Below are 68,829 nucleotides of genomic sequence, written 5' to 3' on the forward strand. Positions count from 1 at the left end.
GTTCCTTCTGTAACACTTTTCTGCTGAACTGCATACGATCCATGAAGAGGTCATCCAAGAGCTCAAAACGTACAGCATTCTTACGGGATCCAAAGGTTACCATTTCAAAAACCGCAAATCGAACACTGCTTCCAACAAAAGAAAAACAATCCAACTACTCCACCTACAGGCTGATCAAGGTATCACCCCTGCCAGGTAAGTATGAGTTAAACAGGCCCCTGCAAGCGGCCTGCACCCACAGCACAAATCGCGCAGCCTAGGCCACCTCCTCGCCCCGCACGCCACCGCCTCCTGCTGGGCCCACTCTTTCACACATTCACACGCCACACTAACACTCAAAAGTGTGGGCAAAACGAGAAAACGAGCGCGCCGTTTCCAACACATCTGCAGTCGCCGTTGCGCATTCGCAGCATGTCCCGGGATGCAATTCGGCCTCATTTGCTTAACTCCAGACCGGCAGATCGCCACGCAAGCTCGCGACGTGCGCCTGCCACACACCGAACAAACCTTTTCAGCAATTTCCAAAAAACGGGCCTGCTCGCCTGCCCACAAGGCTCCGTCTCTTACCTGTTCTCCAGAGCCTGCTGCCTTCTGTGCTTTTCTCTCGGCACCGCTGCAGTGCACACAACTCCTGCAGCGGGAGGGGGGGAGAAAGTTCCCGCACTCCGCCGCAGGGAAGGCTCGCTCCGTGCGCACACGTCCTTTCGATGCCAGTCCAACAAGTGCTCCGCATTAGCTGCGTCGGGGCTCCGGCGTGTCGCACCTCACCTCACCTCGCACTGCCCCCTCCTTGAATGTCTGCCGCTGGGCATGCCCCGCTCTCCTCCGCCTTATCTTATCGCGTGTGAGCACCGACAATGGCCACAATGCCGGGGAATGGCACCTGTAAAGTGTTAATTGGGGCACAGGAACAGCCCGTCTCGTCTCGGGGGGGCCGGCTTCAGAGACAATACAGCAAACACAGCGGGGCGGGGGAAGAAGACGACACCACACATGCGGGTACATTCAGCTCCGGCGGGAACGAGACATTTGTCGGTCTTTTCAAGTGCCGAGAGCCGAGCAATCCTTCACTTGTATCGTTTCTCCCCGGTGACTAGAACTGGCCCTGCGACTCTCGACTGGGCTCACCCCCGGGGCAGCCCAGCAGGTGTGAGCCTGGCCGGCACCCGGATGGGAGATTCCACCCCGGAAAAGCTCCGGTTGCTGCTGCTCCTGCAAGAGGTGTGACTGGGACCAGTAGGGAGCGCTCACCCTGCGGGCTGTGTGGCTCTCTTACGCCCCAGCCTCCTGATGGCGACACTCTGCTGCACAAACAGGCGCCGTCCTTCGGGGGAGGCGTCAAACCGAGGTCCCGACCCTCCTTGGCCATTAGGAAACCCCAGGGCGTCTCTCAAAAAGAGACGCCGGGGGTGTCCCTCTGGTGTTAGTGCTCCCCTTTACCCATCAGTCGGGGTCTCCTCCTAATCCCCGTCTCACCTGTAATAATCAATGACTTGGCCCCCCTGTCCGTGAGATTTAGTACTCGCGCAAGAGACCGGGGGCAGAGCGCGAACGCGGTCCCCCGCCCCCCACAAAGTGCGCGCTCCAGGTTCCCTCTCGGGGCCCTGCAACACAGCGGAAGGGCAGCGAGAAGGAGCCTCTTGCTCTGATGCCGCAAGGCCACAAGAGGGCGGAGGCGCCGCGCGCCCGGCCGACGTGTTGGACCGGTGCGATTTACGTGCTGAAATAAACACGCGAAAGCCCCGAAATGTTTCCAGAGTGCTGTGCACTGGAGGTTTTTGTCTGGTGAAGACTTGCCTGGTGCTCCTCCGTGCAGATTGTTTGTCCTCCTCCAGTGCGGGACGAGCCAACACAAGGGAGCGCATTCGCCAACATCCAGGCACGCAATGCGATTTGGAAAGCAGCTCCTTTCCAAAGAGTTGCACACGAACGATCCTTCAGTCCCGCTCGGGGGGCACGGAACCCCCGCCACACACAGCTTCAAGTAGCGAGTCAGGCGCCGGGGCTTTCGCTTACGGCCACACCACCCTGAACACGCCCGATCTCGTCTGATCTCGGAAGCTAAGCAGCGTCGGTCCTGGTTAGTACTTGGATGGGAGACTGCCTGGGAATACCAGGTGCTGTAAGCTTTTGCTCTCCCGGCCAGCAGGGGTCGCCGTTGGTGCCGTAGGCTTTGGGAGGAAAACCTGCAGGATGGAAAGGTGATCTATAGCCTCATCTCTAGAGATGTTTTGTTGCTGTGGCATGTGTGTGACCCATATTCAAAAAAAAACCCCGTCTGTAAAACGAATATCGAAGCTGCCTCTAAATCTGCAAATGAAGATGAGTCGATAAACCACTCGTTTTTCGTATAACTAGACATATATTCATTTGTTACCGATTTCATTCATTGAGCACGGATACAATAGAGGTACAGCCATTCACTGTTTGACATGTCTGCACTGGTACAGAACCGAGCAATCAGAAAACGGGTGAAACTGTCTTTAGACTCAGCATACAGTACCGAGGCCCCCCATGACCAAATAAAGGCTAACCTCGATAATCAGCCTAAAGAACGCAGACTACAGCAAAACGACTGACTTTGAAAAGGGAATGAACGTCCGGAAAGAGTAGTGGAACTAGCTTGAGATGCTTCTCCGGACCCCTAACTAAAAGCCAGCGAGAACCAGCAGCGGCGTCCACTCCTGTCGAACCGGGATCCTTCCGCAGCCACGCAGCTCGTGGTGTCCTAACCCTCCCGTATCTGATTTTGGACCAAGCACATCAGGGGAGAGCGCAAACGCAGTCCCCCACTACCAGAAATTATGCAGTCGAGATTCCCACATTTGGGGAATTCGCAGGGGTCAGCACAGCCGGAGTGCAATGGCCGAGCCTCGCCCTGGGTGAACCGATTCGATTTTTAAGAACTTTATTTTCTTTTCACAAAAAAATACAGGAAATCACAAATCAGAAAGCTTTACATTAATATACATACTTAAAACAGTATATATGATCACATCTCATTACATTTTGACACGGTAACAGTTACATAGCAACAATTTTCTTTTTTTCTGGTGCAAATCACATTCTTTATTTAAACATGATAATGTTTTTCACAGTTTCTTGAGATGTTGACCTATGCTCTCTATTTCCCACAGATTTTCTGCTTCCTCCCTCCCTTCTCTCCACAGATCTCTGAGGTAATAGTTCTCTCGGGTGATGAACAGGGCCAGGCTACCTGCTGCCTTGACTGGGACCTCGATGCCTTTGAACAGCCCCATGTTCCTCACTCTCCACAGGGCGTCTTTCCCACTGTTCACCACGGCCCAGATCCTGTCAAACACGTCAGGAGGAAGCTTGACAGGAGAGATGCCGTATCTAACGAAAGCAGCGGTCAGGGTAAATTGGGGCGAGAGAGCCTGCAACCAATCTTCAAACTGGGCCCAGAAGGCCTTAGCAAAAAAGCAGGACCACAGGAGATGGGTCACAGTCTCCTCCTCGCCGCAGCCCACCCTAACGCAGCGAGGGCTGGGGGTGAGGCCCCTACGGTACAAGAAAGTTCGTACCGGTAAGCACTGGTGGACGACACTCCAGGCTAAATCTCTGTGAATGTTGCACAGAAATTTAGAGGATGTGTGTTTCCACACCTTCCTTGTTTGGGCTGATGTTAAAATGCCCACAGGGGTCTGCCTATTGTTCTGGGGTGCTACGAAATCTTCCAGTTTTTGGACGCTGACATCTCGGAGGGGAATATGGCCAATTGGGTGAGATCTTAGAAAACTTTTAACTGTCCCATAAATTGCAGGGCATGTGTCAGAGAGTGGGACGTCCAGCTTGGGTCTGACACCCCACACTCTGAACACCTCCCTACCTACCCAGAGCCTGGAAAAATAAGTCCAGGTACGCGCTGCAGGTGCTGTTGCAAAGCCTCTCAGCACAGAGGCCAGGAAAATGCACAGCAGCTTCGTAGCAATATCTGGGACAGACTTCCCCCCTGAGGGTAGCGGCCTGTACATTATTTCCCTTCTGAGTCTTTCCTGCTTCCCACCCCATAGAAATTGAAACATCAATCTCCTCAGCACCGCCGCAACACGGTGTGGGATTGGGAAGGTAGAAGCCAGAAAATTCAAGACAGGCAAGAGCTCGGCTTTGATGACCAGCACCTTCCCTGTCATGGTGAGGTCTCGGTCCTTCCATTGCATCAGTTTTTTGTTTAAGATTGGCAATTTGTTCTGCCAATTTACTGTTCCCATCTCTTCTCCAAAATACACCCCCAGGACCTTAATTCTCTTCTCTTGCAGCCTGAGATCATGTCCTTCTTTTGGCTCCCTCCAGTTCTGATAAAAAATCTCACTCTTAGATGTGTTAATTTTTGCGGAGGAAGCCAAAAGCTCCCTCTTTTGTATGGATTTTTCAGTGCATTGATTATCTGTGCACACGACTCTTTCTGCAGGCAACATTTGGGAGCCAATTTGATGGACATAACTGAACTTCTAAGTGAGTGGTGCAGTTCGCCCTGGGTGAACCTCCTTCTTGATCAAGGTATCTCCCCTGCCAGGTAAGTATGAGTTAAACAGGCCCCTGCAAGCGGCCCGCACCCACAGCACAAATCGCGCAGCCTAGGCCACCTCCTCGCCCCGCACGCCACCGCCTCCTGCTGGGCCCACTCTTTCACACACTCACACGCCACACTAACACTCAAAAGTGTGGGCAAAACGAGAAAACGAGCGCGCCGTTTCCTACACATCTGCAGTCGCCGTTGCGCATTCGCAGCATGTCCCGGGATGCAATTCGGCCTCATTTGCATAACTCCAGACCGGCAGATCGCCACGCAATTTCGCGACGTGCGCCTGCCACACACCGAACAAACCTTTTCAGCAATTTCCAAAAAACGGGCCTGCTCGCCTGCCCACAAGGCTCCATCTCTTACCTGCTCTCCAGAGCCTGCTGCCTTCTGTGCTTTTCTCTTGGCACCGCTGCAGTGCACACAACTCCTGCAGCGGGAGGGGGGGAGAAAGTTCCCGCGCCCCGCCGCAGGGAAGGCTCGCTCCGTGCGCACACGTCCTTTCGATGCCAGTCCAACAAGTGCTCCGCATTAGCTGCGTCGGGGCTCCGGCGTGTCGCACCTCACCTCACCTCGCACTGCCCCCTCCTTGAATGTCTACCCCTGGGCATGCCCCGCTCTCCTCCGCCTTATCTTACCGCGTGTGAGCACCGACAATGGCCACAATGCCGGGGAATGGCACCTGTAAAGTGTTAATTGGGGCACAGGAACAGCCCGTCTCGTCTCGGGGGGGCCGGCTTCAGAGACAATACAGCAAACACAGCGGGGCGGGGGAAGAAGACGACACCACACATGCGGGTACATTCAGCTCCGGCGGGAACGAGACATTTGTCGGTCTTTTCAAGTGCCGAGAGCCGAGCAATCCTTCACTTGTATCGTTTCTCCCCGGTGACTAGATCTGGCCCTGCGACTCTCGACTGGGCTCACCCCCGGGGCAGCCCAGCAGGTGTGAGCCTGGCCGGCACCCGGATGGGAGATTCCACCCCGGAAAAGCTCCGGTTGCTGCTGCTCCTGCAAGAGGTGTGACTGGGACCAGTAGGGAGCGCTCACCCTGCGGGCTGTGTGGCTCTCTTACGCCCCAGCCTCCTGATGGCGACACTCTGCTGCACAAACAGGCGCCGTCCTTCGGGGGAGGCGTCAAACCGAGGTCCCGACCCTCCTTGGCCATTAGGAAACCCCAGGGCGTCTCTCAAAAAGAGACGCCGGGGGTGTCCCTCTGGTGTTAGTGCTCCCCTTTACCCATCAGTCGGGGTCTCCTCCTAATCCCCGTCTCACCTGTAACAATCAATGACGAGGCCCCCCTGTCCGTGAGATTTAGTACTCGCGCAAGAGACCGGGGGCAGAGCGCGAACGCGGTCCCCCGCCCCCCACAAAGTGCGCGCTCCGGGTTCCCTCTCGGGGCCCTGCAACACAGCGGAAGGGCAGCGAGAAGGAGCCTCTTGCTCTGACGCCGCAAGGCCACAAGAGGGCGGAGGCGCCGCGCGCCCGGCCGACGTGTTGGACCGGTGTGCTTTTTAAGTGCTGAAATAAACACGCGAAAGCCCCGAAATGTTTCCAGAGTGCTGTGCACTGGAGGTTTTTGTCTGGTGAAGACTTGCCTGGTGCTCCTCCGTGCAGATTGTTTGTCCTCCTCCAGTGCGGGACGAGCCAACACAAGGGAGCGCATTCGCCAACATCCAGGCACGCAATGCGATTTGGAAAGCAGCTCCTTTCCAAAGAGTTGCACACGAACGATCCTTCACCCCCGGGGCAGCCAAGCAGGTGTGAGCCTGGCCGGCACCCGGATGGGAGATTCCACCCCGGAAAAGCTCCGGTTGCTGCTGCTCCTGCAAGAGGTGTGACTGGGACCAGTAGGGAGCGCTCACCCTGCGGGCTGTGTGGCTCTCTTACGCCCCAGCCTCCTGATGGCGACACTCTGCTGCACAAACAGGCGCCGTCCTTCGGGGGAGGCGTCAAACCGAGGTCCCGACCCTCCTTGGCCATTAGGAAACCCCAGGGCGTCTCTCAAAAAGAGACGCCGGGGGTGTCCCTCTGGTGTTAGTGCTCCCCTTTACCCATCAGTCGGGGTCTCCTCCTAATCCCCGTCTCACCTGTAACAATCAATGACGAGGCCCCCCTGTCCGTGAGATTTAGTACTCGCGCAAGAGACCGGGGGCAGAGCGCGAACGCGGTCCCCCGCCCCCCACAAAGTGCGCGCTCCGGGTTCCCTCTCGGGGCCCTGCAACACAGCGGAAGGGCAGCGAGAAGGAGCCTCTTGCTCTGACGCCGCAAGGCCACAAGAGGGCGGAGGCGCCGCGCGCCCGGCCGACGTGTTGGACCGGTGTGCTTTTTAAGTGCTGAAATAAACACGCGAAAGCCCCGAAATGTTTCCAGAGTGCTGTGCACTGGAGGTTTTTGTCTGGTGAAGACTTGCCTGGTGCTCCTCCGTGCAGATTGTTTGTCCTCCTCCAGTGCGGGACGAGCCAACACAAGGGAGCGCATTCGCCAACATCCAGGCACGCAATGCGATTTGGAAAGCAGCTCCTTTCCAAAGAGTTGCACACGAACGATCCTTCAGTCCCGCTCGGGGGGCACGGAACCCCCGCCACACACAGCTTCAAGTAGCGAGTCAGGCGCCGGGGCTTTCGCTTACGGCCACACCACCCTGAACACGCCCGATCGCGTCTGATCTCGGAAGCTAAGTAGCGTCGGGCCTGGTTAGTACTTGGATTGGAGACTGCCTGGGAATACCAGGTGCTGTAAGCTTTTGCTCTCCCGGCCAGCAGGGGTCGCCGTTGGTGCCGTAGGCTTTGGGAGGAAAACCTGCAGGATGGAAAGGTGATCTATAGCCTCATCTCTAGAGATGTTTTGTTGCTGTGGCATGTGTGTGACCCATATTCAAAAAAAAACCCCGTCTGTAAAACGAATATCGAAGCTGCCTCTAAATCTGCAAATGAAGATGAGTCGATAAACCACTCGTTTTTCGTATAACTAGACATATATTCATTTGTTACCGATTTCATTCATTGAGCACGGATACAATAGAGGTACAGCCATTCACTGTTTGACATGTCTGCACTGGTACAGAACCGAGCAATCAGAAAACGGGTGAAACTGTCTTTAGACTCAGCATACAGTACCGAGGCCCCCCATGACCAAATAAAGGCTAACCTCGATAATCAGCCTAAAGAACGCAGACTACAGCAAAACGACTGACTTTGAAAAGGGAATGAACGTCCGGAAAGAGTAGTGGAACTAGCTTGAGATGCTTCTCCGGACCCCTAACTAAAAGCCAGCGAGAACCAGCAGCGGCGTCCACTCCTGTCGAACCGGGATCCTTCCGCAGCCACGCAGCTCGTGGTGTCCTAACCCTCCCGTATCTGATTTTGGACCAAGCACATCAGGGGAGAGCGCGAACGCAGTCCCCCACTACCAGAAATTATGCAGTCAAGATTCCCACATTTAGGGAATTCGCAGGGGTCAGCACAGCCGGAGTACAATGGCCGAGCCTCGCCCTGGGTGAACCGATTTCGATTTTTAAGAACTTTATTTTCTTTTCACAAAAAATTACAGGAAATCACAAATCAGAAAGCTTTACATTAATATACATACTTAAAACAGTATATATGATCACATCTCATTACATTTTGACACGGTAACAGTTACATAGCAACAATTTTCTTTTTTTCTGGTGCAAATCACATTCTTTATTTAAACATGATAATGTTTTTCACAGTTTCTTGAGATACTGTCCAATTCCCTCTATTTCCCACAGATTTTCTGCTTCCTCCCTCCCTTCTCTCCACAGATCTCTGAGGTAATAGTTCTCTCGGGTGATGAACAGGGCCAGGCTACCTGCTGCCTTGACTGGGACCTCGATGCCTTTGAACAGCCCCATGTTCCTCACTCTCCACAGGGCGTCTTTCCCACTGTTCACCACGGCCCAGATCCTGTCAAACACGTCAGGAGGAAGTTTGACAGGAGAGATGCCGTATATGATGAAAGCAGCGGTCAGGGTAAATTGGGGCGAGAGAGCCTGCAACCAATCTTCAAACTGTGCCCAGAAGGCCTTAGCAAAAAAGCAGGACCACAGGAGATGGGTCACAGTCTCCTCCTCGCCGCAGCCCACCCTAACGCAGCGAGGGCTGGGGGTGAGGCCCCTACGGTACAAGAAAGTTCGTGCCGGTAAGCACTGGTGGACGACACTCCAGGCTAAATCTCTGTGAATGTTGCACAGAAATTTAGAGGATGTGTGTTTCCACACCTTCCTTGTTTGGGCTGATGTTAAAATGCCCACAGGGGTCTGCCTATTGTTCTGGGGTGCTACGAAATCTTCCAGTTTTTGGACGCTGACATCTCGGAGGGGAATATGGCCAATTGGGTGAGATCTTAGAAAACTTTTAACTGTCCCATAAATTGCAGGGCATGTGTCAGAGAGTGGGACGTCCAGCTTGGGTCTGACACCCCACACTCTGAACACCTCCCTACCTACCCAGAGCCTGGAAAAATAAGTCCAGGTACGCGCTGCAGGTGCTGTTGCAAAGCCTCTCAGCACAGAGGCCAGGAAAATGCACAGCAGCTTCGTAGCAATATCTGGGACAGACTTCCCCCCTGAGGGTAGTGGCCTGTACATTATTTCCCTTCTGAGTCTTTCCTGCTTCCCACCCCATAGAAATTGAAACATCAATCTCCTCAGCACCGCCGCAACACGGTGTGGGATTGGGAAGGTAGAAGCCAGAAAATTCAAGACAGGCAAGAGCTCGGCTTTGATGACCAGCACCTTCCCTGTCATGGTGAGGTCTCGGTCCTTCCATTGCATCAGTTTTTTGTTTAAGATTGGCAATTTGTTCTGCCAATTTACTGTTCCCATCTCTTCTCCAAAATACACCCCCAGGACCTTAATTCTCTTCTCTTGCAGCCTGAGATCATGTCCTTCTTTTGGCTCCCTCCAGTTCTGATAAAAAATCTCACTCTTAGATGTGTTAATTTTTGCGGAGGAAGCCAAAGAGAACCGATCACAGCACTGCAGAGCTCTGCTAATTGAGGCATTGTCAGAGAGGAGCAGGGTGACGTCATCCATGTATAGAGATGTCTTTACCTCTCCTCCCCCACTTCCAGGCACTGGTATCCCATTAATGGCCTGATCCTGGCGCAAGGCACAGGCTAAGGGCTCCATAGCCAAAACGAATAACAAGGGGGATAATGGGCAGCCCTGCCTCACCCCTGAACAGACTTCAAAGGTGCGTGATCTATTGCCATTAACCATGACTCTGCTGTTGCTACCTGTGTACAGCAGGTTAATCCACTTTCTCATGATGGGGCCAAACTTCATGTGCTCAAGTACCGATGTTAAGTACTGCCGGTTTAGGCGGTCAAAGGCCTTTTCTAGGTCTACACCTAAAATGCACAGAGGGAGGGAGCGATCCTCAGAGTACAGACAGACATCCCTCAACAAGGCCAGGTTGTCGCTCATCAGGCGTCCTGCTATCCCACAAGTCTGTTCTTTCCCTACCAGTGAGGCCACTACATTTTGTAGGCGCAGGAAAAGGGCTTTGGACAGGATCTTAGTGTCCACGCCTAACAGGCTGAGGGGTCTCCAGTTCTTTATGTCATTTTTTGCTCCTTTCTTAAACAAGAGAGAGATAGTGCCTTCTCTTAAGGAGTCAGGCAGCAATTCTGTCTTGTAGCTTTCCTCGAATAGGAGCAGTAGCGGATCCTGAAGCAGATCCCAAAAGGTGCAATAAAATTCTTTAGGGAGCCCGTCAGCACCCGGAGTTTTCCCCTTCTGTAAGCTCTCCATAGCCTGTCTCAGCTCTTCTACTGTCAAATCCCTCTCAAGTACTTCCCTATCTTCTTCACTCAAAATGTTTTCTAGCTTTGAGGTAAAAAAATGAATATCTTCATCCTTTACCTCTGTAGAGCTGTACAGTCTTGAGTAGAAGGCCTCGGTGCAGGAGAGGATAGCACTCGGCTCTGTTCTCTCTCGTCCCTCCTCATCAACTACACTTTCCATGACAGTCTTGGAGCCTACCACTTTCCTGAAAAAGAAGCGAGTACACTTCTCATTTTCTTCCAAGAACTGCACTCTGCTTCTTAACAGCACTCCTCGACTACTTTCTTCGGCTATGCTCCGGATGTCCTTTTTTAAAAGGGCGATATCCTCGAGCACATCGAAGCCACTGTGCAGCATCGTGTAGAGACGCTGCAGCTGCCTCTGTTTCCTGGCTAGCACTCCTCTCCGTCTGGCAGCAGCCTTCCTTCCCTCAGCCATGAAAAAGGCCTTTGTCCTCACCTTCACCTCCTCCCACCACTCTCCTACTGACCCGTACAGACACTGCAAGGACAGCCACTGTGATAGTTTCTCCTTGTAGCGGGATACTACCCCCTCGTTCTCTAGCAGCTTTGTGTTGAGTTTCCAGAGGCCTGGGCCAAAGACAGTCCCGCCCTGGAGTTCCACTCTACACCCTAAAGCCTGATGATCTGAGAAGAAGACAGGCTGAAGAGTGACCCCAACAACTTTCACTCTCTCTGAGACAAAGCAATAGTCAATTCTGGAGCTGCTATTCCTCCCTGACCATGTATATCCTGCTGTTGTGGGATATATACATCTATATGTGTCTGAGAGTTTAAAGTCTTGAACTAAGTTTTGCAGGGCCAGTGAGCTGGAATCCAATTTTATCGGCGAGCTAGACTGCCTGTCTGTGTGCTCTAAGATACAATTAAAATCCCCTCCCACTATCACGTCTGTGCTGCATAACAATAGGGGGGAGAGTGCCTTGAGTAGCTCCACCCTTCCTCCTACGTCAGTAGGGCAATACACATTGATTAGCCGCAGGTTAACGGTCCCCCATTCCACATCCACACACAGCAACCTGCCATCTATGACCCTCTGAATACTTTTCAATTTGAATGCCCATCCTTTGAAAAGAATGGCCACGCCAGAGGCTCTGTTGTTATTGTCCCCTGACCAAACAGAAGGCCCTTTATCCCACCTATCTTCAAAACTTTTATACCTCTCTTGATAGGCTAAAGCACACTCCTGCAACATCAACACATCTCCCTCTCTCTGCTGGAGGTAATCAAAGACAGACTGGCATTTAACTCTGTCATTGATACCTCTTGTGTTAAGAGAACTTATGTTAAGAGCCATATTACATAAGAAAGTGGAACCAGTCTTTACAAAACACATTTCTCTTCGGTCTCACCTGTTACCTTTTTCTTTTTCTTTTTCTTCTTACCAATTTCCTGCCAGCCATCCTCTGAATGAGCCTTCATCAGGGTGGCAGCAGTAAAAGCGTTCACAGAGTCCATTTCAAGGAAGGGGGTAGAGGGAGGGGTGGAGAGGTTCCAGCTGTCCCCATCGCCATGCTCTCCTTCCTCCTCGCTCGGGGAGAAAACAGAGTCATTTTTTCTTTTCCTCAAGTCCAGCTCCTGGGAGCACTGAGGGGAAAGGGGTGCAGCCGATAAACCAGTCTCCTCTTCCCCCTCACCCACCAGCTGCTGCAGATCCTCCGTGATGGACTGGATGGAGGAGAGGAGGGCATCTGTAGCACTTGCAGAGTCTGAGAAAAGCAGCTCCGCTGAATCCTGGGTATCCTCGGTGGACCCGCTCCACCGGGGGGCCCCACACTGGCCCTCGTTCTGAGGAGCAGGAGTGGGGGAGGGGTCCTCGCTGTTCTCGGGGGTTTTCAAACCCTCGTGCTTGTCTGGTGCAGTCTGCGGTTGTGGGGGGGTAGTGGATTTCTCTTCCACCAGCCCCGGAGCCACAGCAGGACTGATCCTGGCTGGAGGCTGAGAGTCTTTGTCCAACAAGGGTTCTTTGTTTGACTTGTTGTTTGCTTTGGATTTTCGGGCCGGTTTGGCTGAAACAAGCACTGCGTCATCCTTTCTCATTTTGAGTTTATTGGCGTAGGCGTGAGGGCAGTTCTTAAAAACGTGTCCTTCCGAGCCACATAAATTGCACTTTGGCAGCATTGAACAGTCAGAGGCTAAATGTCCCTGTTTGCCACAGGTCTTGCAGCATTTCACAGTGCAGGACGATGCCAGGTGTCCCACAGCACCACAGCGCCGACACACCTTTGGTTGTCCCACATAAAACACATAGCCATTGCAGGCGCCCAGCCGGATTGTAGAGGGCAGGTGCCTTAAGCCTCCATTTACGCTGTCCGGTAGCAAGCGAACCTCGAATTTCCTTGCTCCTGTTTTTATACCATCAACATCTCTAACCTCAGTTCCATGGTGGACGGTGCAGTACTGGTTAAGCCAGGTGTGAATGTCCTCCGTCTTTGCCAGTTCCGAGAACATAACAACATGCACCGTTTTTCTCTCTCTCTGTGTCAGAGGCTGCAAGTTGATCTTCTCAAGTGCAGGAACTTTGCCTCTTTTTGCCTCAAACACATCCACGCATTGTTCAAACAGAGGATAGGTAGCAAATACAACCTCAAATGCTTTCTGACCTGGGAGAGCGAAGATGAAATCCAAGTGCCGAGGTTCAAAGCCAAGTTCCTTCTGCAACACTTTTCTGCTGAACTGCATACGATCCATGAAGAGGTCATCCAAGAGCTCAAAACGTACAGCATTCTTACGGGATCCAAAGGTTGCCATTTCAAAAACCGCAAATCGAACACTGCTTCCAACAAAAGAAAAACAATCCAACTACTCCACCTACAGGCTGATCAAGGTATCTCCCCTGCCAGGTAAGTATGAGTTAAACAGGCCCCTGCAAGCGGCCCGCACCCACAGCACAAATCGCGCATCCTAGGCCACCTCCTCGCCCCGCACGCCACCGCCTCCTGCTGGGCCCACTCTTTCGCACACTCACACGCCACACTAACACTCAAAAGTGTGGGAAAAACGAGAAAACGAGCGCGCCGTTTCCTACACATCTGCAGTCGCCGTTGCGCATTCGCAGCATGTCCCGGGATGCAATTCGGCCTCATTTGCATAACTCCAGACCGGCAGATCGCCACGCAAGCTCGCGACGTGCGCCTGCCACACACCGAACAAACCTTTTCAGCAATTTCCAAAAAACGGGCCTGCTCGCCTGCCCACAAGGCTCCGTCTCTTACCTGCTCTCCAGAGCCTGCTGCCTTCTGTGCTTTTCTCTTGGCACCGCTGCAGTGCACACAACTCCTGCAGCGGGAGGGGGGGAGAAAGTTCCCGCGCTCCGCCGCAGGGAAGGCTCGCTCCGTGCGCACACGTCCTTTCGATGCCAGTCCAACAAGTGCTCCGCATTAGCTGCGTCGGGGCTCCGGCGTGTCGCACCTCACCTCACCTCGCACTGCCCCCTCCTTGAATGTCTACCCCTGGGCATGCCCCGCTCTCCTCCGCCTTCTCTTACCGCGTGTGAGCACCGACAATGGCCACAATGCCGGGGAATGGCACCTGTAAAGTGTTAATTGGGGCACAGGAACAGCCCGTCTCGTCTCGGGGGGGCCGGCTTCAGAGACAATACAGCAAACACAGCGGGGCGGGGGAAGAAGACGACACCACACATGCGGGTACATTCAGCTCCGGCGGGAACGAGACATTTGTCGGTCTTTTCAAGTGCCGAGAGCCGAGCAATCCTTCACTTGTATCGTTTCTCCCCGGTAACTAGATCTGGCCCTGCGACTCTCGACTGGGCTCACCCCCGGGGCAGCCCAGCAGGTGTGAGCCTGGCCGGCACCCGGATGGGAGAGTCCACCCCGGAAAAGCTCCGGTTGCTGCTGCTCCTGCAAGAGGTGTGACTGGGACCAGTAGGGAGCGCTCACCCTGCGGGCTGTGTGGCTCTCTTACGCCCCAGCCTCCTGATGGCGACACTCTGCTGCACAAACAGGCGCCGTCCTTCGGGGGAGGCGTCAAACCGAGGTCCCGACCCTCCTTGGCCATTAGGAAACCCCAGGGCGTCTCTCAAAAAGAGACGCCGGGGGTGTCCCTCTGGTGTTAGTGCTCCCCTTTACCCATCAGTCGGGGTCTCCTCCTAATCCCCGTCTCACCTGTAACAATCAATGACGAGGCCCCCCTGTCCATGAGATTTAGTACTCGCGCAAGAGACCGGGGGCAGAGCGCGAACGCGGTCCCCCGCCCCCCACAAAGTGCGCGCTCCGGGTTCCCTCTCGGGGCCCTGCAACACAGCGGAAGGGCAGCGAGAAGGAGCCTCTTGCTCTGACGCCGCAAGGCCACAAGAGGGCGGAGGCGCCGCGCGCCCGGCCGACGTGTTGGACCGGTGCGCTTTTTAAGTGCTGAAATAAACACGCGAAAGCCCCGAAATGTTTCCAGAGTGCTGTGCACTGGAGGTTTTTGTCTGGTGAAGACTTGCCTGGTGCTCCTCCGTGCAGATTGTTTGTCCTCCTCCAGTGCGGGACGAGCCAACACAAGGGAGCGCATTCGCCAACATCCAGGCACGCAATGCGATTTGGAAAGCAGCTCCTTTCCAAAGAGTGGCACACGAACGATCCTTCAGTCCCGCTCGGGGAGCACGGAACCCCCGCCACACACAGCTTCAAGTAGCGAGTCAGGCGCCGGGGCTTTCGCTTACGGCCACACCACCCTGAACACGCCCGATCTCGTCTGATCTCGGAAGCTAAGTAGCGTCGGGCCTGGTTAGTACTTGGATTGGAGACTGCCTGGGAATACCAGGTGCTGTAAGCTTTTGCTCTCCCGGCCAGCAGGGGTCGCCGTTGGTGCCGTAGGCTTTGGGAGGAAAACCTGCAGGATGGAAAGGTGATCTATAGCCTCATCTCTAGAGATGTTTTGTTGCTGTGGCATGTGTGTGACCCATATTAAAAAAAAAACCCCGTCTGTAAAACGAATATCGAAGCTGCCTCTAAATCTGCAAATGAAGATGAGTCGATAAACCACTCGTTTTTCGTATAACTAGACATATATTCGTTTGTTACCTTTTTCATTCATTGAGCACGGATACAATAGAGGTACAGCCATTCACTGTTTGACATGTCTGCACTGGTACAGAACCGAGCAATCAGAAAACGGGTGAAACTGTCTTTAGACTCAGCATATAGTACCGAGGCCCCCCATGACCAAATAAAGGCTAACCTCGATAATCAGCCTAAAGAACGCAGACTACAGGAAAACGACTGACTTTGAAAAGGGAATGAACGTCCGGAAAGAGTAGTGGAACTAGCTTGAGATGCTTCTCCGGACCCCTAACTAAAAGCCAGCGAGAACCAGCAGCGGCGTCCACTCCTGTCGAACCGGGATCCTTCCGCAGCCACGCAGCTCGTGGTGTCCTAACCCTCCCGTATCTGATTTTGGACCTAGCACATCAGGGGAGAGCGCGAACGCAGTCCCCCACTACCAGAAATTATGCAGTCAAGATTCCCACATTTGGGGAATTTGCAGGGGTCAGCACAGCCGGAGTACAATGGCCGAGCCTTTGACCTGGGTGAACCGATTCGATTTTTAAGAACTTTATTTCCTTTTCACAAAAAAATACAGGAAATCACAAATCAGAAAGCTTTACATTAATATACATACTTAAAACAGTATATATGATCACATCTCATTACATTTTGACACGGTAACAGTTACATAGCAACAATTTTCTTTTTTTCTGGTGCAAATCACATTCTTTATTTAAACATGATAATGTTTTTCACAGTTTCTTGAGATACTGTCCAATGCCCTCTATTTCCCACAGATTTTCTGCTTCCTCCCTCCCTTCTCTCCACAGATCTCTGAGGTAATAGTTCTCTCGGGTGATGAACAGGGCCAGGCTACCTGCTGCCTTGACTGGGACCTCGATGCCTTTGAACAGCCCCATGTTCCTCACTCTCCACAGGGCGTCTTTCCCACTGTTCACCACGGCCCAGATCCTGTCAAACACGTCAGGAGGAAGTTTGACAGGAGAGATGCCGTATATGATGAAAGCAGCGGTCAGGGTAAATTGGGGCGAGAGAGCCTGCAACCAATCTTCAAACTGTGCCCAGAAGGCCTTAGCAAAAAAGCAGGACCACAGGAGATGGGTCACAGTCTCCTCCTCGCCGCAGCCCACCCTAACGCAGCGAGGGCTGGGGGTGAGGCCCCTACGGTACAAGAAAGTTCGTACCGGTAAGCACTGGTGGACGACACTCCAGGCTAAATCTCTGTGAATGTTGCACAGAAATTTAGAGGATGTGTGTTTCCACACCTTCCTTGTTTGGGCTGATGTTAAAATGCCCACAGGGGTCTGCCTATTGTTCTGGGGTGCTACGAAATCTTCCAGTTTTTGGACGCTGACATCTCGGAGGGGAATATGGCCAATTGGGTGAGATCTTAGAAAACTTTTAACTGTCCCATAAATTGCAGGGCATGTGTCAGAGAGTGGGACGTCCAGCTTGGGTCTGACACCCCACACTCTGAACACCTCCCTACCTACCCAGAGCCTGGAAAAATAAGTCCAGGTACGCGCTGCAGGTGCTGTTGCAAAGCCTCTCAGCACAGAGGCCAGGAAAATGCACAGCAGCTTCGTAGCAATATCTGGGACAGACTTCCCCCCTGAGGGTAGCGGCCTGTACATTATTTCCCTTCTGAGTCTTTCCTGCTTCCCACCCCATAGAAATTGAAACATCAATCTCCTCAGCACCGCCGCAACACGGTGTGGGATTGGGAAGGTAGAAGCCAGAAAATTCAAGACAGGCAAGAGCTCAGCTTTGATGACCAGCACCTTCCCTGTCATGGTGAGGTCTCGGTCCTTCCATTGCATCAGTTTTTTGTTTAAGATTGGCAATTTGTTCTGCCAATTTACTGTTCCCATCTCTTCTCCAAAATACACCCCCAGGACCTTAATTCTCTTCTCTTGCAGCCTGAGATCATGTCCTTCTTTTGGCTCCCTCCAGTTCTGATAAAAAATCTCACTCTTAGATGTGTTAATTTTTGCGGAGGAAGCCAAAGAGAACCGATCACAGCACTGCAGAGCTCTGCTAATTGAGGCATTGTCAGAGAGGAGCAGGGTGACGTCATCCATGTATAGAGACGTCTTTACCTCTCCTCCCCCACTTCCAGGCACTGGTATCCCATTAATGGCCTGATCCTGGCGCAAGGCACAGGCTAAGGGCTCCATAGCCAAAACGAATAACAAGGGGGATAATGGGCAGCCCTGCCTCACCCCTGAACAGACTTCAAAGGTGCGTGATCTATTGCCATTAACCATGACTCTGCTGTTGCTACCTGTGTACAGCAGGTTAATCCACTTTCTCATGATGGGGCCAAACTTCATTTGCTCAAGTACCGATGTTAAGTACTGCCGGTTTAGGCGGTCAAAGGCCTTTTCTAGGTCTACACCTAAAATGCACAGAGGGAGGGAGCGATCCTCAGAGTACAGACAGACATCCCTCAACAAGGCCAGGTTGTCGCTCATCAGGCGTCCTGCTATCCCACAAGTCTGTTCTTTCCCTACCAGTGAGGCCACTACATTTTGTAGGCGCAGGAAAAGGGCTTTGGACAGGATCTTAGTGTCCACGCCTAACAGGCTGAGGGGTCTCCAGTTCTTTATGTCATTTTTTGCTCCTTTCTTAAACAAGAGAGAGATAGTGCCTTCTCTTAAGGAGTCAGGCAGCAATTCTGTCTTGTAGCTTTCCTCGAATAGGAGCAGTAGCGGATCCTGAAGCAGATCCCAAAAGGTGCAATAAAATTCTTTAGGGAGCCCGTCAGCACCCGGAGTTTTCCCCTTCTGTAAGCTCTCCATAGCCTGTCTCAGCTCTTCTACTGTCAAATCCCTCTCAAGTACTTCCCTATCTTCTTCACTCAAAATGTTTTCTAGCTTTGAGGTAAAAAAATGAATATCTTCATCCTTTACCTCTGTAGAACTGTACAGTCTTGAGTAGAAGGCCTCGGTGCAGGAGAGGATAGCACTCGGCTCTGTTCTCTCTCGTCCCTCCTCATCAACTACACTTTCCATGACAGTCTTGGAGCCTACCACTTTCCTGAAAAAGAAGCGAGTACACTTCTCATTTTCTTCCAAGAACTGCACTCTGCTTCTTAACAGCACTCCTCGACTACTTTCTTCGGCTATGCTCCGGATGTCCTTTTTTAAAAGGGCGATATCCTCGAGCACATCGAAGCCACTGTGCAGCATCGTGTAGAGACGCTGCAGCTGCCTCTGTTTCCTGGCTAGCACTCCTCTCCGTCTGGCAGCAGCCTTCCTTCCCTCAGCCATGAAAAAGGCCTTTGTCCTCACCTTCACCTCCTCCCACCACTCTCCTACTGACCCGTACAGACACTGCAAGGACAGCCACTGTGATAGTTTCTCCTTGTAGCGGGATACTACCCCCTCGTTCTCTAGCAGCTTTGTGTTGAGTTTCCAGAGGCCTGGGCCAAAGACAGTCCCGCCCTGGAGTTCCACTCTACACCCTAAAGCCTGATGATCTGAGAAGAAGACAGGCTGAAGAGTGACCCCAACAACTTTCACTCTCTCTGAGACAAAGCAATAGTCAATTCTGGAGCTGCTATTCCTCCCTGACCATGTATATCCTGCTGTTGTGGGATATATACATCTATATGTGTCTGAGAGTTTAAAGTCTTGAACTAAGTTTTGCAGGGCCAGTGAGCTGGAATCCAATTTTATCGGCGAGCTAGACTGCCTGTCTGTGTGCTCTAAGATACAATTAAAATCCCCTCCCACTATCACGTCTGTGCTGCATAACAATAGGGGGGAGAGTGCCTTGAGTAGCTCCACCCTTCCTCCTACGTCAGTAGGGCAATACACATTGATTAGCCGCAGGTTAACGGTCCCCCATTCCACATCCACACACAGCAACCTGCCATCTATGACCCTCTGAATACTTTTCAATTTGAATGCCCATCCTTTGAAAAGAATGGCCACGCCAGAGGCTCTGTTGTTATTGTCCCCTGACCAAACAGAAGGCCCTTTATCCCACCTATCTTCAAAACTTCTATACCTCTCTTGATAGGCTAAAGCACACTCCTGCAACATCAACACATCTCCCTCTCTCTGCTGGAGGTAATCAAAGACAGACTGGCATTTAACTCTGTCATTGATACCTCTGGTGTTAAGAGAAATTATGTTTAGAGCCATATTACATAAGAAAGTGGAACCAGTCTTTACAAAACACATTTCTCTTCGGTCTCACCAGTTACCTTCTTCTTTTTCTTTTTCTTCTTACCAATTTCCTGCCAGCCATCCTCTGAATGAGCCTTCATCAGGGTGGCAGCAGTAAAAGCGTTCACAGAGTCCATTTCAAGGAAGGGGGTAGAGGGAGGGGTGGAGAGGTTCCAGCTGTCCCCATCGCCATGCTCTCCTTCCTCCTCGCTCGGGGAGAAAACAGAGTCATTTTTCCTTTTCCTCAAGTCCAGCTCCTGGGAGCACTGAGGGGAAAGGGGTGCAGCCGATGCACCAGTCTCCTCTTCCCCCTCACCCACCAGCTGCTGCAGATCCTCCGTGATGGACTGGATGGAGGAGAGGAGGGCATCTGTAGCACTTGCAGAGTCTGAGAAAAGCAGCTCCGCTGAATCCTGGGTATCCTCGCTGGACCCGCTCCACCGGGGGGCCCCACACTGGCCCTCGTTCTGAGGAGCAGGAGTGGGGGAGGGGTCCTCGCTGTTCTCGGGGGTTTTCAAACCCTCGTGCTTGTCTGGTGCAGTCTGCGGTTGTGGGGGCGTAGTGGATTTCTCTTCCACCAGCCCCGGAGCCACAGCAGGACTGATCCTGGCTGGAGGCTGAGAGTCTTTGTCCAACAAGGGTTCTTTGTTTGACTTGTTGTTTGCTTTGGATTTTCGGGCCGGTTTGGCTGAAACAAGCACTGCCTCATCCTTTCTCATTTTGAGTTTATTGGCGTAGGCGTGAGGGCAGTTCTTAAAAACGTGTCCTTCCGAGCCACATAAATTGCACTTTGGCAGCATTGAACAGTCAGAGGCTAAATGTCCCTGTTTGCCACAGGTCTTGCAGCATTTCACAGTGCAGGACGATGCCAGGTGTCCCACAGCACCACAGCGCCGACACACCTTTGGTTGTCCCACATAAAAAACATAGCCATTGCAGGCGCCCAGCCGGATTGTAGAGGGCAGGTGCCTTAAGCCTCCATTTACGCTGTCCGGTAGCAAGCGAACCTCGAATTTCCTTGCTCCTGTTTTTATACCGTCAGCATCTCTAACCTCAGTTCCATGGTGGACGGTGCAGTACTGGTTAAGCCAGGTGTGAATGTCCTCCGTCTTTGCCAGTTCCGAGAACATAACAACATGCACCGTTTTCCTCTCTCTCTGTGTCAGAGGCTGCAAGTTGATCTTCTCAAGTGCAGGAACTTTGCCTCTTTTTGCCTCAAACACATCCACGCATTGTTCAAACAGAGGATAGGTAGCAAATACAACCTCAAATGCTTTCTGACCTGGGAGAGCGAAGATGAAATCCAAGTGCCGAGGTTCAAAGCCAAGTTCCTTCTGTAACACTTTTCTGCTGAACTGCATTCGATCCATGAAGAGGTCATCCAAGAGCTCAAAACGTACAGCATTCTTACGGGATCCAAAGGTTGCCATTTCAAAAACCGCAAATCGAACACTGCTTCCAACAAAAGAAAAACAATCCAACTACTCCACCTACAGGCTGATCAAGGTATCTCCCCTGCCAGGTAAGTATGAGTTAAACAGGCCCCTGCAAGCGGCCCGCACCCACAGCACAAATCGCGCATCCTAGGCCACCTCCTCGCCCCGCACGCCACCGCCTCCTGCTGGGCCCACTCTTTCACACACTCACACGCCACACTAACACTCAAAAGTGTGGGCAAAACGAGAAAACGAGCGCGCCGTTTCCTACACATCTGCAGTCGCCGTTGCGCATTCGCAGCATATCCCGGGATGCAATTCGGCCTCATTTGCATAACTCCAGACCGGCAGATCGCCACGCAAGCTCGCGACGTGCGCCTGCCACACACCGAACAAACCTTTTCAGCAATTTCCAAAAAACGGGCCTGCTCGCCTGCCCACAAGGCTCCGTCTCTTACCTGCTCTCCAGAGCCTGCTGCCTTCTGTGCTTTTCTCTTGGCACCGCTGCAGTGCACACAACTCCTGCAGCGGGAGGGGGGGAGAAAGTTCCCGCGCTCCGCCACAGGGAAGGCTCGCTCCGTGCGCACACGTCCTTTCGATGCCAGTCCAACAAGTGCTCCGCATTAGCTGCGTCGGGGCTCCGGCGTGTCGCACCTCACCTCACCTCGCACTGCCCCCTCCTTGAATGTCTGCCCCTGGGCATGCCCCGCTCTCCTCCGCCTTATCTTACCGCGTGTGAGCACCGACAATGGCCACAATGCCGGGGAATGGCACCTGTAAAGTGTTAATTGGGGCACAGGAACAGCCCGTCTCGTCTCGGGGGGGCCGGCTTCAGAGACAATACAGCAAACACAGCGGGGCGGGGGAAGAAGACGACACCACACATGCGGGTACATTCAGCTCCGGCGGGAACGAGACATTTGTCGGTCTTTTCAAGTGCCGAGAGCCGAGCAATCCTTCACTTGTATCGTTTCTCCCCGGTGACTAGATCTGGCCCTGCGACTCTCGACTGGGCTCACCCCCGGGGCAGCCCAGCAGGTGTGAGCCTGGCCGGCACCCGGATGGGAGATTCCCCCCCGGAAAAGCTCCGGTTGCTGCTGCTCCTGCAAGAGGTGTGACTGGGACCAGTAGGGAGCGCTCACCCTGCGGGCTGTGTGGCTCTCTTACGCCCCAGCCTCCTGATGGCGACACTCTGCTGCACAAACAGGCGCCGTCCTTCGGGGGAGGCGTCAAACCGAGGTCCCGACCCTCCTTGGCCATTAGGAAACCCCAGGGCGTCTCTCAAAAAGAGACGCCGGGGGTGTCCCTCTGGTGTTAGTGCTCCCCTTTACCCATCAGTCGGGGTCTCCTCCTAATCCCCGTCTCACCTGTAACAATCAATGACGAGGCCCCCCTGTCCGTGAGATTTAGTACTCGCGCAAGAGACCGGGGGCAGAGCGCGAACGCGGTCCCCCGCCCCCCACAAAGTGCGCGCTCCGGGTTCCCTCTCGGGGCCCTGCAACACAGCGGAAGGGCAGCGAGAAGGAACCTCTTGCTCTGACGCCGCAAGGCCACAAGAGGGCGGAGGCGCTGCGCGCCCGGCCGACGTGTTGGACCGGTGTGCTTTTTAAGTGCTGAAATAAACACGCGAAAGCCCCGAAATGTTTCCAGAGTGCTGTGCACTGGAGGTTTTTGTCTGGTGAAGACTTGCCTGGTGCTCCTCCGTGCAGATTGTTTGTCCTCCTCCAGTGCGGGACGAGCCAACACAAGGGAGCGCATTCGCCAACATCCAGGCACGCAATGCGATTTGGAAAGCAGCTCCTTTCCAAAGAGTTGCACACGAACGATCCTTCAGTCCCGCTCGGGGGGCACGGAACCCCCGCCACACACAGCTTCAAGTAGCGAGTCAGGCGCCGGGGCTTTCGCTTACGGCCACACCACCCTGAACACGCCCGATCTCGTCTGATCTCGGAAGCTAAGTAGCGTCGGGCCTGGTTAGTACTTGGATTGGAGACTGCCTGGGAATACCAGGTGCTGTAAGCTTTTGCTCTTCCGGCCAGCAGGGGTCGCCGTTGGTGCCGTAGGCTTTGGGAGAAAAACCTGCAGGATGGAAAGGTGATCTATAGCCTCATCTCTAGAGATGTTTTGTTGCTGTGGCATGTGTGTGACCCATATTCAAAAAAAAACCCCGTCTGTAAAACGAATATCGAAGCTGCCTCTAAATCTGCAAATGAAGATGAGTCGATAAACCACTCGTTTTTCGTATAACTAGACATATATTCATTTGTTACCGATTTCATTCATTGAGCACGGATACAATAGAGGTACAGCCATTCACTGTTTGACATGTCTGCACTGGTACAGAACCGAGCAATCAGAAAACGGGTGAAACTGTCTTTAGACTCAGCATACAGTACCGAGGCCCCCCATGACCAAATAAAGGCTAACCTCGATAATCAGCCTAAAGAACGCAGACTACAGCAAAACGACTGACTTTGAAAAGGGAATGAACGTCCGGAAAGAGTAGTGGAACTAGCTTGAGATGCTTCTCCGGACCCCTAACTAAAAGCCAGCGAGAACCAGCAGCGGCGTCCACTCCTGTCGAACCGGGATCCTTCCGCAGCCACGCAGCTCGTGGTGTCCTAACCCTCCCGTATCTGATTTTGGACCAAGCACATCAGGGGAGAGCGCGAACGCAGTCCTCCACTACCAGAAATTATGCAGTCAAGATTCCCACATTTAGGGAATTCGCAGGGGTCAGCACAGCCGGAGTACAATGGCCGAGCCTCGCCCTGGGTGAACCTCCTTCTTGATCAAGGTATCTCCCCTGCCAGGTAAGTATGAGTTAAACAGGCCCCTGCAAGCGGCCCGCACCCCCAGCACAAATCGCGCATCCTAGGCCACCTCCTCGCCCCGCACGCCACCGCCTCCTGCTGGGCCCACTCTTTCGCACACTCACACGCCACACTAACACTCAAAAGTGTGGGAAAAACGAGAAAACGAGCGCGCCGTTTCCTACACATCTGCAGTCGCCGTTGCGCATTCGCAGCATGTCCCGGGATGCAATTCGGCCTCATTTGCATAACTCCAGACCGGCAGATCGCCACGCAAGCTCGCGACGTGCGCCTGCCACACACCGAACAAACCTTTTCAGCAATTTCCAAAAAACGGGCCTGCTCGCCTGCCCACAAGGCTCCGTCTCTTACCTGCTCTCCAGAGCCTGCTGCCTTCTGTGCTTTTCTCTTGGCACCGCTGCAGTGCACACAACTCCTGCAGCGGGAGGGGGGGAGAAAGTTCCCGCGCTCCGCCGCAGGGAAGGCTCGCTCCGTGCGCACACGTCCTTTCGATGCCAGTCCAACAAGTGCTCCGCATTAGCTGCGTCGGGGCTCCAGCGTGTCGCACCTCACCTCACCTCGCACTGCCCCCTCCTTGAATGTCTACCCCTGGGCATGCCCCGCTCTCCTCCGCCTTCTCTTACCGCGTGTGAGCACCGACAATGGCCACAATGCCGGGGAATGGCACCTGTAAAGTGTTAATTGGGGCACAGGAACAGCCCGTCTCGTCTCGGGGGGGCCGGCATCAGAGACAATACAGCAAACACAGCGGGGCGGGGGAAGAAGACGACACCACACATGCGGGTACATTCAGCTCCGGCGGGAACGAGACATTTGTCGGTCTTTTCAAGTGCCGAGAGCCGAGCAATCCTTCACTTGTATCGTTTCTCCCCGGTGACTAGATCTGGCCCTGCGACTCTCGACTGGGCTCACCCCCGGGGCAGCCCAGCAGGTGTGAGCCTGGCCGGCACCCGGATGGGAGAGTCCACCCCGGAAAAGCTCCGGTTGCTGCTGCTCCTGCAAGAGGTGTGACTGGGACCAGTAGGGAGCGCTCACCCTGCGGGCTGTGTGGCTCTCTTACGCCCCAGCCTCCCGATGGCGACACTCTGCTGCACAAACAGGCGCCGTCCTTCGGGGGAGGCGTCAAACCGAGGTCCCGACCCTCCTTGGCCATTAGGAAACCCCAGGGCGTCTCTCAAAAAGAGACGCCGGGGGTGTCCCTCTGGTGTTAGTGCTCCCCTTTACCCATCAGTCGGGGTCTCCTCCTAATCCCCGTCTCACCTGTAACAATCAATGACGAGGCCCCCCTGTCCATGAGATTTAGTACTCGCGCAAGAGACCGGGGGCAGAGCGCGAACGCGGTCCCCCGCCCCCCACAAAGTGCGCGCTCCGGGTTCCCTCTCGGGGCCCTGCAACACAGCGGAAGGGCAGCGAGAAGGAGCCTCTTGCTCTGACGCCGCAAGGCCACAAGAGGGCGGAGGCGCCGCGCGCCCGGCCGACGTGTTGGACCGGTGCGCTTTTTAAGTGCTGAAATAAACACGCGAAAGCCCCGAAATGTTTCCAGAGTGCTGTGCACTGGAGGTTTTTGTCTGGTGAAGACTTGCCTGGTGCTCCTCCGTGCAGATTGTTTGTCCTCCTCCAGTGCGGGACGAGCCAACACAAGGGAGCGCATTCGCCAACATCCAGGCACGCAATGCGATTTGGAAAGCAGCTCCTTTCCAAAGAGTTGCACACGAACGATCCTTCAGTCCCGCTCGGGGGGCACGGAACCCCCGCCACACACAGCTTCAAGTAGCGAGTCAGGCGCCAAGGCGTTTGCTTACGGCCACACCACCCTGAACACGCCCGATCTCGTCTGATCTCGGAAGCTAAGCAGCGTCGGGCCTGGTTAGTACTTGGATGGGAGACTGCCTGGGAATACCAGGTGCTGTAAGCTTTTGCTCTCCCGGCCAGCAGGGGTCGCCGTTGGTGCCGTAGGCTTTGGGAGGAAAACCTGCAGGATGGAAAGGTGATCTATAGCCTCATCTCTAGAGATGTTTTGTTGCTGTGGCATGTGTGTGACCCATATTAAAAAAAAAACCCCGTCTGTAAAACGAATATCGAAACTGCCTCTAAATCTGCAAATGAAGATGAGTCGATAAACCACTCGTTTTTCGTATAACTAGACATATATTCGTTTGTTACCTTTTTCATTCATTGAGCACGGATACAATAGAGGTACAGCCATTCACTGTTTGACATGTCTGCACTGGTACAGAACCGAGCAATCAGAAAACGGGTGAAACTGTCTTTAGACTCAGCATATAGTACCGAGGCCCCCCATGACCAAATAAAGGCTAACCTCGATAATCAGCCTAAAGAACGCAGACTACAGCAAAACGACTGACTTTGAAAAGGGAATGAACGTCCGGAAAGAGTAGTGGAACTAGCTTGAGATGCTTCTCCGGACCCCTAACTAAAAGCCAGCGAGAACCAGCAGCGGCGTCCACTCCTGTCGAACCGGGATCCTTCCGCAGCCACGCAGCTCGTGGTGTCCTAACCCTCCCGTATCTGATTTTGGACCAAGCACATCAGGGGAGAGCGCGAACGCAGTCCCCCACTACCAGAAATTATGCAGTCAAGATTCCCACATTTGGGGAATTTGCAGGGGTCAGCACAGCCGGAGTACAATGGCCGAGCCTTTGACCTGGGTGAACCTCCTTCTTGATCAAGGTATCTCCCCTGCCAGGTAAGTATGAGTTAAACAGGCCCCTGCAAGCGGCCCGCACCCACAGCACAAATCGCGCATCCTAGGCCACCTCCTCGCCCCGCACGCCACCGCCTCCTGCTGGGCCCACTCTTTCACACACTCACACGCCACACTAACACTCAAAAGTGTGGGCAAAACGAGAAAACGAGCGCGCCGTTTCCTACACATCTGCAGTCGCCGTTGCGCATTCGCAGCATATCCCGGGATGCAATTCGGCCTTATTTGCATAACTCCAGACCGGCAGATCGCCACGCAAGCTCGCGACGTGCGCCTGCCACACACCGAACAAACCTTTTCAGCAATTTCCAAAAAACGGGCCTGCTCGCCTGCCCACAAGGCTCCGTCTCTTACCTGCTCTCCAGAGCCTGCTGCCTTCTGTGCTTTTCTCTTGGCACCGCTGCAGTGCACACAACTCCTGCAGCGGGAGGGGGGGAGAAAGTTCCCGCGCTCCGCCACAGGGAAGGCTCGCTCCGTGCGCACACGTCCTTTCGATGCCAGTCCAACAAGTGCTCCGCATTAGCTGCGTCGGGGCTCCGGCGTGTCGCACCTCACCTCACCTCGCACTGCCCCCTCCTTGAATGTCTGCCCCTGGGCATGCCCCGCTCTCCTCCGCCTTATCTTACCGCGTGTGAGCACCGACAATGGCCACAATGCCGGGGAATGGCACCTGTAAAGTGTTAATTGGGGCACAGGAACAGCCCGTCTCGTCTCGGGGGGGCCGGCTTCAGAGACAATACAGCAAACACAGCGGGGCGGGGGAAGAAGACGACACCACACATGCGGGTACATTCAGCTCCGGCGGGAACGAGACATTTGTCGGTCTTTTCAAGTGCCGAGAGCCGAGCAATCCTTCACTTGTATCGTTTCTCCCCGGTGACTAGATCTGGCCCTGCGACTCTCGACTGGGCTCACCCCCGGGGCAGCCCAGCAGGTGTGAGCCTGGCCGGCACCCGGATGGGAGATTCCACCCCGGAAAAGCTCCGGTTGCTGCTGCTCCTGCAAGAGGTGTGACTGGGACCAGTAGGGAGCGCTCACCCTGCGGGCTGTGTGGCTCTCTTACGCCCCAGCCTCCTGATGGCGACACTCTGCTGCACAAACAGGCGCCGTCCTTCGGGGGAGGCGTCAAACCGAGGTCCCGACCCTCCTTGGCCATTAGGAAACCCCAGGGCGTCTCTCAAAAAGAGACGCCGGGGGTGTCCCTCTGGTGTTAGTGCTCCCCTTTACCCATCAGTTGGGGTCTCCTCCTAATCCCCGTCTCACCTGTAACAATCAATGACGAGGCCCCCCTGTCCGTGAGATTTAGTACTCGCGCAAGAGACCGGGGGCAGAGCGCGAACGCGGTCCCCCGCCCCCCACAAAGTGCGCGCTCCGGGTTCCCTCTCGGGGCCCTGCAACACAGCGGAAGGGCAGCGAGAAGGAGCCTCTTGCTCTGACGCCGCAAGGCCACAAGAGGGCGGAGGCGCCGCGCGCCCGGCCGACGTGTTGGACCGGTGCGCTTTTTAAGTGCTGAAATAAACACGCGAAAGCCCCGAAATGTTTCCAGAGTGCTGTGCACTGGAGGTTTTTGTCTGGTGAAGACTTGCCTGGCGCTCCTCCGTGCAGATTGTTTGTCCTCCTCCAGTGCGGGACGAGCCAACACAAGGGAGCGCATTCGCCAACATCCAGGCACGCAATGCGATTTGGAAAGCAGCTCCTTTCCAAAGAGTTGCACACGAACGATCCTTCAGTCCCGCTCGGGGGGCACGGAACCCCCGCCACACACAGCTTCAAGTAACGAGTCAGGCGCTGGGGCTTTCGCTTACGGCCACACCACCCTGAACACGCCTGATCTCGTCTGATCTCGGAAGCTAAGCAGCGTCGGGCCTGGTTAGTACTTGGTTGGGAGACTGCCTGGGAATACCAGGTGCTGTAAGCTTTTGCTCTCCCGGCCAGCAGGGGTCGCCGTTGGTGCCGTAGGCTTTGGGAGGAAAACCTGCAGGATGGAAAGGTGATCTATAGCCTCATCTCTAGAGATGTTTTGTTGCTGTGGCATGTGTGTGACCCATATTCAAAAAAAAAACCCGTCTGTAAAACGAATATCGAAGCTGCCTCTAAATCTGCAAATGAAGATGAGTCGATAAACCACTCGTTTTTCGTATAACTAGACATATATTCATTTGTTACCGATTTCATTCATTGAGCACGGATACAATAGAGGTACAACCATTCACTGTTTGACATGTCTGCACTGGTACAGAACCGAGCAATCAGAAAACGGGTGAAACTGTCTTTAGACTCAGCATACAGTAACCACTCGGCCACCTCGTCTAGGAAACTGGGCTGTCCTGACATGGGTTGGCGCACTCCAGTTGATCTTTTTCTTTTTTTTCCCTCATACTCGAGGGTCATTTTCCTGTTCCACATGCGATTTCAACATTTTCCTTGGGAGATGTCAAGCCAGCAAGCCACTGCTGTGGTTCAGTGGCCAGTGTGGAGTTCAGTGGCCCTGTTGTACACAGAAAGCACATTGAGCTCCTTGGACATGAAAAGTTCCAGATAAAAGCCATTTGTCATCCTTTCTCTTGGTGTCGATGTTGCTATTGTATGTAAAGGTGGCAACTTGCTGAGCGAGCAGGCGGAGCACACACCGAATGCAGATGTGTCTGAGTGGTGTGTCCAAGTGGCTGCAAAAGGACAGCACTCCCGGGGCGCCGTGGCTTAGTTGGTTAAAGCGCCTGTCTAGTAAACAGAAAATCCTGGGTCCGAATCCCAGCGGTGCCTTTTTTTGTTCTGTGTTCTCGAACAGAACTGGTCATTATAGACAACCGCATACGTCTAGACTTAATTAAATGCAAGTATTCATTTCCTGTCTTGAACGACTTGTTTTTCTTAAAATGGATGCAACTTGCAAAACATGAAATACAAACCTCGCTAATCAGCGCTCGCGGCTGGCAAAAAAAAAAGAAGTCAGCAATGTTTTTTTCTTTAACCTTAAGCCTGCTAATGGAGAAGAACCTAGTCGCCACATCACATACATCCGTTTCAACGATAAGAATGTAACAACTATCCTCACTCCAGAGTAAATCTCACGTTGAGGGCATATTTTTTTCCACTTTACCATGAGTCGGGCTCAGCTGCACAGAGGCGAGAGCAGAGCAATGAGGTCAGGGGGATAGGGGAGTCACACGCTGGCGGTTTGAACACGCGGAAGATCACTGAGGGATCCACAGTATGTGGACCCTCCGTGCGCCATCATTCCACACTCCAGACTCTGAATCCTGCCATCCGAGTTAAGATCTCGGCGGAACCTGAGGCGCAGTTCTTTCTTAAAACGTAATCTGGTGAGCATTTCTAGAATCGTAATTGTATAGATGCAGCCTTTAATATGTTGCTAGGTTAAAATTTATGACTTCTTGAACTTCAGTAGGCAACTGCCCTCTTGATTTCGGATTTAATTTCTTTATTACAGGGGAGCTTTTATGATGACAGAGTCAAGTTCAGGTACTTTGCTTGATGGAGGAAGCTCATTTCGGACTCTGTGATCTTCTCACCTGGAAAGGTCTGCTGTACTACTACAAGAGAGAAGTAGAGTCTGGAGGAAGGGACAATTTTATGATGCTTTGGAAGGTAATGTTTTTTTTTTCTTTGAAATCGAAATGAATCAGAATATCAGTGCAAAAGACAAACTCTTGGTTTGGTTTAAAGAGATATGGTTTTAAAACAGACAAAATGTAGAAAACAGGTGTTTCTCACTTTTGGAAAAGAATGGACCGGGGGTAATATTTTACTAGTTGCAGTGCTAAGCTCACTGGGTTACAGCCCTGCAGTGTCACACGAGGGCCAGTGGTGCAATGGATAATGTGTCTGACTATGGATTAGGAGTTTGGAGGTTTGACTCCTGCCTGGCGCTGGTTGTTTTTAAACACATCAGCCTACTCCCTAAGTAGTCTGTGCTACTTACTGCATTGTAATCGTACCCAGTAAGAGATTTCCTTCATGTAAATGAACTGCACCTGACAGCTTTAGAAAAACACCTGGGCTCAGTACGGTGCTGAGAGCTCAAGTTGTGCATAATGTTATAATTTAAGTAGAATAGATTCTAATAATATAATGATCCAGTGTGTTGCACTACTTCACTGCTTCACTGCTCTATGCCGTCTGGAAATAAATCCTCAGACAACTTACTGCCCTGGGCATGTACCAATAAATTACAGGAGCACATCTATATATCACTGCGTTGAAGCAGGAGACACAATCACTGCAAATACATCCTAAATACAGTGTTCCAGCACCTTTGACCTCATCCAGAACGTATCATTTCTTGAAAGGAATTGCTGTCCGAATGCACATCTGAATCCCAAACAGAATCTCTAGTAAAATACGATCATTTGTGAAACAGGTAAATGTCTCAGGGGCCCATTCCTCATTCTCAAGACACATGTATGCAGTACGTACATCATGCATTGAGCAATAGGGATTAAAGACACCACAGGTAAGGTTAGAAGACATTCTGACTATATTCTAAAATATTGGACTCATATTCTTATGATGGCAGACATGATGCTGTGTTTAAAACCGGGGTTAATGGACATTATATGACTGTCAATTCTGTTTTGTTTTGGAGACTCTTGGCTGCCTATGTGGTACAGTGCAGCGTGAAGAAAACATTTTCCAAAACTGTCAGCTCAAAAGTTGTAAGAAAATCTTTCCAGCTGCTTTAACTCTCTTCATTTTTGTCATTTAATTGTCTGTCGGCACTATGTAGCAGCGTTGCATGACAACCCATCTCACCACGGAAAGGAACCTAACAGCTTTTGTAAGAGAGGAGAAAAGGACCTGGCCCGTACGGGACTCGAACCCACAACCTTGGTGTTATTAGCTCTAACCAACTGAGCTAACCAGCCTCACGACAGCAATCCTCTCTGTGCTGCAAAAAATCGAACTCAGGGAATTTCTTTTGCCCTCCTTTGAATTGAAAGCCGTGTAATTCAGTGTACGGGCTTTCTCGTGCAGTTTTATAGTTCTTGTAACCCAAATCCTACACTGGCGTGAAGTGACCCCCCATTTCACAGCATTTTTCAGCTGATTTAAAATGTACCTAAAGGAGAAGCATTATTGAAGACCATCAATTACCAAGAGCTTTTGTCAAAGGTTTTGGTGGTCATTTTTAATGACCACAGAGCGCTGTGACCTCAGTTTTACATCTCATCCAAGAGACAGCGCCCTTTTACAACACAGCGTCTCCGTCACTATGCTGGGGCATTGGGACCCGCACAGACCTCAGGGTGAGCGCCCCCCCGCCGGCACCATTAACACCGCTTCCAGCTGGAAACTTTGTTTTTCCCTGTAGCTCACCCTCATCCGGGTACTGACCTGGCTCACCTGCTTAGCTTCAGTGGGTTTTCAGTTGCGAGTTGCAAGGGGATGCAAGTGATGGAGCCGCTCGCTGCAAAAGCCACTGCTTTGGCTGGGAATCGAACCAGAGCCTCCCGCGTGAGAAGCGAGAATTCTACCACTGAACCAACAATGCTCAGTGCCCAGGTCTTCAAAAAAGACGCTTTTTTGGTACTCTGTTAAAAAAGCGTCGACATTACCTCTTTCAAAAGGCTTCACTTTCCTAGTCACATTCCAAGGCTCATTGAACCCGGGCTGTTTCCTCCAGCGGTATAGTATTGCAGTTAGACAGCACGATGCCTGCAAGACTATGTCACGCACTGACGAGACTGTCAAAAATTGCTTTCGACGATTGTATTGCAAACCGGCGGAAGCGGGGTATTGGGAAAAGTTTTCAACTAGCAATAATTGCGCCTCGGCTAAACCTCACAGGCTACGATACTGCCACTGCGCAAAGCTGACGGTTGCCAGGCAACCGCGGGGATCCTATGGAAATCGTTATCGATCGTCTCATGGCATGTCGTTGCAGTAACGCTTCATATTTGTCGTCTTCTTCTTCTTCTAGCTTGAGGTTTTGAAGAATTTCATGACAGACAAGGGCTCCGTCGGGAACAAAGGGCGTTGTGAGAAAACCGTTGCTTATTTTCAGCAGCAGAAATACAACCCTTTAAATACAAGATGACAGAACAATGACGAAGGGCATGCCGGGAGGAACTCATGCACTACAGAGGAAAGGGGGCGGGCACGTACAGTTCACATTCAAGCCACAAGTACTCTTCTCGGATGTTGCATAAACAAATCCTAACGTCCTGAAAGCATTGCAGCATGTTTGTGTCCCACTTCCCGTGGCTGCAGGACGACTGACACGAACGGACAAACACAATTTGTGGCGTTTAGCGTGACATAGTCTTGCAGGCATCGTGCTGTCTCACTGCAATACTATACCGCTGGAGGAAACAGCCCGGGTTCGATGAGCCTTGGAATGTGACTAGGAAAGTGAAGCCTTTTGAAAGAGGTAAAGCACTGCACAACGGAAGTGAGGGAGAATCTTACAGGGGATTCTGAGCGGTGTCTGCATACACGCAGCCCGATACGGGTGCTGAAAGCTTGAGCTACTCTCAATGTCATGCTGCCTTTCCTCGGAGTAAATCTGTTACATTGAAAGAATGCTTCTCGCAGGTTCAAAAAGGGAGGTTCCATTGTTAATTGGAGAAATCAATGATTTCGAATGAATTCTGTGTGCGTTAAAAGACAGCTATACACAGAAAACATGCAGGACACTGCTCATGATGTTTCCCGAGCCGAAACACAGTGCGTTTTTCCAAGCCATCTGACAAAGCCCGCCCACTGAAAACTGCAGCAGATCGTGTAAAGACGTTCAACTTTGTAACTACTGCACGCACAGGAAGCAGAATAAATTCCTCTTTTCAAACTGTCAAAGGTTTGCTTTGCGAACGCTGCAGGACATCGCACAATCTCTTTTGAACGGGGACAAACGATTTCTTATGGGGCGCAGTAAGACAAGTACAGACAATTAAAAAGCTCCACTCATGCCGACGATGCAGCATGAAGAAGCGCAACCTAACGTTTGACAGACAAAAGCCGGGCGCCCTACGAGCAATATGAAATCAAACTGACAGCACACGGCGTTTCGCGCTGACTCAAAAGTGATCTCGACAGACGCTGTTCTCTGCATAACTCTGAAAGAGCTAAAGAGCGTTTCTGTTGAGACGTAAGAAGCTTGTTTCTTTCTACCATGATGTTACCATGACAAAATCTGTCTTTAAACACCTTGCTCAGTCTCTGACGAGACTGTCGAAAATTGTTTTCGCCGATTGTATTGCAAACCGGCGGAAGCGGGGTATTGGGAAAAGTTTTCAACTAGCAATAATCGCGCCTCGGCTATACCTCACAGGCTACGATACTGCCACTGCGCAAAGCTGACGGTTGCCAGGCAACCGCGGGGATCCTATGGAAATCGTTGTCAATCGTCTCATGGCATGTCGTTGCTGTAACGCTTCATATTTGTTTCCGGACACTTCCCGCCTCCCAAAGAAAAGAGCGCCAATCAGACAGGCGGAGACCGAGGACTCGCAGAGCAAACGGCCACAGTCGCCGTAATAAGAGCGATTGTGAGCGGTTTTGTTTTCTCTCTTTGACCAGCCCAGCTGCGCCCCACCCGAAGGCAGGGAAGCACAAAAATTGTATGGAACTCATTCATGCTCCTCTCCATGGAAATCTTTAGTAAAAGGCAAAAGATTTGTACGAGATGAAGAGAAACCAGAGTGCGTGGCTGGACAGCTGCAGGAGCCCAGGCCGCCTTCAAGGCCTCTGCCCTGCCGGTCGTGGTTGGTAATGCACCTGGCCTTACAAACGAGCCAGTGGGGCCCGTTCAGCTCCGGGCTCATCGCCTGCGGCTCTCGGCTTACCTGGCAGGGGAGATACCTTGATCAGCCTGTAGTTGGAGTAGTTGGATTGTTTTCTTGTTTTGTGGAAGCAGTGTTTGTTTTGCAGTTTGAGATGGCAACCTTTGGATCCCGCAAGAATGCTGTACGTTTTGAGCTTTTGGGTGACCTCTTCATGGATCGTATGCAGTTCAGCAGAAAAGTGTTACAGAAGGAACTTGGCTTTGAACCTCGGCACTTGGATTTCATCTTCGCTCTCCCAGGTCAGAAAGCATTTGAGGTTGTTTTTGCTACCTATTCTCTGTTTGAACAATTTGTGGATGTGTTTGAGGCAAAAAGAGGGAAAGTTCCTGCCCTTGAGAAGATCATCTTGCAGCCTCTGACACGGATAGAGAGGAAAACGGTGCATGTTGTTATGTTCTCGGAACTGGCAAAGACGGAGGACATTCACACCTGGCTTAAGCAGTACTGCACCATCCACCATGGAACTGAGGTTAGAGATGTTGACGGTATAAAAACAGGAGCAAGGAAATTCGAGGTTTGCTTGCTACCGGACAATGTAAATGGAGGCTTAAGGCACCTGCCCTCTACAATCCGGCTGGGCGCCTGCAATGGCTATGTTTTTTATGTGGGACAACCAAAGGTGTGTCGGCGCTGTGGTGCTGTGGGACACCTGGCATCGTCCTGCACTGTGAAATGCTGCAAGACCTGTGGCAAACAGGGACATTTAGCCTCTGACTGTTCAATGCTGCCAAAGTGCAATTTATGTGGCTCGGAAGGACACGTTTTTAAGAACTGCCCTCACGCCTACGCCAATTAACTCAAAATGAGAAAGGATGAGGCAGTGCTTGTTTCAGCCAAACCGGCCCGAAAAGCCAAAGCAAACAACAAGTCAAACAAAGAACCCTTGTTGGACAAAGAGTCTCAGCCTCCAGCCAGGATCAGTCCTGCTGTGGCTCTGGGCCCGGTGGAAGAGAAATCCACTACGCCCCCACAACCGCAGACTGCACCAGACAAGCACGAGGGTTTGAAAACCCCCGAGAACAGCGAGGACCCCTCCCCCATTCCTGCTCCTCAGAACGAGGGCCAGTGTGGGGCCCCCCGGTGGAGCGGGTCCAACGAGGATACCCAGGATTCAGCGGAGCTGCTTTTCTCAGACTCTGCAAGTGCTACAGATGCCCTCCTCTCCTCCATCCAGTCCATCACGGAGGATCTGCAGCAGCTGGTGGGTGAGGGGGAAGAGGAGACTGGTGCATCGGCTGCACCCCTTTCCCCTCAGTGCTCCCAGGAGCTGGACTTGAGGAAAAGGAAAAATGACTCTGTTTTCTCCCCGAGCGAGGAGGAAGGAGAGCATGGCGATGGGGACAGCTGGAACCCCTCCACCCCTCCCTCTACCCCCTTCCTTGAAATGGACTCCGTGAATGCTTTTACTGCTGCCACCCTGATGAAGGCTCATTCAGAGGATGGCTGGCAGGAAATTGGTAAGAAGAAAAAGAAAAAGAAGAAGGTAACAGGTGAGACCGAAGAGAAATGTGTTTTGTAAAGACTGGTTCCACTTTCTTATGTAATATGGCTCTAAACATAATTTCTCTTAACACCAGAGGTATCAATGACAGAGTTAAATGCCAGTCTGTCTTTGATTACCTCCAGCAGAGAGAGAGAGATGTGTTGATGTTGCAGAAGTGTGCTATAGCCTATCAAGAAAGGTATAAAAGCTTTGAAGATAGGTGGGATAAAGGGCCTTCTGTTTGGTCAGGGGACAATAACAACAGAGCCTCTGGCGTGGCCATTCTTTTCAAAGGATGGGCTTTCAAATTGAAAAGTATTCAGAGGGTCATAGATGGCAGGTTGCTGTGTGTGGATGTGGAATGGGGGACCGTTAACCTGCGGCTAATCAATGTGTATTGTCCTACTCACGTGGGAGGAAGGGTGGAGCTACTCAAGGCACTCTCCCCCCTATTGTTATGTAGCACAGAAGTGATAGTGGGAGGGGATTTTAATTGTATCTTAGAGCACACAGACAGGCAGTCTAGCTCTCCGATAAAATTGGATTCCAGCTCACTGGCCCTGCAAAACTTAGTTCAAGACTTTAAACTCTCAGACACATATAGATGTATATATCCCACAACAGCAGGATATACATGGTCAGGGAGGAATAGCAGCTCCAGAATTGACTATTGCTTTGTCTCAGAGAGAGTGAAAGTTGTTGGGGTCACTCTTCAGCCTGTCTTCTTCTCAGTCCGGAGTGCGGACTGATGGCGCACGGAGGGTCCACATACTGTGGATCCCTCAGTATATCCCTAAACACCTAGCGCAGTCTCACGAGAGACTGTCAAAAATCGCTTTCTCCGTTTGTGCTGCAAGTAAGTGAAAACGCGGTCTCAACCCAGAGCCACTTGGCAGCAGCGGCACGTAAATACTGTTACTGCCACTGGTCGATACCAACGTTAGCCTACTATACCATGTTCAGCCACCGCTAGAAAATGTAAGGCTCTAGTACTGGAGCAAACAAAAGGAGGGCCAACGTCAAACGTAGAGAGCGACGAGGATGGGATTTGAACCCATGCGTGCAGAGCACAATGGATTAGCAGTCCATCGCCTTAACCACTCGGCCACCTCGTCGATGAAACTGGGCTGTCCAGACATGGGTTGGCGCGCTCCAAATGATCTTTTTCTTTTTTTTCCCTCGTACTCGAGGGTCCTTTTCCTGTTCCACATGCGATTTCAACATTTTCCTTGGGAGATGTCAAGCCAGCAAGCCACTGCTGTGCTTCAGTGGCCAGTGTGGAGTTCAGTGGCCCTGTTGTACACAGAAAGCACATTGAGCTCCTTGGACATGAAAAGTTCCAGATAAAAGCCATTTGTCATCCTTTCTCTTGGTGTCGATGTTGCTATTGTATGTAAAGGTGGCAACTTGCTCAGCGAGCAGGCGGAGCACACACCGAATGCAGATGTGTCTGAGTGGTGTGTCCAAATGGCTGCAAAAGGACACCCCTCCCGGGGCGCCGTGGCTTAGTTGGCTAAAGCGCTTGTCTCTTAAACAGGAGATCCTGAGTCCGAATCCCAGTGGTGCCTTCTTTGTTCTGTCTTCTCGAACAGAACTGGTCCTTACAGACAACCGCCTACAGCTAGACTTAATTAAATGCAAGTATTCATTTCCTGTCTTTAACACGACTTGTTTTTCTTAAAATGGATGCAACTTGCAAAACATGAAATACAAACATTGCTAATCAGCGCTAGCGGCTGGCAAAAAAAAAGAAGTCAGCAATGTTAGACGACCGAGTCTATGCAGCCTAAACGGTGCTCATGTCGGGTTCTTAGCTGAAAGGGTGGTAAATCACGCTCACCCCAGTCCTTAATCTTTTAAAAGGATACAAAATTGAACCTAGTCGCCACATCACATACATCCTGTTCAACGATAAAAAGGTGACATCTATCCTCGATCCAGAGTAAATCCCACGTTGAGGGCATATTTTTTTCCACTTTACCATGAGTCGGGCTCAGCTGCACAGAGGCGAGAGCAGAGCAATGAGGTCACGGGGACAGGGGAGTCACACGCTGGCGGTTTAAACACGCGGAAGAAAACTGAGGGATCCACAGTATATGGACCCTCCGTGCGCCATCAGTCCACACTCCAGACTCTGAATCCTGCCATCCGAGTTAAGATCTTGGCGGAACCTGAGGCGCAGTTCCTTCTTAAAACGTAATCTGGTGAGCATTTCTAGAATCGTACTTGTATAGATGCAGCCTTTAATGTGTTGCTAGGTTAAAATTGATGACTTCTTGAACTTCAGTAGGCAACTGCCCTCTTGATTTCGGATTTAATTTCTTTATTACAGGGGCGCTTTTATGATGACAGAGTCATGTTCAGGTACTTTGCTTGATGGAGGAAGCTCATTTCGGACTCTGTGATCTGCTCACCTGGAAAGGTCTGCTGTACTACTACAAGAGAGAAGTAGAGTCTGGAAGAATCGACAATTTTATGATGCTTTGGAAGATAATGTTTTTTTTTTCTTTGAAATCGAAATGAATCAGAATATCAGTGCAAAAGACAAAGTCTTGGTTTGGTTTAAAGAGATATGGTTTTAAAACAGACAAAATGTAGAAAACAGGTGTTTCTCACTTTTGGAAAAAAATGGACCGGGGGTAATATTTTACTAGTTGCAGTGCTGATCTCACTGGGTTACAGTCCTGCAGTGTCACACCAGGGCCAGTGGCGCAATGGATAACACGTCTGACTACGGATCAGAAGATTGCAGGTTTGACGCCTGCCTGGCTCGGGTCGTTTTTAAACGCATCGGGCAACTCCCTACGTAGTCTGTGCTACTTACTGCATTGTAATCGTACCCAGTAAGAGATTTCCTTCATGTAAATGAACTGCACCTGACAGCTTTAGAAAAACACCTGGGCTCAGTACGGTGCTGAGAGCTCAGCGTTGCTGTTCTAATTAGCACGCACTGCATCGGTTATGAGCCCGAACCTTTCAATTATTCCGATCAGTAAGTCAACACGTAGTCCACATGAACGGTAGAAATATTCTCGTCTGTCTCTTGTTTGTATAGAACTGAATGTCCCTGACAATGTACTGTTAGTTTTAATTGAAGAACGGCATTTGTGTTCAAATATACCAGACAAGTTTATGTAACTGCTCATGCGACACTCAGTTGTAATTAGTCAAGAAATAAAGTCGAACAACAGCTGCGGGTTTGATTCTGAACGTATCAGATTGCAGCGCCTTTTACTTCCATTGACAAATGATAGAGATTCGAAGAGAGATCCTTCAGACCAGCAAGCAAACCCACGGCTATTTCGGTTTTCTATCTAGGGAACGTTGGTGTTTGCAATAGCATACATGAAAGCGTGATGCAATTTCTGTGGCTACATTTGTTGCACGTCATGCACAGTAAGAGTGTTTCTAACACCAAATAAAAAGTCAACAATTAGCGATCACACCTTCTCCTCAGTTAACCCACTGAAACCCTTGCTGTTAACAGTTCTTTACTGCGTGCTTTACCAGCACCTACATATCGTGTCGGTTCTTTCAGCTTTATTCATTAGGTTTTCAAAGGCATAAGCAGAGCACCAGAGGTGCGAAGGAAAAGTGTGTGGTTATCTGAAGAATTGATGTCCATGGCAGCAGGTCCAAGCGATTTCGCGTTGTTATAGTACCAGGAAAGGAGAAGCGGCACTTCGCCTCTGCCGCGCAGGCACAAGGCGACATGCGGCAGACGCCGGAGTCGGCAGGTTTCGAACCTGCGCGGGGAGTCCCCAACGCATTTCGAGCCCATCGCCTTAACCACTCGACCACGACAAAAGCGAGCCCGCCACCGCCGTATTCCTCCTATAATCAAACACGGACTGCGAGGTGGCTGCGGATACCTTTTTAAAGTTGCTCTCCGTTAAAAAAAAAATACCTTTCACAAGATACGTGCCGGCAGACAGACACACCTCAGAGGGTTTAAGGCTGGGTTCACGTTCAAATGATAAAGTCCCCCCGTCCGGATGTCAAAATGCAACTTTGGCAGACAGAACAAACATCAACAAACCACAAATGTGGACAAGGATTTTACAAGCTGCACCACACTGCACTTTCAAAAGCATTTACGTTCGTGTTAGACGCAGGACTTGCCTTTGATTTGCGCGCTTACGAACGCCATGGAAAACGAAACAAAACTAAAACCCTCAGCTCCTGCACGTGATTATAATGGCGTTACGTGTCGAAGCAGTAATTTACGTCATCCTACCACTGCAACACGGGGAATAGAGAGAAATGAGCACACGCTACGATTCGTCTCAATCACTCCCTAGAGTCGTAAGGCGCATTGAAGGGTGCACCCCCATCATTAATCGTTGCGCCTCTGTGAAAGGAAAGCTCTTGGGCAGTCTTTGAAACAGCTCGGATGAAACACTTGATTGCTTCCATGTGCATCTGGAGCCCACCCAGTGGGCAAAAGACGTATAATAAACGTCTATTAAACGCATACCTTATACGTCTAAATGTGGTCTACAATTCGTCTAGAATGAAATTCTAATATACGTCTAAAGTTATACGTCAATTATACGTCTATGTTTAGACGTTCATTATACATAAATGGTTGGAGTTCTATTATACGGATAAATTTAGAGGACTATTATACATATATGGTTGGAGTTCCGGATAACTTTAGAGGTCTATTATACGGATAACTTTAGAGGACTATTATACGTATATGGTTAGAGGTCTATTATACGTATAACTTTAGAGGTCTATTATACGTATATGGTTAGAGGTCTATTATACGTATAACTTTAGAGGTCTATTATACGTATATGGTTAGAGGTCTGTTATACGTATATGGTTAGAGGTCTATTATACGTATAACTTTAGAGGTCTATTATACGTATATGGTTAGAGGTCTGTTATACATATATGGTTAGAGGTCTATTATACGCATAACTTTAGAGGTCTATTATACGTATATGGTTAGAGGTCTGTTATACGTATATGGTTAGAGGTCTATTATACGGATAACTTTAGAGGTCTATTATACGTATATGGTTAGAGGTCTATTATACGTATATGGGTAGAGGTCTATTATACATCAAAGATAGATTTTATAGGTGTAGAAACAAGTAAACCAAGCCAATGATTAGATTTAGAAATGTATTCTGAAAATACACATTCACACCTGAAACATATGTATTTCAAATTATACATTGTATACAATCAATCAACAATCAACATATGGGCAATAATCATAAAAAACACAACTAGTCTTAAACTTCAGCTACAAATTCTGGTAACATGGCAATATACAGTATAGTAATGACAAACACAAAACTAATTACATTAACACACTAACTCAAAACCACATTTTGATTCAAATATACATTTTAAAATGTACAACTTCTATATTTCCAAGAAAAAAAAATATTACAATGGAAGTTAAGATGATTTTTGTCCACTATTTGCAAACCCTGTCTAATTGTCCTAACAGTTAGAACCAAAAACCTATTATTTTCAGTGTCCAGATCTCCTGGCCCCCTGTCTTTCATATGCATTCTTCAAGTAACACATTGCATGCTCCTTTATTTCTTTTTCTGTTGATGTAGGGTGGGACTTCAGCACCGCAGCTAGGAGAAAATTATATAATATTACTTCCCAAATAAATGATGATGAATATCTTCTTTAGTATAATCTAAAAAGTGAACGGTTTACTAAGCTCAAAACTGAAATAAATGTATAAAATTTGGCTTGCATCATAGCAGTTGAGCAATAAAGTCTGTCCTAATTAAAGAGTACCCAAAGTTTGAAAGTACAACATAGAATAAGAATAGAGAAACGGCAAAACGATTTTGTGTCATCTTCCCCATTCACACTATTTTATGTGCCATTTTTTGCTTATTCACGTACTATTTTAATCAAAATAATATTAAGAAAGATCTGTATGTATTCAGATAGTATTATTATTGTTCATACTTACTCGTCAAAAGAGGATTGCTGAGATATTTGCGGATATACTTCTACGTTTGAAAAACGTGTCCAAAATTGTGACCAACGAATACTAGCAATGCATTGTGGTATATAACCGGAAAATATGCTGGGTTCGATATTTTCTCAACGTATGCGTTTATTAATGTTGTCGATATTATGGTTGAAATATAACATTGATAATACATCGCGGCTATGTGCCCCCTGCTATGAGCTGATGTGCAATTTTAACGCATGTAGTTAGTAAGGATCGGTCACTGTTGTATGGTATTATATATAATGACATTATGGAATAGGATGGGGACAGGCCTGGCATCACGGGGGGAGGGGGGAATGTTGCCCCTTCAGTTTTGGGCAAAAAGATTTACCTAACTTAATTTGCGCCCTAAAAAAATAGTTGTACTTTGTCAATGGTCAGACAACACTAAATGACACGAACAGTCACTCAGTCTGTTTGATGGGCAGGAGGGCTATCCGTCCAGGAACTGCACATATCAGTGTCGTTATTGAGTGTCAACATTACGATCCTGTTTGCTCAGGTGGACCGATTCCTTGCAGTAGTTTATCATTATACTTAAAATCGTTATATAACTAGGACTAGTTATAGCAGTCTGTGCTTTCTGTTGGTTTTACAACATTTTTTCTTAACGATTCAGAACGTCCATGTAGCTGCAAAAATGAACGCTTATGGTACTTTTCGCTCCAGGCAATACTCTCCAGTGAGAGTGACGAAAAATGTGAAACTGAACTTCATCGCAAATACCAGATTGCTAGTCGATATCTTCTATCATAAAGCACTAATTAATGGCATAGCTGCGAGATTTCATTTGGGTAGCTGCACCGTACAGCTCCGTTTCAACCGAAATATCACCCCCGCTCAGAATTTCAGACGCCCCCCTACAGATTTTTCCCCGGGCACCGCGCACTGATGGGGGACGGGGTTTCCAGGAAATGGTATCAACTTTTCTCAAGAAAATAAAAATAGAAACTCTATAGGCACTCAAACATTTTACTGTTTTTTTTTCAGGCAGGTGGCAAGACCCCTCCGCAAAACCCTTGTATGCCAAGCTGTGGGCATTGATTCGTCGAATATACGTATATTCACGGCGAAAATACGGCTATACGTATATATACGTCGCCTCGACGTATAATCAACGTCGAATTGCAACCGTAAAATCGACGACATTAATAAATGCATATATAACGTCGAAAACACATCTAACACTAGGAGTATACGGGATTCTGCACAGTGTACGAAGTAAATTATTTTCGCAGTAATTAATTTACACGTGTATAATAAATATAGTAAATATAATTAATTACTGCGAAAATAATTTACTTCGTACACTGTGCAGAGTGCTGTATACTCCTAGTGTTAGATGTGTTTTCGACGTTATATATGCGTTTATTTATGTTTATTTCACAGTGTCGTGCACCTTTTCATTGCTCTCGCTTTCAGAGCCTCCGCACGGCACACGACTCGACATCAGGAAGCACATTGAAGTGAAAGCAGGGAGCGCTGCGACATGCACTGTGCAGATCCTGCCACACTAAGAGGTATATAAGCGTCAAAGGCAAGTCATTCCGAGTTGGTCGTTTGTGTTTTCCGTTCAGACGCGAAATGCTGAAATGATCTCTTGGCTCCTCGGTTGTCATTTCTGCTCCGTAAAGGAATCACAGCACGAGTCGGCTTCCAGCACGGTGGGTCGGGATACAATGCCGGGGGTCGGAGAGCGATGTCTTCCTCGTTAGTACAGGACCTGTCACCTGTCCCCACCTGTCACGCGGGAGACCGGGGTACATCAGGACGCGCATTGAAGTGAAAGCAGGATGCGCTGCGACATGCACTGTGCAGATCCCGCCACACTAAGAGGTGAGTGGGTCTGTTCGATCACAGCACTAGGCGAATCCCCAATCCCCTTTTGTGCGTGACGACAGAAGAAGTCTGGTCTGTTTCCGCCCGGTTTCGATCCGGGGATCTTTCGCGTGTGAGGCGAACGTGATAACCACTACACTACGGAAACTGTGGTCAGATGTGCCCAGCGGCCCAGCGCTGAGCTTCGCCAATGCGATTCAGCTGCTTCCAGTGCCTTTATTGGGGTGCGCTGATGGACCGTGCTCTCTCTCCAGAGACCAGCACGCCTGTCATGGATGGAGCAGGAAAGACGGCGCCACATTCTACAGCCCTCTCCACGCAATCGACGAAATCGGGCTACTGAAGTGGAGAAAATCGCCTCTCCAGAAAGTGCAAATATCATCTTGGAGAGTATAAATCCTATTGCCGAAGGTCAGCCCTGTCTACCAGAGTGACCCTCCCACCTCCTGCAGCGATGGTCAGCTCGTCTCACACGCGAGAAGTTTCGGCTGGAAACAAGCGCCCCCTCTTTTCGCACGTTTTGCACGTTGAGTAGTTTTAATGCGGCTCCTTCGTACACAGTGCTGATCTTTTGGAAAGCAGGAGGCAAAAGTGACACGTTCCCATACCGGGAGTCGAACCCGGGCCGCCTGGGTGAAAACCAGGAATCCTAACCGCTAGACCATATGGGAGTGCACAACCCTGCTGTTCCGGGCATCATGCAAGCAAACTACATAAATATGAGAAAACACGCAAGAGAGTTGTCACTCAGAGTGTCGAAGGGTCGATGTATACTGGGGCTCAGTTGAAATGCAACGTCAGGACTTTCCCGAATTATGTCACACGAAGAGAGCACAGCCTTTTCCGCCCTGCCACGTGTGTATCGGTAACTCGCCGTGATCGTATAGTGGTCAGTACTTTGCGTTGTGGCCGCAACAACCCCGGTTTGAATCCGGGTCACGGCAGAATAGGGGCGTCTGCTTTTACTACTTGCACGAATGAAGGCAAAAAAAAGCCAATTGATGTGAACGAACGGCGCTTTACAGAGGAGTACTGCCTGACTGGATCGTTGATGAACGACAGAGACCACTCCGACCTCTTCTCGGGTTTCTTCAATGACTTACTAAGGATCTTCTTCACATTCGCCCATGCATGGGAAGCCAGTTACACCAAAGCAAACGCAGGAAAGTGCATTTCATGCAGAGACCAGGAGGGACCTGTTTACACCAAGAGTGGTCGGAGTATGGAACAATGCGCCAAGCCCTGTTTCTGGAGTCGATTCTTGATTAGATCTTGGGCTCACTAAGAAGCCCCCGCTGGATGCTAATCTTTCTGTTGTTCTCGCAGGTGTTGCGCTGCTTTTGAGCCGACAGAGCTCGTCTTGGTCTGTCGGCACAGCCCAATTGCAAATGATCGGCTCCAGGTACAGAAAAAACATGTGTTTGGTACAAGAGTGCATGAAGGCACCGGAAATACATTGGGAACAAATGACTGGTGGTTCAAGACCTCTGTGAAGTGCAGGAGCGTGCAAGAAGAAGCTGTTTGCACCCAGTCTCGAACCAGGGACCTTTCGCGTGTTAGGCGAACGTGATAGCCGCTACACTACGGAAACCTGTAGGGACTGTTGCTGGTGTCTCGCTTGCGTTTCGGGCTGAGAAAGGGACGCGTCACTTTAGGCAGAGGGCGCTGGAGAGAGAAACAAAGGGCGCGATGAAACAAAATGCCGAAACCCGGGATCGAGCCAGGGACCTTTAGAACATACTCTCACGCATCGTTAGAATATGTGCGTTTGATCATCAATTGCGTAACAACCACATTCGTTCGACTTGAGCAATGAAGCTCATAGTTTTCAAATCTTGAAAGCTGTCATTGAGCACATCATAGTGTGCAGTACGCCCCGTAACTTGCGTACTTCAACAGAAAGAAGAGCAGACAGCTCCATAAATATGCGAGGCGCAGAGAGTGCAAGGCGAGCCGCACACGTTTCGGTGGCTGAGAGAGGGCAGTTTTTGCTTCTGCATTTCCCAAGTAAGGACGCATGACAACAAGCGATCGCGGTGCTCATTTACGACATAGTGGTGATGAGTTTTCAGTACGTGTTCTTTTGAACGAGCAATGAGGTTGCTGCCTTGGACAGCTGACTGCACGCTCTCATTGTGCCACGTGATGAGTATTCACCAGGCTCGTTCAGTCATTAGTCCGGAGCGCGCACTTTGTGGGGGGCGGGGGACCGCATTCGCGCTCTGCCCCCGGTCTCTTGCGCGAGTACTAAATCTCACGGACAGGGGGGCCTCGTCATTGATTGTTACAGGTGAGACGGGGATTAGGAGGAGACCCCGACTGATGGGTAAAGGGGAGCACTAACACCAGAGGGACACCCCCGGCGTCTCTTTTTGAGAGACGCCCTGGGGTTTCCTAATGGCCAAGGAGGGTCGGGACCTCGGTTTGACGCCTCCCCCGAAGGACGGCGCCTTTTTGTGCAGCAGAGTGTCGCCATCAGGAGGCTGGGGCGTAAGAGAGCCACACAGCCCGCAGGGTGAGCGCTCCCTACTGGTCCCAGTCACACCTCTTGCAGGAGCAGCAGCAACCGGAGCTTTTCCGGGGTGGAATCTCCCATCCGGGTGCTGGCCAGGCTCACACCTGCTGGGCTGCCCCGGGGGTGAGCCCAGTCGAGAGTCGCAGGACCAGATCTAGTCACCGGGGAGAAACGATACAAGTGAAGGATTGCTCGGCTCTCGGTACTTGAAAAGACCGACAAATGTCTCGTTCCCGCCGGAGCTGAATGTACCCGCATGTGTGGTGTCGTCTTCTTTCCCCGCCCCGCTGTGTTTGCTGTATTGTCTCTGAAGCCGGCCCCCCCGAGACGAGACGGGCTGTTCCTGTGCCCCAATTAACACTTTACAGGTGCCATTCCCCGGCATTGTGGCCATTGTCGGTGCTCACACGCGATAAGATAAGGCGGAGGAGAGCGGGGCATGCCCAGCGGCAGACATTCAAGGAGGGGGCAGTGCGAGGTGAGGTGAGGTGCGACACGCCGGAGCCCCGACGCAGCTAATGCGGAGCACTTGTTGGACTGGCATCGAAAGGACGTGTGCGCACGGAGCGAGCCTTCCCTGCGGCGGAGTGCGGGAAATTTCTCCCCCCCTCCCGCTGCAGGAGTTGTGTGCACTGCAGCGGTGCCGAGAGAAAAGCACAGAAGGCAGCAGGCTCTGGAGAGCAGGTAAGAGACGGAGCCTTGTGGGCAGGCGAGCAGGCCCGTTTTTTTGGAAATTGCTGAAAAGGTTTGTTCGGTGTGTGGCAGGCGCACGTCGCGAGCTTGCGTGGCGATCTGCCGGTCTGGAGTTATGCAAATGAGGCCGAATTGCATCCCGGGACATGCTGCGAATGCGCAACGGCGACTGCAGATGTGTAGGAAACGGCGCGCTCGTTTTCTCGTTTTGCCCACACTTTTGAGTGTTAGTGTGGCGTGTGAGTGTGTGAAAGAGTGGGCCCAGCAGGAGGCGGTGGCGTGCGGGGCGAGGAGGTGGCCTAGGCTGCGCGATTTGTGCTGTGGGTGCGGGCCGCTTGCAGGGGCCTGTTTAACTCATACTTACCTGGCAGGGGAGATACCTTGATCAAGAAGGAGGTTCACCCAGGGCGAGGCTCGGCCATTGCACTCCGGCTGTGCTGACCCCTGCGAATTCCCCAAATGTGGGAATCTCGACTGCATAATTTCTGGTAGTGGGGGACTGCGTTCGCGCTCTCCCCTGATGTGCTTGGTCCAAAATCAGATACAGGAAGGTTAGGACACCACGAGCTGCGTGGCTGCGGAAGGATCCCGGTTCGACAGGAGTGGACGCCGCTGCTGGTTCTCGCTGGCTTTTAGTTAGGGGTCCGGAGAAGCATCTCAAGCTAGTTCCACTACTCCTTCCGGACGTTCATTCCCTTTTCAAAGTCAGTCGTTTTGCTGTAGTCTGCGTTCTTTAGGCTGATTATCGAGGTTAGCCTTTATTTGGTCATGGGGGGCCTCGGTACTGTATGCTGAGTCTAAAGACAGTTTCACCCGTTTTCTGATTGCTCGGTTCTGTACCAGTGCAGACATGTCAAACAGTGAATGGCTGTACCTCTATTGTATCCGTGCTCAATGAATGAAATCGGTAGCAAATGAATATATGTCTAGTTATACGAAAAACGAGTGGTTTATCGACTCATCTTAATTTGCAGATTTAGAGGCAGCTTCGATATTCGTTTTACAGACGGGTTTTTTTTTTTGAATATGGGTCACACACATGCCACAGCAACAAAACATCTCTAGAGATGAGGCTATAGATCACCTTTCCATCCTGCAGGTTTTCCTCCCAAAGCCTACGGCACCAACGGCGACCCCTGCTGGCCGGGAGAGCAAAAGTTTACAGCACCTGGTATTCCCAGGCAGTCTCCCATCCAAGTACTAACCAGGCCCGATGCTGCTTAGCTTCCAAGATCAGACGAGATCAGCCGTATTCAGGGTGGTGTGGCCGTAAGCGAAAGCCCCACCGCCTGACTCGCTACTTGAAGCTGTGTGTGGCGGGGGTTCCGTGCCCCCCGAGCGGGACTGAAGGATCGTTCGTGTGCAACTCTTTGGAAAGGAGCTGCTTTCCAAATCGCATTGCGTGCCTGGATGTTGGTGAATGCGCTCCCTTGTGTTGGCTCGTCCCGCACTGGAGGAGGACAAACAATCTGCACGGAGGAGCACCAGGCAAGTCTTCACCAGACAAAAACCTCCAGTGCACAGCACTCTGGAAACATTTCGGGGCTTTTGCGTGTTTATTTCAGCACGTAAAGCGCACCGGTCCAACACGTCGGCCGGGCGCGCGGCGCCTCCGCCCTCTTGTGGCCTTGCGGCGTCAGAGCAAGAGGCTCCTTCTCGCTGCCCTTCCGCTGTGTTGCAGGGCCCCGAGAGGGAACCCGGAGCGCGCACTTTGTGGGGGGCGGGGGACCGCGTTCGCGCTCTGCCCCCGGTCTCTTGCGCGAGTACTAAATCTCACGGACAGGGGGGCCTCGTCATTGATTGTTACAGGTGAGACGGGGATTAGGAGGAGACCCCGACTGATGGGTAAAGGGGAGCACTAACACCAGAGGGACAACCCTGGCGTCTCTTTTTGAGAGACGCCCTGGGGTTTCCTAATGGCCAAGGAGGGTCGGGACCTCGGTTTGACGCCTCCCCCGAAGGACGGCGCCTGTTTGTGCAGCAGAGTGTCGCCATCAGGAGGCTGGGGCGTAAGAGAGCCACACAGCCCGCAGGGTGAGCGCTCCCTACTGGTCCCAGTCACACCTCTTGCAGGAGCAGCAGCAACCGGAGCTTTTCCGGGGTGGAATCTCCCACCCGGGTGCCGGCCAGGCTCACACCTGCTGGGCTGCCCCGGGGGTGAGCCCAGTCGAGAGTCGCAGGGCCAGATCTAGTCACCGGGGAGAAACGATACAAGTGAAGGATTGCTCGGCTCTCGGCACTTGAAAAGACCGACAAATGTCTCGTTCCCGCCGGAGCTGAATGTACCCGCATGTGTGGTGTCGTCTTCTTCCCCCGCCCCGCTGTGTTTGCTGTATTGTCTCTGAAGCCTGCCCCCCCGAGACGAGACGGGCTGTTCCTGTGCACCAATTAACACTTTACAGGTGCCATTCCCCGGCATTGTGGCCATTGTCGGTGCTCACACGCGATAAGATAAGGCGGAGGAGAGCGGGGCATGCCCAGCGGCAGACATTCAAGGAGGGGGCAGTGCGAGGTGAGGTGAGGTGCGACACGCCGGAGCCCCGACGCAGCTAATGCGGAGCACTTGTTGGACTGGCATCGAAAGGACGTGTGCGCACGGAGCGAGCCTTCCCTGCGGCGGAGCGCGGGAACTTTCTCCCCCCCTCCCGCTGCAGGAGTTGTGTGCACTGCAGCGGTGCCGAGAGAAAAGCACAGAAGGCAGCAGGCTCTGGAGAGCAGGTAAGAGACGGAGCCTTGCGGGCAGGCGAGCAGGCCCGTTTTTTGGGAAATTGCTGAAAAGGTTTGTTCGGTGTGTGGCAGGCGCACGTCGCGAGCTTGCGTGGCGATCTGCCGGTCTGGAGTTATGCAAATGAGGCCGAATTGCATCCCGGGACATGCTGCGAATGCGCAACGGCGACTGCAGATGTGTAGGAAACGGCGCGCTCGTTTTCTCGTTTTGCCCACACTTTTGAGTGTTAGTGTGGCGTGTGAGTGTGTGAAAGAGTGGGCCCAGCAGGAGGCGGTGGCGTGCGGGGCGAGGAGGTGGCCTAGGCTGCGCGATTTGTGCTGTGGGTGCGGGCCGCTTGCAGGGGCCTGTTTAACTCATACTTACCTGGCAGGGGAGATACCTTGATCAGCCTGTAGGTGGAGTAGTTGGATTGTTTTTCTTTTGTTGGAAGCAGTGTTCGATTTGCGGTTTTTGAAATGGCAACCTTTGGATCCCGTAAGAATGCTGTACGTTTTGAGCTCTTGGATGACCTCTTCATGGATCGTATGCAGTTCAGCAGAAAAGTGTTACAGAAGGAACTTGGCTTTGAACCTCGGCACTTGGATTTCATCTTCGCTCTCCCAGGTCAGAAAGCATTTGAGGTTGTATTTGCTACCTATCCTCTGTTTGAACAATGCGTGGATGTGTTTGAGGCAAAAAGAGGCAAAGTTCCTGCACTTGAGAAGATCAACTTGCAGCCTCTGACACAGAGAGAGAGGAAAACGGTGCATGTTGTTATGTTCTCGGAACTGGCAAAGACGGAGGACATTCACACCTGGCTTAACCAGTACTGCACCGTCCACCATGGAACTGAGGTTAGAGATGTTGATGGTATAAAAACAGGAGCAAGGAAATTCGAGGTTCGCTTGCTACCGGACAGCGTAAATGGAGGCTTAAGGCACCTGCCCTCTACAATCCGGCTGGGCGCCTGCAATGGCTATGTGTTCTATGTGGGACAACCAAAGGTGTGTCGGCGCTGTGGTGCTGTGGGACACCTGGCATCGTCCTGCACTGTGAAATGCTGCAAGACCTGTGGCAAACAGGGACATTTAGCCTCTGACTGTTCAATGCTGCCAAAGTGCAATTTATGTGGCTCGGAAGGACACGTTTTTAAGAACTGCCCTCACGCCTACGCCAATAAACTCAAAATGAGAAAGGATGAGGCAGTGCTTGTTTCAGCCAAACCGGCCCGAAAATCCAAAGCAAACAACAAGTCAAACAAAGAACCCTTGTTGGACAAAGACTCTCAGCCTCCAGCCAGGATCAGTCCTGCTGTGGCTCTGGGGCTGGTGGAAGAGAAATCCACTACGCCCCCACAACCGCAGACTGCACCAGACAAGCACGAGGGTTTGAAAACCCCCGAGAACAGCGAGGACCCCTCCCCCACTCCTGCTCCTCAGAACGAGGGCCAGTGTGGGGCCCCCCGGTGGAGCGGGTCCAGCGAGGATACCCAGGATTCAGCGGAGCTGCTTTTCTCAGACTCTGCAAGTGCTACAGATGCCCTCCTCTCCTCCATCCAGTCCATCACGGAGGATCTGCAGCAGCTGGTGGGTGAGGGGGAAGAGGAGACTGGTGCATCGGCTGCACCCCTTTCCCCTCAGTGCTCCCAGGAGCTGGACTTGAGGAAAAGAAAAAATGACTCTGTTTTCTCCCCGAGCGAGGAGGAAGGAGAGCATGGCGATGGGGACAGCTGGAACCTCTCCACCCCTCCCTCTACCCCCTTCCTTGAAATGGACTCTGTGAACGCTTTTACTGCTGCCACCCTGATGAAGGCTCATTCAGAGGATGGCTGGCAGGAAATTGGTAAGAAGAAAAAGAAAAAGAAAAAGGTAACAGGTGAGACCGAAGAGAAATGTGTTTTGTAAAGACTGGTTCCACTTTCTTATGTAATATGGCTCTTAACATAATTTCTCTTAACACAAGAGGTATCAATGACAGAGTTAAATGCCAGTCTGTCTTTGATTACCTCCAGCAGAGAGAGGGAGATGTGTTGATGTTGCAGGAGTGTGCTTTAGCCTATCAAGAGAGGTATAAAAGTTTTGAAGATAGGTGGGATAAAGGGCCTTCTGTTTGGTCAGGGGACAATAACAACAGAGCCTCTGGCGTGGCCATTCTTTTCAAAGGATGGGCATTCAAATTGAAAAGTATTCAGAGGGTCATAGATGGCAGGTTGCTGTGTGTGGATGTGGAATGGGGGACCGTTAACCTGCGGCTAATCAATGTGTATTGCCCTACTGACGTAGGAGGAAGGGTGGAGCTACTCAAGGCACTCTCCCCCCTATTGTTATGCAGCACAGACGTGATAGTGGGAGGGGATTTTAATTGTATCTTAGAGCACACAGACAGGCAGTCTAGCTCGCCGATAAAATTGGATTCCAGCTCACTGGCCCTGCAAAACTTAGTTCAAGACTTTAAACTCTCAGACACATATAGATGTATATATCCCACAACAGCAGGATATACATGGTCAGGGAGGAATAGCAGCTCCAGAATTGACTATTGCTTTGTCTCAGAGAGAGTGAAAGTTGTTGGGGTCACTCTTCAGCCTGTCTTCTTCTCAGATCATCAGGCTTTAGGGTGTAGAGTGGAACTCCAGGGCGGGACTGTCTTTGGCCCAGGCCTCTGGAAACTCAACACAAAGCTGCTAGAGAACGAGGGGGTAGTATCCCGCTACAAGGAGAAACTATCACAGTGGCTGTCCTTGCAGTGTCTGTACGGGTCAGTAGGAGAGTGGTGGGAGGAGGTGAAGGTGAGGACAAAGGCCTTTTTCATGGCTGAGGGAAGGAAGGCTGCTGCCAGACGGAGAGGAGTGCTAGCCAGGAAACAGAGGCAGCTGCAGCGTCTCTACACGATGCTGCACAGTGGCTTCGATGTGCTCGAGGATATCGCCCTTTTAAAAAAGGACATCCGGAGCATAGCCGAAGAAAGTAGTCGAGGAGTGCTGTTAAGAAGCAGAGTGCAGTTCTTGGAAGAAAATGAGAAGTGTACTCGCTTCTTTTTCAGGAAAGTGGTAGGCTCCAAGACTGTCATGGAAAGTGTAGTTGATGAGGAGGGACGAGAGAGAACAGAGCCGAGTGCTATCCTCTCCTGCACCGAGGCCTTCTACTCAAGACTGTACAGCTCTACAGAGGTAAAGGATGAAGATATTCATTTTTTTACCTCAAAGCTAGAAAACATTTTGAGTGAAGAAGATAGGGAAGTACTTGAGAGGGATTTGACAGTAGAAGAGCTGAGACAGGCTATGGAGAGCTTACAGAAGGGGAAAACTCCGGGTGCTGACGGGCTCCCTAAAGAATTTTATTGCACCTTTTGGGATCTGCTTCAGGATCCGCTACTGCTCCTATTCGAGGAAAGCTACAAGACAGAATTGCTGCCTGACTCCTTAAGAGAAGGCACTATCTCTCTCTTGTTTAAGATAGGAGCAAAAAATGACATAAAGAACTGGAGACCCCTCAGCCTGTTAGGCGTGGACACTAAGATCCTATCCAAAGCCCTTTTCCTGCGCCTACAAAATGTAGTGGCCTCACTGGTAGGGAAAGAACAGACTTGTGGGATAGCAGGACGCCTGATGAGCGACAACCTGGCCTTGTTGAGGGATGTCTGTCTGTACTCTGAGGATCGCTCCCTCCCTCTGTGCATTTTAGGTGTAGACCTAGAAAAGGCCTTTGACCGCCTAAACCGGCAGTACTTAACATCGGTACTTGAGCACATGAAGTTTGGCCCCATCATGAGAAAGTGGATTAACCTGCTGTACACAGGTAGCAACAGCAGAGTCATGGTTAATGGCAATAGATCACGCACCTTTGAAGTCTGTTCAGGGGTGAGGCAGGGCTGCCCATTATCCCCCTTGTTATTCGTTTTGGCTATGGAGCCCTTAGCCTGTGCCTTGCGCCAGGATCAGGCCATTAATGGGATACCAGTGCCTGGAAGTGGGGGAGGAGAGGTAAAGACGTCTCTATACATGGATGACGTCACCCTGCTCCTCTCTGACAATGCCTCAATTAGCAGAGCTCTGCAGTGCTGTGATCGGTTCTCTTTGGCTTCCTCCGCAAAAATTAACACATCTAAGAGTGAGATTTTTTATCAGAACTGGAGGGAGCCAAAAGAAGGACATGATCTCAGGCTGCAAGAGAAGAGAATTAAGGTCCTGGGGGTGTATTTTGGAGAAGAGATGGGAACAGTAAATTGGCAGAACAAATTGCCAATCTTAAACAAAAAACTGATGCAATGGAAGGACCGAGACCTCACCATGACAGGGAAGGTGCTGGTCATCAAAGCCGAGCTCTTGCCTGTCTTGAATTTTCTGGCTTCTACCTTCCCAATCCCACACCGTGTTGCGGCGGTGCTGAGGAGATTGATGTTTCAATTTCTATGGGGTGGGAAGCAGGAAAGACTCAGAAGGGAAATAATGTACAGGCCGCTACCCTCAGGGGGGAAGTCTGTCCCAGATATTGCTACGAAGCTGCTGTGCATTTTCCTGGCCTCTGTGCTGAGAGGCTTTGCAACAGCACCTGCAGCGCGTACCTGGACTTATTTTTCCAGGCTCTGGGTAGGTAGGGAGGTGTTCAGAGTGTGGGGTGTCAGACCCAAGCTGGACGTCCCACTCTCTGACACATGCCCTGCAATTTATGGGACAGTTAAAAGTTTTCTAAGATCTCACCCAATTGGCCATATTCCCCTCCGAGATGTCAGCGTCCAAAAACTGGAAGATTTCGTAGCACCCCAGAACAATAGGCAGACCCCTGTGGGCATTTTAACATCAGCCCAAACAAGGAAGGTGTGGAAACACACATCCTCTAAATTTCTGTGCAACATTCACAGAGATTTAGCCTGGAGTGTCGTCCACCAGTGCTTACCGGTACGAACTTTCTTGTACCGTAGGGGCCTCACCCCCAGCCCTCGCTGCGTTAGGGTGGGCTGCGGCGAGGAGGAGACTGTGACCCATCTCCTGTGGTCCTGCTTTTTTGCTAAGGCCTTCTGGGCCCAGTTTGAAGATTGGTTGCAGGCTCTCTCGCCCCAATTTACCCTGACCGCTGCTTTCGTTAGATACGGCATCTCTCCTGTCAAGCTTCCTCCTGACGTGTTTGACAGGATCTGGGCCGTGGTGAACAGTGGGAAAGACGCCCTGTGGAGAGTGAGGAACATGGGGCTGTTCAAAGGCATCGAGGTCCCAGTCAAGGCAGCAGGTAGCCTGGCCCTGTTCATCACCCGAGAGAACTATTACCTCAGAGATCTGTGGAGAGAAGGGAGGGAGGAAGCAGAAAATCTGTGGGAAATAGAGAGCATAGGTCAACATCTCAAGAAACTGTGAAAAACATTATCATGTTTAAATAAAGAATGTGATTTGCACCAGAAAAAAAGAAAATTGTTGCTATGTAACTGTTACCGTGTCAAAATGTAATGAGATGTGATCATATATACTGTTTTAAGTATGTATATTAATGTAAAGCTTTCTGATTTGTGATTTCCTGTATTTTTTTGTGAAAAGAAAATAAAGTTCTTAAAAAAATCGGTTCACCCAGGGCGAGGCTCGGCCATTGCACTCCGGCTGTGCTGACCCCTGCGAATTCCCCAAATGTGGGAATCTCGACTGCATAATTTCTGGTAGTGGGGGACTGCGTTCGCGCTCTCCCCTGATGTGCTTGGTCCAAAATCAGATACAGGAGGGTTAGGACACCACGAGCTGCGTGGCTGCGGAAGGATCCCGGTTCGACAGGAGTGGACGCCGCTGCTGGTTCTCGCTGGCTTTTAGTTAGGGGTCCGGAGAAGCATCTCAAGCTAGTTCCACTACTCCTTCCGGACGTTCATTCCCTTTTCAAAGTCGGTTGTTTTGCTGTAGTCTGCGTTCTTTAGGCTGATTATCGAGGTTAGCCTTTATTTGGTCATGGGGGGCCTCGGTACTGTATGCTGAGTCTAAAGACAGTTTCACCCGTTTTCTGATTGCTCGGTTCTGTACCAGTGCAGACATGTCAAACAGTGAATGGCTGTACCTCTATTGTATCCGTGCTCAATGAATGAAATCGGTAACAAATGAATAAATGTCTAGTTATACGAAAAACGAGTGGTTTATCGACTCATCTTCATTTGCAGATTTATAGGCAGCTTCGATATTCGTTTTACAGACGGGTTTTTTTTTTTGAATATGGGTCACACACATGCCACAGCAACAAAACATCTCTAGAGATGAGGCTATAGATCACCTTTCCATCCTGCAGGTTTTCCTCCCAAAGCCTACGGCACCAACGGCGACCCCTGCTGGCCGGGAGAGCAAAAGCTTACAGCACCTGGTATTCCCAGGCAGTCTCCCATCCAAGTACTAACCAGGCCTTACGCTGCTTAGCTTCCAAGATCAGACGAGATCAGGCGTGTTCAGGGTGGTGTGGCCGTAAGCAAAAGCCCTGGCGCCTGACTCGCTACTTGAAGCTATGTGTGGCGGGGGTTCCGTGCCCCCCGAGCGGGACTGAAGGATCGTTCGTGTGCAACTCTTTGGAAAGGAGCTGCTTTCCAAATCGCATTGCGTGCCTGGATGTTGGCGAATGCGCTCCCTTGTGTTGGCTCGTCCCGCACTGGAGGAGGACAAACAATCTGCACGGAGGAGCACCAGGCAAGTCTTCACCAGACAAAAACCTCCAGTGCACAGCACTCTGGAAACATTTCGGGGCTTTCGCGTGTTTATTTCAGCACGTAAAGCGCACCGGTCCAACACGTCGGCCGGGCGCGCGGCGCCTCCGCCCTGTTGCTGCCCCTGCAGCTGCTTCACTTTTCCCTTTAGTTGCCATCGATTTTTTTGTAGTGCTATACATATACGATTGAGGTATCTTAGAGTTCTCCTTCGAAGACCCAGCACTCTCTTTTCTTTTCCCAGTGTTACTCATATCGGACTTTTTAAACCTAAAAAAAAATCGTTTTTTCTTTCAATTATAACTGAAGTTTAAACAACTAGTGTTAAGTCCTTATTTTTCTGTAGTCAAAAAAAGCAAAAATTAACATTCAGGTCATGAAAACCCCAAAAAACCTCCCCAACCACTAAACTTTACCTCCCACCTGAGCGCCATCTTGAACGCCCCTACCACCAGAGAATGCTCCCGATTTCGGAAGCTGTCTCCGGGACGTGCTGATTCCACACATCCTGAATAAATCATGATATTGTTAGTTGCTGTAGCTAGACGTTCAAATGAGTTTCATGGCCAGATGGACTGTTTCCTCCAGCGGTATAATATTGCAGTGAGACAGCACGATGCCTGCAAGACTATGTCACGCTAAACGCCACAGATTGTGTTTGTCCGTTCGTGTCAGTCGTCCCGCAGCCACGGGAAGTGGGACACAAACATGCTGCAATGCTTTCAAGACGTTAGGATTTGTTTGTGCAACATCCAAGAAGAGTACTTGTGGCTTGAATGTGAACTGTACGTGCCCGCCCCCTTTCCTCTGTAGTGCATGAGTTCCTCCCGGCATGCCCTTCGTCATTGTTCTGTCATCTTGTATTTAAAGGGTTGTATCTCTGCTGCTGAAAATAAGCAACGGTTTTCTCACAACGCCCTTTGTTCCCAACGGAGCCCTTGTCTGTCATGAAATTCTTCAAAACCTCAAGCTAGAAGAAGAAGAAGACGACAAATATGAAGCGTTATAGCAACGACATGCCATGAGACGATCGATAACGATTTCCATAGGATCCCCGCGGTTGCCTGGCAACCGTCAGCTTTGCGCAGTGGCAGTATCGTAGCCTGTGAGGTTTAGCCGAGGCGCGATTATTGCTAGTTGAAAACTTTTCCCAATACCCCGCTTCCGCCGGTTTGCAATACATTCGGCGAAAGCAATTTTTGACAGTCTCGTCAGAGACTGAGCAAGGTGTTTAAAGACAGATTTGGTCACGGTGATATCATGGTAGAAAGAAACGAGCTTGTTACGTGTCAACAGAAACGCTCTTTAGCTCTTTCAGCTTTATGCAGAGAACAGCGTCTGTCGAGATTACTTTTGTGTCAGCGCGAAACGCCGTGTGCTGTCAGTATGATTTCATATTGCTCATAGCGGCGCCTGACTTTTGTCTGTCAAACGTTAGGTTGCGCTTCTTCATGCTGCATCGTCGACATGAGTGGAGCATTTTAAACGTCTGTACTTACTGCGCCCCATAAGAAATCGTTTGTCCCCATTCAAAAGAGATTGTGCGATGTCCTGCAGCGTTCGCAAAGCAAACCTTTGACAGTTTGAAAAGAGGAATTTATTCTGCTTCCTGTGCGTGCAGTAGTTACAAAGATGAACGTCTTTACACGATGTGCTGCAGTTTTACAGTGGGCGGGCTTTGTCAGATGGCTTTGAAAAACGCACTGAGACATCATGAGCAGTGTCCTGCATGTTTTCTGTGTATAGCTGTCTTTTAACGCATACAGAATTCATTCGAAATCATTGATTTCTCCAATTAACAAGGGTCCCTTTTTGAACCTGCCAGAAGCATTCTTTCAATGTAACAGATTTACTCCGGGGAAGGGCAGCATGACATTGAGAGTAGCTCAAGCTTTCAGCACCTTTATCTGACTGCATGTATGCAGACACTGCTCAGAATCCCCTGTAAGATTCTCCTTCAATTCCGTTTTGCAGTGCTTTAGCTCTTTCAAAAGGCTTCGCTTTGCTAGTCACAATCCAAGGCTCATGACAGCATTTGAAAACATTCGCAACTGCGTTGGCCGGGAATCGAACCTGGGTTAACTGCTTTGAAGGCAGCTATGCGCAACACTGGCTCGCTCCAGAATAAATCTCACATCGAGGGCATATTTTTTTCCATTTTACCGTGAGTCGGGCTCAGCTGCACAGAGGAGAGAGCAGAGCAATGAGGTTACGGGGACAGGGGAGTCACACGCTGGCGGTTTGAATACGCGGAAGATCACTGAGGGATCCACAGTATATGGACCCTCCGTGCGCCATCAGTCCGCACTCCGGACTCTGAATCCTGCCATCCGAGTTAAGATCTCGGCGGAACCTGAGGCGCAGTTCCTTCTTAAAACGTAATCTGGTGAGCATTTCTAGAATCGTACTTGTATAGATGCAGCCTTTAATGTGTTGCTAGGTTAAAATTGATGACTTCTTGTATTTCAGTAGGCAACTGCCCTCTTGATTTCGGATTTAATTTCTTTATTACAGGGGCGCTTTTATGATGACAGAGTCATGTTCAGGTACTTTGCTTGATGGAGGAAGCTCATTTCGGACTCTGTGATCTGCTCACCTGGAAAGGTCTGCTATACTACTACAAGAGAGAAGTAGAGTCTGGAAGAAGGGACAATTTTATGATGCTTTGGAAGATAATGTTTTTTTTTTCTTATACTGAAAATGAAAGGTAGTTGTTTCTATATGGACTCAGTCTTTGGAATTTGTATATTTATATATTTCAGTGAACCCTCAGCCATTCCTTCTGTATTGTAATTCAATTTCTCTTTTAAAATTCTTTCCCCACTTCTAGGACCTGCAGTTGCTGAACTCCACAATGGCTTCTATTGGAAAGTCTGTGACTGAGACCAAGTAAGTGTTCACTTTTTTATGAAACCATTATTTATTTATTGCATTTTATATAAATGCAATAAAATCATTATGCTCAAACTATGAGAGAGAAAATTAAGGATAATTTAAGAAATCAGTCTTGTTTCTATACACAGATGGTATTATTTATTTTCAAAGGAAACCCGCGCGGATTCCCCTGGTGTGCAAGATGTACCTGAATACTCTTGATCAGCTTCCTGCTCACTTGAAGAGGGCGTGTATGAAGCACGCCACGGCAGAAAAGATCAGGATGGCCTCTCAACAGGCGAGGGAGGACATGATGAATCACCTGAAGAACGGGGTCATCGTGGATTACCACAGAATAGAGATCGTGTCTGGTGAGGCAAACAGGATAGTGGTTGTAAGACTGCTAGAGTCCTTGGGCCTTTTTGTACATGGGAAGCCTGAAGACACATTGGCAAGGTGAGATATTTTTAATCTGTAAGGCTTCTGTAGTTTCTTTTTGAAATCATTGTTACAACATATTATGTAAAAGCATGTTGAAAAGAATCTACCTGCATTCCAGCGGCCCTGAGCAAGAGGCCGCTGTCCAGGAGGAAGAGATGCCAGAGGCTGCTCTAGAAACTGAAACAGAAGCGGATAAGGAAGGGGAAGATGTGAGCTCTGAAGAACTCTATCAGCAGTAAGACTTTTTTATTTTTCAGATGTATCTATTTTTTACTAAAATTCTAATTTGTCTTATAGGTATAAAATGTTTAAACCGGTGTTTTATATCCTTACAGGCCCTGAGTAGTTAAAAAGTATCAGCAGGCCGGAAGAGAGTGGCCCAAGCTGGACTCTATAGAAAGCACTCCCTGGATGCTCCTCTCCTGATTGGATTCAAACAGTACCTTATCAAGGATCTGGGAGTGGCAAATTATTCTCAGGAGGTATTTATTTTTTAAAGGCATTTAAAATTAAGCAATGGTATCTTCATTGTAAATGTTTTTATTTCTTAGCTTAAAATTCACCCATGTGAAATGATGTCAGCCATAAACATCATGACTCTATATTTCCTACCTGAATCTATTCTACTTAAATTATTACATTATACACAATTTGAGTTCATTTTAAAAAGTAAAAGGTAATGAAAGGAATGCATTTTCATAAGAAAGATAATACCGACATGCATGTGATAATCTTCCTTATATCATGTAGTGCATCATTTGGACACTTTGTGGGCTTCAAATACAAAGAAAATCATGTTCTATGGTACAAGATAAATACAAAACTTAAGCTTCTTTATAAAGCATAAGCAATCATTTATTACATCGCTTCTTGAATTAAATCTTTTGACAAGAGGTGAGACTTCTGTTACATTTAAACCCATGTTTAGCTGTGTTTTTTAGATTTAACTGAACCAATTTCTGTGTGTGATAATGTCCTTGAATTCTGACAACATCACACTAAATTACATGATATAAAACAGCTAATGTTTCTAGAGATAAAGTTTCTGAGATGCTTCTAATTACTTTTTATTACCAGGGACAGTTTAATTCACCTTGTACAGTACTGTAAGACCAAGATACTTTTTTTAAAAGTTATTTAACATTTTATAGAACTTTGTCTACTATGGCAACATGATGTGCTTGGTGAAACTTGGAAAAATACTGCTTGGCCACTTATCTTAAGATAAAGATAGGATAAAGGTTTATCTTTTGCACCTACCTGACCCCCAGGGAAGGCCAATGCTTTCTAAGTTGATGGTTCCCTACAGTAGACTGTACTTTAATTTCAAAGGTAATGTATATTGACCCAAATCAGTTTTGGAATCCAATCTACTGACGAGATGGAGCACATCCTTTTTTCAGGATTTTAGCATCATACGTTTGGTATATTTAGTCCCTAATGATGAAAGAAATGATCATAGAACATTTGGACACTTTGTGGGCTTGAAATACAAAGCAAATCATGTTCTATGGTACAAGATAAATACAAAACTTAAGCTTTTATTTTAATTAGATTTGTTTATAAAGCATAAGCAATCATTTATTACATTAATATATGTGAAAATAACATTTTAGCATCATACGTTTAGTATATTTAGTCCCTAATGCTGAAAGAAATGATCATAGAACATGACATCTAACCTTACCTGCGGTGTTTTTAATCCCTATTGCTCAATGCACGGTGAAAGCATTCCATACATGTGTCTGACAATGAGGAATGGGCCCCTGAGACAGTCATTTGCCTGTTTCACAAATGATCGTATTTTACTAGAGATTCTGTTTGGGATTCAGATGTGCATTCGGACAGCAATCCCTTTCAAGAAATGATACGTTCTGGATGAGGTCAAAGGTGCTGGAACACTGTATCTAGGATGTGTTTGCAGAGACTGTGTGTCTCCTGCTTCAACGCAGTGATAAACAGATGTGCTCCTTTAATTTATTGGTACATGCCCAGGGCAGTAAGCAGTCTGAGGATTTATTTCCAGATGGCATAGAGCAGTGAAGCAGTGAAGTAGTGCAAAACACTGGATCATTATATTATTAGAATCTATTCTACTTAAATTATTACATTATACTCAATTTGAGTTCATTTTAAAAAGTAAAAGGTAATGAAAGGAATGCATTTTCATAAGAAAGATAATACCGATATGCATGTGATAATCTTCCTTATATCATGTAGTGCGTCATTTGGACACTTTGTGGGCTTGAAATACAAAGAAAATCATGTTCTATGGTACAAGATAAATACAAAACTTAAGCTTTTATTTGAATTAGATTTGTTTCTAAAGCATAAGCAATCATTTATTACATTAATATATGTGAAAATAACATTTTAGCATCATATGTTTAGTATATTTAGTCCCTAATGCCGAAAGAAATGATCATTTGTTTAACATGCACGGGTCTGTCTCAAAGGATGCAGTACTCCTGAAGGGTCTCAAACCCTACATTTCGGATGCCTAGCTGTATCCCTCACATGTGGCACCTCAGAATGACTTCTAACCTTACCTGTGGTGTACTCAGTCCCTATTGCTCAATGCACGGTGTACATAGTGCATACATGTGTCTTGAGAATGAGGAATGGGCCCCTGAGACAGTCATTTGCCTGTTTCACAAACAGGGACCTGGACCTAGACCTGGCCCGTACAGGGCTCAAACCCGCGACCTTGGCGTTATTAGCACCACGCTCTAACCAACTGAGCTAACCGGCCTCACGACAGTGCTCCTCTCTGTGCTGCAAAAAATCAAACTCAGGGAATTTCTTTTGTCCTCCTTTGAATAGAAAGCCGTGTAATTCAGTGTACGGGCTTTCTCGTGCAGTTTCATGGTTCTTGTAACCCAAATCCTACACTGGCCTGAAGTGCCCCCCCATTTCACAGCATTTTTCAGCTGATTTAAAATGTACCTAAAGGAGAAACATTATTGAAGACCATCAATTACCAAGAGCTTTTGTCAAAGGTTTTGGTGGTCATTTTGAATGACCACAGAGCGCTGTGACCTCGGTTTTACATCTCATCCAAAAGACAGCGCCCTTTTACAACACAGCATCTCCGTCACTATACTGGGGCATTGGGACCCGCACAGACCTCAGGGTGAGCGCCCCCCCGCCGGCACCATTAACACCGCTTCCAGCTGGAAGCTTTGTTTTTCCCTGTAGCTCATCCTCATCCAGGTACTGACCTGGCTCACACCTGCTTAGCTTCAGTGGGTTTTCAGTTGCGAGTTGCAAGGGGATGCAAGTGATGGAGCCGCTCGCTGCAAAAGCCACTGCATTGGCCGGGAATCGAACCCGAGCCTCCCGCGTGGCAGGCGAGAATTCTACCACTGAACCACCAATGCTCAGTGCCTGGGCCTTCAAAAAAGACGCTTTTTTGGTGCTCTGTGCAAAACGCGTCGACATATGCTTCCAGCTGCAAAATGCCATTTGCGGACGCTGAAGAACTTATTTCCAAGGCAGCGGGTACAAGCGATTGGGCGTTTTAAAACCACCAGGAACAGCAAAGAGGCGCGCTTCTTTGCTTGTGCCGAAACACACCGACTGAAGGCGGACAACGTAGTCGGCAGGATTGGAACCTGTGCGGGGAGACCCCAATGGATTTCTAGTCCATCGCCTTAACCACTCAGCCACGACTACAGCAAGCCCCACCGCAGCTGCGTTCTTGCTACAATCTTACCTAGATCGCGAGGCGCCGGCGGAAGCCTATTTCAAAGTCGTTCTCCGTTTCAAAAAAACATTTCCAAAATACAAGCCTTGCAGACAGACACGCCTCAGAGGACTTAAGGGTGGCTTCATGTCGGAATGATAAAGTCTCCCCGTCCGGACATGAAAATGCCACTTTGTTACACACAAAAAAAGAATCAACAACAGAGAAATGCCCACAAGCATTTGAAAAGCCGCACCACGTCGCACTTGAAATAGCTCTTACATTAGTGGTAGATGCAGGAATCGCCTTTTTATTTACGCTCTTACCAACGCGATGGAAAGCAAAACAAAGCAAAGCAGAGCAAAACAAAACAAACAAACGAAAACCCTCACGTCCTGCACTTGCATATAACGCCGTTACGTGCCCAAGCGGTATTGTACGTCATCCTAGCACAGCATCCCGGGTCGTACGATATATGGGAACGAGCACACGCCATGAATCGTCTCGAATCACTCCCTACAGCTGTAAGGCGCCTTGAAGCGTGCACCCCCAACATTCTTCTTTGCGCATCTGTGAAAGGTAAACTCTTGAGCAAACTCTGAACCAGCTCTAAGGAAACTAATCCGATTAGACGTTACTTTGACTCATCCTTTAAGGGACCCTTGTTAATTGGAGAAATCAATGATTTCGAATGAATTCTGTATGCGTTAAAAGACAGCTATACACAGAAAACATGCAGGACACTGCTCATGATGTTTCCCGAGCCGAAACACAGTGCGTTTTTCCAAGCCATTTGACAAAGCCCGCCCACTGAAAACTGCAGCAGATCGTGTAAAGGCGTTCAACTTTGTAACTACTGCACGCACAGGAAGCAGAATAAATTCCTCTTTTCAAACTGTCAAAGGTTTGCTGCAGGACATCGCACAATCTCTTTTGAACGGGGACAAACGATTTCTTATGGGGCGCAGTAAGTACAGACGTTTATAAAGCTCCACTCATGCCGACGATGCAGCATGAAGAAGCGCAACCTAACGTTTGACAGACAAAAGCCGGGCGCCGCTACGAGCAATATGAAATCAAACTGACAGCACACGGCGTTTCGCGCTGACTCAAAAGTGATCTCGACAGACGATGTTCTCTGCATAACGCTGAAAGAGCTAAAGAGCGTTTCTGTTGAGACGTAACCCATTGGGCAAAAGACGTATAATATACGTCTATTAAACGCATATCTTAGACGTCTAAATGTGGTCTACAATTCGTCTAGAATGAAATTCTAATATACGTCTAAAGTTAAACGTCAATTATACGTCTATATTTAGACGTTCATTATACATAAATGGTTGGAGTTCTATTATACGGATAAATTTAGAGGACTATTATACATATATGGTTGGAGTTCCGGATAACTTTAGAGGTCTATTATACGTATATGGTTAGAGGTCTATTATACGGATAACATTAGAGGTCTATTATACGTATATGGGTAGAGGTCTATTATACATCAAAGATAGATTTTATAGGTGTAGAAACAAGTAAAACAAGCCAATGATTAGGTTTAGAAATGTATTCTGAAAATACACATTCACACCTGAAACATATGTATTTCAAATTATACATTGTATACAATCAATCAACAATCAACATATGGGCAATAATCATAAAAACACAACTAGTCTTAAACTTCAGCTACAAATTCTGGTAACATGGCAATATACAGTATAGTAATGACAAACAGAAAACTAATTACATTAACACACTAACTCAAAACCACATTTTGATTCAAATATACATTTTAAAATGTACAACTTCTATATTTCCAAGAAAAAAATATTACATAAAATATAAAATATTACAATGGAAGTTAAGACGATTTTTGTCCACTATTTGCAAACCCTGTCTAATTGTCCTAACAGTTAGAACCAAAAACCTATTATTTTCAGAGTCCAGATCTCTTGGCCCCCTGCCTTGCATATGCATTCTTCAAGTAACACATTGCATGCTCCTTTATTTCTTTTTCTGTTGATGTAGGGTGGGACTTCAGCACCGCAGCTAGGAGAAAATTATATAATATTACTTCCCAAATAAATAATGATTAATATCTTCTTTAGTATAATCTAAAAAATGAACGGTTTACTAAGCTCAAAGCTGAAATAAATGTATAAAATTTGGCTTGCATCATAGCAGTTGAGCAATAAAGTCTGTCCTAATTAAAGAGTACCCAAAGTTTGAAAGTACAACATAGAATAAGAATAAGAGAAACGGCAAAACGATTTTGTGTCATCTTCCCCATTCACACTATTTTATGTGCCATTTTTTTTGCTTATTCACATACTATTTTAATCAAAATAATATTAAGAAAGATCTGTATGTATTCAGATAGTATTATTATTGTTCATACTTACTCGTCAAAAGAGGATTGCTGAGATATTTTCGGATATACTTCTACGTTTGAAAAACGTGTCCAAAATGGTGACCAACGAATACTAGCAATGCATTGTGGTATATAACCGGAAAATATGATGGGTTCGATATTTTCTCAACGTATGCGTTTATTAATGTTGTCGATATTATGGTTGAAATTTAACATTGATAATACATCGCTGCTATGAGCTGATGTGCAATTTTAACGCATGCAAATATTAAGGATCGGTCACTGTTGTATGGTATTATATATAATGACATTATGGAATAGGATGGGGACAGGCCTGGCATCACAGGGGGAGGGGGGAATGTCGCCCCTTCAGTTTTGGGCAAAAAGATTTACCTAACTTAATTTGCACCCTAAAAAAATAGTTGTACTTTGTCAATGGTCAGACAACACTAAATGACACGAACAGTCACTCAGTCTGTTTGATGGGCAGGAGGGCTATCCGTCCAGGAACTGCACATATTATTGAGTGTCAACATTACGATCCTGTTTGCTCAGGTGGACCGATTCCTTGCAGTAGTTTATCATTATACTTAAAATCGTTATATAACTAGGACTAGTTATAGCAGTCTGTGCTTTCTGTTGGTTTTACAACATTTTTTTCTTAACGATTCAGAACGTCCATGTAGCTGCAAAAATGAACGCTTATGGTACTTTTCGCTCCAGGCAATACAAACCTTGAGAGTGACGAAAAATGTGAAACTGAACTTCATCGCAAATACCAGATTGCTAGTCGTTATCTTCTATCATGAAGCACTAATCAATGGCATAGCTGCGAGATTTCATTTGGGTAGCTGCACCGTACAGCTCCGTTTCAACCGAAATATCACTCCCCCCTCAGAATTTCAGACGCCCCCCTACAGATTTTTCCTCGGGCACCGCGCACTGATGGGGGACTTTTGTCAAGAAAATAAAAATAGAAACTCTATAGGCACTCAAACATTTTACTGTTTTTTTTCAGGCAGGTGGCAAGACCCCCTCAGCAAAACCCTTGTATGCCAAGCTGTGGGCATTGATTCGTCGAATATACGTATATTTACGGCGAAATTACGGCTATACGTATATATACGTCGCCTCGACGTATAATCAACGTCGAATTGCAACCGTAAAATCGACGACATGAATAAACGCATATATAACGTCGAAAAAACATCTAACACAGTGCCTGAGGCTTTTTACTGTATGTATCGTGTGTGCCGCAACTAGGAGTATACGGCACTCTGCACAGTGTACGAAGTAAATTATTTTCGCAGTAATTAATTTATTATATTTACTATATTTATTATACACGTGTAAATTAATTGCTGCGAAAATAATTTACTTCGTACACTGTGCAGAGTGCCGTATACTCCTAGTTGCGGCACACACGATACATACAGTAAAAAGCCTCAGGCACTGTGTTAGATGTGTTTTCGACGTTATATATGCGTTTGTTAATGTCGTCAATTTTACGGTTGCAATTCGACGTTGATTATACTTCGAGGCGACGTATATATACGTATAGCCGTAATTTCACCGTAAATATACGTATATTCGACGAATCAATGCCCACTGGGAACAAGCTCGCTTCTTTCTACCATGATGTCACCATGACCAAATCTGTCTTTAAACACCTTGCTCAGTCTCTAACGAGACTGTCAAAAATTGCTTTCGCCGATTGTATTGCAAACCGGCGGAAGCGGGGTATTGGGAAAAGTTTTCAACTAGCAATAATCCCGCCTCGGCTAAACCTCACAGGCTACGATACTGCCACTGCGCAAAGCTGACGGTTGCCAGGCAACCGCGGGGATCCTATGGAAATCGTTATCAATCGTCTCATGGCATGTCGTTGCTGTAACGCTTCATATTTGTCGTCTTCTTCTAGCTTGAGGTTTTGAAGAATTTCATGACAGACAAGGGCTCCGTTGGGAACAAAGAAACCCGTTGATTCTTTTCAGCAGCAGAAATACAACCCTTTAAATACAAGATGACAGAACAATGACGAAGGGCATGCCGGGAGGAACTCATGCACTACAGAGGAAAGGGGGCGGGCACGTACAGTTCACATTCAAGCCACAAGTACTCTTCTCGGATGTTGCACAAACAAATCCTAACGTCTTGAAAGCATTGCGGCATGTTTGTGTCCCACTTCCCGTGGCTGCAGGATGACTGACATGAACGGACAAACACAATCTGTGGCGTTTAGCGTGACATAGTCTTGCAGGCATCGTGCTGTCTCACTGCAATACTATACCGCTGGAGGAAACAGTCCATCTGGCCATGAAACTCATTTGAACGTCTAGCTACAGCAACTAACAATATCATGATTTATTCAGGATGTGTGGAATCAGCACGTCCCGGAGACAGCTTCCGAAATCGTGAGCATTCTCTGGTGGTAGGGGCGTTCAAGATGGCGCTCAGGTGGGAGGTAAAGTTTAGTGGTTGAGGATTTTTTTTGAGTTTTTCATGACCTGAATGTTAATTTTTGCTTTTTTTGACTACAGAAAAATAAGGACTTAACACTACTTGTTTAAACTTCAGTTATAATTGAAAGAAAAAAAAACGATTTTTTTTAGGTTTAAGAATTTCGATATGAGTAACACTGGGAAAACAAAAGAGAGTGCTGGGTCTTCGAAGGAGAAGTCTAAGAAACCTCAATCGTATATGTATAGCACTACAAGAAAATTGATGGCAACTAAAGGGAAAAGTGAAGCAGCTGGAGGGGACGTGGAAAGAGTGCTGGAGATGCGCTCGTACGCGAGCGTTCGCAGCCCAAGTGAGACTCAGCTGCCAGAGGAAGAGCCGGAGTCCCTGCCCAGCACACCTGTGAAAACCCCGGCAGCCAAGAGAGGAAGGGGCGACCTGACGCTGGAGGAGCTCCAGACCAACATCTTCAACATGATGGCACAGAGCATGGGTGAGCTGAAGGAAATGATTTGATCTAATACAGTCGAAATCGAAAGTCTTAAAAAGTCCATGGACTGTGTGTTTAAAGAGGTTGAAGACTTAAAGAGTGAAGTAAAAGTTCTTAAACAAGTAAATACCAAACAAGAAAAGCATATTAAAGAACTTGAATTGAAAGTGAACGATGTAGATAGATACCGTCGATGATGGAATTTAAAATTATTTGGAGTTAAAGAGGAACGTGATAAGGACCTTGTT

General features: G+C 49.4%; 22 non-coding genes and 3 pseudogenes across 22 annotated transcripts; 10 read left to right on the plus strand and 15 right to left on the minus strand.

Annotated features, from left to right (window-relative positions):
* Positions 1–2,010: 2,010 nt before the first annotated feature.
* On the plus strand, positions 2,011–2,129 carry LOC138226917 (5S ribosomal RNA). The gene has a single exon (XR_011184765.1). It is a non-coding gene; the product is annotated as a 5S ribosomal RNA (ribosomal RNA).
* A 635-nt stretch (positions 2,130–2,764) lies between these two features.
* Positions 2,765–2,900, minus strand: LOC138226904 (U1 spliceosomal RNA; annotated as a pseudogene).
* Positions 2,901–7,169: 4,269 nt separating this feature from the next.
* LOC138226896 (5S ribosomal RNA) lies at positions 7,170–7,288 on the plus strand. Its single transcript, XR_011184750.1, has one exon. It is a non-coding gene; the product is annotated as a 5S ribosomal RNA (ribosomal RNA).
* Positions 7,289–7,923: 635 nt separating this feature from the next.
* On the minus strand, positions 7,924–8,092 carry LOC138226907 (U1 spliceosomal RNA). Its single transcript, XR_011184757.1, has one exon. It is a non-coding gene; the product is annotated as a U1 spliceosomal RNA (small nuclear RNA).
* Positions 8,093–15,035: 6,943 nt separating this feature from the next.
* LOC138226925 (5S ribosomal RNA) lies at positions 15,036–15,154 on the plus strand. The gene has a single exon (XR_011184772.1). It is a non-coding gene; the product is annotated as a 5S ribosomal RNA (ribosomal RNA).
* A 635-nt stretch (positions 15,155–15,789) lies between these two features.
* LOC138226909 (U1 spliceosomal RNA) lies at positions 15,790–15,959 on the minus strand. Its single transcript, XR_011184758.1, has one exon. It is a non-coding gene; the product is annotated as a U1 spliceosomal RNA (small nuclear RNA).
* Positions 15,960–22,901: 6,942 nt separating this feature from the next.
* Positions 22,902–23,020, plus strand: LOC138226894 (5S ribosomal RNA). The gene has a single exon (XR_011184748.1). It is a non-coding gene; the product is annotated as a 5S ribosomal RNA (ribosomal RNA).
* A 635-nt stretch (positions 23,021–23,655) lies between these two features.
* Positions 23,656–23,819, minus strand: LOC138226902 (U1 spliceosomal RNA). The gene has a single exon (XR_011184753.1). It is a non-coding gene; the product is annotated as a U1 spliceosomal RNA (small nuclear RNA).
* A 1,809-nt stretch (positions 23,820–25,628) lies between these two features.
* LOC138226905 (5S ribosomal RNA) lies at positions 25,629–25,747 on the plus strand. The gene has a single exon (XR_011184755.1). It is a non-coding gene; the product is annotated as a 5S ribosomal RNA (ribosomal RNA).
* Positions 25,748–26,382: 635 nt separating this feature from the next.
* LOC138226903 (U1 spliceosomal RNA) lies at positions 26,383–26,547 on the minus strand. Its single transcript, XR_011184754.1, has one exon. It is a non-coding gene; the product is annotated as a U1 spliceosomal RNA (small nuclear RNA).
* Positions 26,548–28,356: 1,809 nt separating this feature from the next.
* LOC138226924 (5S ribosomal RNA) lies at positions 28,357–28,475 on the plus strand. The gene has a single exon (XR_011184771.1). It is a non-coding gene; the product is annotated as a 5S ribosomal RNA (ribosomal RNA).
* A 3,775-nt stretch (positions 28,476–32,250) lies between these two features.
* Positions 32,251–32,392, minus strand: LOC138226919 (U4 spliceosomal RNA). Its single transcript, XR_011184767.1, has one exon. It is a non-coding gene; the product is annotated as a U4 spliceosomal RNA (small nuclear RNA).
* A 1,341-nt stretch (positions 32,393–33,733) lies between these two features.
* Positions 33,734–33,875, minus strand: LOC138226918 (U4 spliceosomal RNA). The gene has a single exon (XR_011184766.1). It is a non-coding gene; the product is annotated as a U4 spliceosomal RNA (small nuclear RNA).
* A 230-nt stretch (positions 33,876–34,105) lies between these two features.
* LOC138226921 (U5 spliceosomal RNA) lies at positions 34,106–34,222 on the minus strand. Its single transcript, XR_011184769.1, has one exon. It is a non-coding gene; the product is annotated as a U5 spliceosomal RNA (small nuclear RNA).
* A 2,656-nt stretch (positions 34,223–36,878) lies between these two features.
* On the minus strand, positions 36,879–36,960 carry trnas-gcu (transfer RNA serine (anticodon GCU)). The gene has a single exon. It is a non-coding gene; the product is annotated as a tRNA-Ser (tRNA).
* A 6,800-nt stretch (positions 36,961–43,760) lies between these two features.
* Positions 43,761–43,833, minus strand: trnav-cac (transfer RNA valine (anticodon CAC)). Its single transcript has one exon. It is a non-coding gene; the product is annotated as a tRNA-Val (tRNA).
* A 451-nt stretch (positions 43,834–44,284) lies between these two features.
* On the minus strand, positions 44,285–44,356 carry trnae-uuc (transfer RNA glutamic acid (anticodon UUC)). The gene has a single exon. It is a non-coding gene; the product is annotated as a tRNA-Glu (tRNA).
* Positions 44,357–44,557: 201 nt separating this feature from the next.
* On the plus strand, positions 44,558–44,629 carry trnah-gug (transfer RNA histidin (anticodon GUG)). Its single transcript has one exon. It is a non-coding gene; the product is annotated as a tRNA-His (tRNA).
* Positions 44,630–47,249: 2,620 nt separating this feature from the next.
* On the plus strand, positions 47,250–47,413 carry LOC138226901 (U1 spliceosomal RNA). Its single transcript, XR_011184752.1, has one exon. It is a non-coding gene; the product is annotated as a U1 spliceosomal RNA (small nuclear RNA).
* A 636-nt stretch (positions 47,414–48,049) lies between these two features.
* Positions 48,050–48,168, minus strand: LOC138226898 (5S ribosomal RNA; annotated as a pseudogene).
* A 6,941-nt stretch (positions 48,169–55,109) lies between these two features.
* LOC138226906 (U1 spliceosomal RNA) lies at positions 55,110–55,275 on the plus strand. Its single transcript, XR_011184756.1, has one exon. It is a non-coding gene; the product is annotated as a U1 spliceosomal RNA (small nuclear RNA).
* Positions 55,276–55,911: 636 nt separating this feature from the next.
* LOC138226897 (5S ribosomal RNA) lies at positions 55,912–56,030 on the minus strand (annotated as a pseudogene).
* A 1,306-nt stretch (positions 56,031–57,336) lies between these two features.
* LOC138226912 (U4 spliceosomal RNA) lies at positions 57,337–57,478 on the plus strand. The gene has a single exon (XR_011184760.1). It is a non-coding gene; the product is annotated as a U4 spliceosomal RNA (small nuclear RNA).
* A 5,406-nt stretch (positions 57,479–62,884) lies between these two features.
* Positions 62,885–62,955, minus strand: trnag-gcc (transfer RNA glycine (anticodon GCC)). The gene has a single exon. It is a non-coding gene; the product is annotated as a tRNA-Gly (tRNA).
* A 4,355-nt stretch (positions 62,956–67,310) lies between these two features.
* LOC138226914 (U4 spliceosomal RNA) lies at positions 67,311–67,452 on the minus strand. Its single transcript, XR_011184762.1, has one exon. It is a non-coding gene; the product is annotated as a U4 spliceosomal RNA (small nuclear RNA).
* Positions 67,453–68,829: the final 1,377 nt, after the last annotated feature.

The sequence above is a fragment of the Lepisosteus oculatus genome, unplaced genomic scaffold (assembly GCF_040954835.1).
Source record: "Lepisosteus oculatus isolate fLepOcu1 unplaced genomic scaffold, fLepOcu1.hap2 HAP2_SCAFFOLD_188, whole genome shotgun sequence".
Taxonomy (NCBI): Eukaryota; Metazoa; Chordata; class Actinopteri; order Semionotiformes; family Lepisosteidae; genus Lepisosteus; species Lepisosteus oculatus.